This window comes from Cibotium barometz, chromosome 39, assembly GCF_041138505.1.
Source record: "Cibotium barometz isolate CiBa-2024 chromosome 39, ASM4113850v1, whole genome shotgun sequence".
NCBI lineage: Eukaryota > Viridiplantae > Streptophyta > Polypodiopsida > Cyatheales > Cibotiaceae > Cibotium > Cibotium barometz.
Genome location: NC_141084.1, coordinates 22,070,752 through 22,131,699, shown reverse-complemented (window position 1 = coordinate 22,131,699; position 60,948 = coordinate 22,070,752). Strand labels below are relative to the sequence as shown.

At 42.1% G+C, this 60,948-nt stretch overlaps 1 protein-coding gene across 2 annotated transcripts; it reads left to right on the top strand.

Moving 5' to 3' along the window:
* The first annotated feature begins 2,924 nt into the window (after positions 1 to 2,924).
* On the top strand, positions 2,925 to 27,900 carry HRS1 (Histidyl-tRNA synthetase 1). Of its 2 annotated transcripts, none has more exons than XM_086778498.1 (12): positions 2,925 to 3,222; positions 3,475 to 3,638; positions 4,072 to 4,159; positions 4,530 to 4,618; positions 4,737 to 4,866; positions 8,570 to 8,662; positions 8,840 to 8,914; positions 9,292 to 9,409; positions 26,675 to 26,817; positions 27,006 to 27,134; positions 27,307 to 27,470; positions 27,569 to 27,900. In XM_086778498.1, the coding sequence occupies exons 2-12, from the start codon at positions 3,541 to 3,543 to the stop codon at positions 27,723 to 27,725; spliced, it is 1,284 nt and encodes a 427-aa protein (XP_086634624.1). In that variant the 5' UTR covers positions 2,925 to 3,222; positions 3,475 to 3,540; the 3' UTR covers positions 27,726 to 27,900. The 2 variants fall into 2 exon arrangements, with proteins under 2 accessions (XP_086634624.1, XP_086634623.1); XM_086778497.1 differs by having other exon boundaries at positions 2,926 to 3,222; positions 4,064 to 4,159.
* The last annotated feature ends 33,048 nt before the right edge of the window (positions 27,901 to 60,948 follow it).

The window sequence follows — 60,948 nt, the reverse complement described above, 5'->3', positions numbered from 1 at the left end:
TGGGTTTTGGCATTTTTAAGGGGTGTGCACACATGCATCTTGTGTAGTGATTTTGCACGTACATGCATGCACGTGAAGGGGTGTGTCATGTGGACAAGGTGTAGGTGATTATGGGTGCACGTGTGCGAGGTGTGTTGTGCACATAGGTATAAGGGTGGGTGCACATGTGTGAGTGTGCATGTGCATGTTCTTATTATTTTTTATGTTTTCGAAGTTCTTTTAGATTTTTGTATTTTTAACCATTCCCACGATATAGGTGATTGTACACTTGAGCGGAGGTGTTATGCTACATATGTACAACCATTGCTCAAGGTTTGTGGCTTATGATGCATGCTCAATGGGTAAGGGTAGAGAATCACTTGCTCATACATAACAAAAGCATCGACTTTTGCTATTGAACTTGTCTAAACTTTGGTCTTCTAGCTGGTGAGTTAATGGTATGGCATGGCACACATGGGTGTCATGGGATCATGGTGATCCCTCTGGGTCTGGGGAGCATCTAGGAGTACCAAGTGAGTATGTGTACATCACAACGGAATACTTAGCACCCTAGGTGGATCATCTAAAATTAGAATGGTCGGAGGTGCGCCCCCACTACGTATGGACTTGGAGGCACATACATACCCTCATTTGCCTCTCATTTCTCCTCCTTTTTCTTATGGATTTGAAAGAGCATGTACTAGATGCTACCTTCCGGAGTAATTTATGTAACTCAGTAGGGTCCTTGGCCTCTATACTTGAGTTTTGGTTTAGTGTTATTAATGAGTTCTTAACACTATACATAAGCACCATGTCTCCTACTTCCATGCACTTATCCTTTTGAGTTGGTCATTAAACCGCTCTTATGCCATAGTTTTTTAACCATCAATCCGTAAGCAGATCATAATCTTTCCTCGCTAAGTTTCTCTAAGGCAACTAACATCTCCATGAGAGGGGTTCACTAAAGGTGATGCCTTGTTGCAATTTGAAGGCTTGGAACAAAGTGTTCCATTAGCATGAATAAACCAAATGTAAGTTAGAAAGGTGTGCTATTAAAACAACCAACTTGTATGTGGTATGGGCGGTACAATAGGCCCATAGAGTAGAGTACAACTTGTGCTCCCAATTTCTTCTCGATGCCTTTACCATCTTGGTGGGAATATTGCATAACATTTTGTTTGTGCTTTCAGCTGTCTCGTGTGTGGGTAGTAAGGTGTTGACTTTCTATGCACGACAATGAACTCCTTGAGTCAGAACTTCACCACTTCGTTTTATAAACTGTGTATCACATTGCTCAACTATTTCTAGCGGGCAACCAAAAACGATTGATTACATTCTCATAAAGGAACTTGGCAGTAGATCTCCCGTCAGCTTTTTGCGTAGCTTTGGCCTCATCCTGTTTTATGAAGTAATCGATGTGACAATGATAATGAAACGTGCTTGGGTTCCCTTAGCGACGGTGGGCTCTAATGGGACCCATCAAGTCTAAACCCCAATCTTTTTAATTACAGGGGTTAGGGGCATTCACTCCTCCTCTTAGACCATGGTAAACCTTTGGCATTCATTGCACTGTTTGACAAACTCGGTTGTGTCTCCAAAGAGTGTAGCCCATTAGCATGGAGAATCTTGTGAGAAGTAGTGTGTCTAATCTCATAAATAGTTACGGTTAGGGGGCATCGGATTAGTCTCCTCTTGTACTTGGGCACAAAGCCCCCTAATCCCGAAACAAAAAGGGCACACTAGATTTCTTCGAGTGAGTGGGTGGGTGGGTTGGCTAACCTGTGGGATTGGATGGGGTTAGGCTAACATGTTGAAATTGGTAAATCCTTGAAACGACCTCCTAAGAAATGCAAAAATGTCTTAAGAGACCAGGTGTCCCCAAGAGTTTAATCTCCCACTAGTAGACTTGACCATTAGGCCTAAGTAAGGGAAAGACGGGATCTTATAATGTATTTGGATGCTATCTAAAGAAGACCAAATTCACAAAAAAAACTAAAAAATCTTACAATGTGTTTGGATGAGCTCTTACAATGCATTTGGATGCTGTCTAAAGAAGACTAAATTCACGAAAAAAACTTAAAAATCTTATAGTGTATTTGGATGAGCTCTTACAATGTATTTGGATGCTATCTAAAGAAGACCAAACTCACAAAAAAACCTAAAAAATTTGGAAAAACTGAGATTAGATTTTAGTTAGTAGGAATTTTGGCAAAATAAATAGAGACCATTGCTTTCACGATCACCTCTTACTTGTGAGATGGGCATATACTAGAGGAATCATACCCATTGCCTAATGTAAGGACTATTCTAGAGCTATTAGAGAGGAAGCCTATTAGAGAGCCAAGTGTTAGGATGTTGATGTATGAGCCAAGTGTTAGGATGTTGATGTATGAGGCTCTAAGTAAGTTGCTCTACCCTCGGTTGAGTCTATAATTGTATATGGAGGGTAGGGGTACTACACACACACACACACACACACACACACACACACACACACACCTGGTGTATTAGAGCATGGTTTAGTTTTTTGGGAAATTAAAGAAACTTATTAATGGTATGTTTCATCACTCATTGCACAATTAAAAGGATCTTTCTTGACCAGATGGCCCATAGCGTGTAGTTTCGGTCCTTTCCTGTGAGGAGTAGATGATTGCCTTTGCTTTTACCTGCCACCATCAATGATGACTGGCAGAGTATTTTTGAACATTTTGTGCAGATGCTCTTTCTGACCTCAGTGGATTGATCTCTCATGTTGGATTTTAAAGGCCGTATTCATGTTTTTTTATTGGGGTGACTTTCTGTGTGAGAGAGAACCTCCTCTTACTCCTTATTTACCGGTGACTTGGCCTGAGCTAGCTACTATATGAGACTTGACCCTGTGAAACAGAGAGGACATGTATTTTCACATTGGGCGCTTATCCTGTTGCCTGCCCGTCCAAACGTGTGAAAGCAAAGGCTGGGACCGTGTGTTCGGATTCTGTTTTGCACATTTGGGCGCACGCACGAGTGGCAAAGGAAGAAGGCGAGGAAACATGCGGCTACCTTGCACGCTACCTTCTTCTTCGGCGTGCACGCCATGGCTGCACGCTCGTTCTGCAGCACTCAACATGCGCGTTGTTATGATGCCACGCCTTTCCTGTCAGAGATCCCGCATCATCAACATCAACACCAGCACAAGAGAACCTCGGCAATTTCTTCAGCTCAATACAAGACATTCTCCTACATCACCCACCTTTCTCTTAGGTGTTTCTTTGTACCTCGTTTTCTTTGGTGTACATGTGTACATGTTCTGTTTGTTGATGCTCAGAAGTGCATGTGTTCTTAATGTACATATGCACATAATGTACATCATGTCTATGCGATGCACATGCATGTTTACATCATCATATACATGTGTACCTGGTACATGACATGTGTGTACGTTTTTTGTTTGCTGATGCGGTCTTTTTTGTTGGTGTGGTCCAAAGTAACTCATGTTCATTCATGTTGTTGCAGCCACACTGGCCACCAGTGAAATAGGCAGAGGACCCGCATCTGCAGGTCCTCCTCCCCCCCTCAATCATGACGAAAGCATTGACTACAACCCACCCCGTGGCACCAGAGACTTCGCACCAGATGAAATGCGCCTGCGCAGCTGGCTTTTTCAGAAGTTCAGAGAGGTACGAATGTTGGCATTTTGATGCTTGCTTGCCTTTTCACTCCGGGGGGGATCTATAATCAGTCTAAAACCCACGAGTACATTGATAAATCTTCATTGTGTTGTGTTTTCATTGAATTTAATTTCTATGCATAGAAAGGTGCATAATGAAAATTTCTATTATAAAAGTGTTATCTTCATTGAATTTAATTTCTATGTTTGAAAGGTGCATAATGGAAATTTTTATTATAAAAGTGTTGTTTTCATTGAATTTAATTTCTATGCAAAGAAAGATGCATAAAGGATTTATTTATTTCAAAAGGCTCACATGCCTCATTCGATAGATGCAGCAGTAAAAGCATATGTTAGCTTTTACATTGTATTTTTTCAACATTTACATTGCATCTTTTCAACAGGACATGATTTATGTTGTGACCATGCCTAAAGGTGTCCAGGTTATTTGCATTTGAGGAAGTGGATTTTCCTGTCTTGGAGTCAGAGGCATTATTTGTGAGAAAAGCAGGGGAAGAAATCACACAGCAGGTAATGCAGAATATGCGACCTTTTTTGGGTTCGGAGTATGGTGCATGTGGTTGCGCATGGATGCACACTTACAGAGCATGGTTTCGTTAGGGTGTTTACACTCACCTGGCCATCCCTTATGGTAGGTGGTCTCCACCTGTCCACCTACTGGTTCGATGATGGGTGGGGGAGAGTCTGCATGATGTGATGGTTTATTGTCTTGTGGATGACTACCATGAGGTTATAAATTGCACTTTTTTATAAGGTGAATTTGGGCATGTTCCTGGATTCATCTAGGTATATTTTTATTACAAACTCTTATACCAAGATGGTTGGAGTTGTCGCAGACGAGTTTGAATAATTGGAGTATCGTTGGATGTTGTATTTACAGCTTTACAACTTTGAAGATAAGGGTGGACGCCGTGTTTCACTACGACCGGAGCTAACTCCATCATTAGCCCGATTAGTTCTGCAAAAAGGGTTTGTGATGCTCGTAGTTAAATACAACCATGTTCTTTTGTGTTCTTCGTATCAAAGAAACCGATCCTTAGACCATGATTTGAAGTCCTTGTTTGGGGACATTTGTTGTTTTTTGTAGAAAGGCTTTGCCATTTCCAGTGAAATGGTTTGCAATAGGACAATGCTGGCGATACGAAAGGATGACAAGGGGGCGGAGGCGTGAGCATTATCAATGGAATATGGATATAATTGGGGTTTCTGGTGTTGAGGTTAGTTCATAATAATCATGATTTCTTTGCCCATTAAGTAAAGTATACCTTTGTCCATTAAAATTTAGTTTCTTCTTTTGACATGAGACTTTTTATATTTTTGTATTACATGTGGTAAATAAATGCCATATAGTTTTAGGAGATGGAAAGGAGACAAATAGATTATGTGTGTAGGCTTTCTGTCTCGGCCCATGAGACACTTCTAGTTTATTGAAACATATCAAGGATTGGACAAGTGTTCAAACCAAGGTTGTTTCCGCACGGTGTACGATGGCTTATCGTACGAAATACCACACGGCACGATACTGTACGATTTTATTCCCAAAAAAGCAAATTTTTTGGGAGTTAATGTTTTTTTTTTGGCATATCTATGGCTGTTTGAGCTTCCTTTGTACTATGATGCTTCCCTCCTTTTTAAAATACTCCATATCTGGGATTGGAAATACCCAAGTTTATAAGTATTTTTTTAAAACATCGTATTTTATCGTACGAGAAGAAAAAAATTATATCGTACCGTATTTTTCCGTACGGTATTGTATCGTACGAACTATACAGTATCGTACGTGACAACTATGGTTCAAACACTCAAGCCTTGTTGCCCCATAATAGAATTTTGTAAGTATTTGGGAGACCAAGAGACAAAGAAGAAAAACTATTTTATAAATCTTGTCCCTACAAGATACAAGATCATACAGCATGCCATACAACTGGCCACTGCATCGCCTCAATCTTGTTTGTTCCCATTGCATAACTTGAGAACAATCTCTCAACTGATTTGTGATGCCATAATAAAAAGGCTATGGATCTTGTGTCGTAGCAAATGGACACGGGATTACATCTAACAAAAGGGAGCTCAAGGATCCCAAGTTGGATTGTTGTACCTTCAATAAGGATCCCCTTGCAAATGTTTTATGTTTGTTGACATAATTGGACATCAAGTATACGGTACACCAGCAGTTATCTTTTGGATGAGCATTGTGGAAGTTGTGAGCCCTTGTGCATGGATAGGTCGAGTTGCCATTCTAGGTCTAGGAGGTGTCAAGTCATGTGTTGTTCCACATATTTATGTTGATGTTAAGGATGCTTATTAGGCCAAGAATCAAGGCCATGACTTAATCATCCCAGAGTTTAAAGAAAGTTACCAAGTGTTGGGCTGAATCGCTCAATGTTCGGGCAGCCTGTGGACACAAGGAATGGGCATTTGTGGGCACATGTGGACACAAGTTGTCACGTGCACACCCGTGCCATGGCTAATCCTTTGCATGAACAACCTTAATCCTTGACTAATCATCAGTTAAAGTCAGCATCTAAGTCATTAGTTGAGTAGCATCATTAGCATCAACATAAACATCAGCAATAGCAGCACCATTAGATCATCAGCTTCACATTAGCATCATCATCATCATCATCATCATCATCATCATCATCATCATCATCTGTAGAACCATCCGCATCAGCATCGTCCTGAGCATTAGCATCATCACCTGCAACAAGGAGTGCTTGGCATCCTATTGGCAGCCAGCTTGGGTGCCCAAGCAGTATAGGCGGCCAGGTGCTAGGAGCATGGCAGAAGGTATGGGCAGCATCGCTTGCTAAGAGCAAGAAGAAGGGAATATTATCATGATTTGTGGTCCATACAACAGGCCGATTGTTCCTATGGCTGACCGACCAACATACTCACCTCTTATATAAGCATAAAGTCTAAATCTAGTTCATCAAGTCATTTTCTCAGCATTTCTTAAGTCTAGCATCAGTAGAAGTTAACTGTTATGTAGAAGGGGCCAGGGGTCAATCCCTTGGGGCTGACCAAGGCCCAAGCATGTACAAGCATTTAAGCCACCTTTTTGTACAATATTAAATACAAGAAAACCCTAACACCAATCTCTCTCTTCTTCTTTCTCCTCTGTCTTAATTCGTGTTTAAATCAACACCTTGTTCTTAATCAAGCTTAGGGTTGTGGATCAATAGAGCAAAGCTTTTGTGCATGCAACATTGGTATCAGAGCATTCAGGCTTAGCCCATCCCAAGGAAGGTGCAGAGCTCCAGTAGAAGAATGCAATAGGGTAGCCATAGTTGTCAGGTACGATACCATACGGGAAAATACGGTATGAAATATTTTTTTTTCTTATCGTATGGTATCGTACGGTCTTTTAAAAAAATACTTACAATTGCAGGTTCACACTCATTAATGAGTGGACACCCTCCCCAAATCTTACTTGGTGTCCTTGGCAGGGTGGGCACCCACGTTTTAATCATGAAGGGTAAAGGGAACCCTTTATGTGTGGGGGTGGGTGCATGGCCACCTACCCACCCCCACCTTGGAACTGGCCGCCTCCATGCAAGCTAGGGGGGGCCGGCCAGTTGTTGGACGTGTGCTCTCTCCAACACCTACAAAGGAGCGACCACCTCACCAGCTTGGGGACGACTGTGCAGGCGACCATCCTATCATCCTTCTCTCCACTCTGCAGGTGGCTACAGGCGGCTGCACACCCCTTGCAGGAGGCTGCGCTCCTCTCCACAGGCTGCTGCTCTCTCTACACAGGCGCCGCCCACTCTACAGGTGGCTACGCCACTCCACAGGCGGCTACAGGTGGCTGTGCTTCCCTTGCAGGCGGCTGCGTTCCTCCCTTGCAGGCGGCTGTGCACCCCTTGCAGGCGGCTGCGTTCCTCTACAGGTGGCTGCGCCCTCCACCACAGGCGGCTGTACAGGGGGCTGTGCCCCCAGACCTCCACAGGTGGCTGCGCCCAGGCCTCCTCTCCATTCAGCAGGCGGCTGCGCTCAGATCTCCAAGCGGCTGCATACTCTTCTCTCTTGCCAGTAGGCTGCTGCGCCCTTCCAGCAGCTACACTTATACGCCTCGGGTATTTGTCTTCCACTAGTGAGCTACAAGTAAGTGGATTGAGATTTAAGTAAAGGACTTTGATTTAAATCTGATAAGGGATACTCTCTACTCCTAACACCCGTTCGGTGCCGGGTAGTCCAAGCTTCTGGAGAACCACGGTCCATAGGTGCCGAGATGATCGGGAGAGCCAGGCGTTAGTACAGGAGCGCCTGTTTTTGTGCGTGGTCCTGGAACACCAGTGGGGCGCTATCCGCGGATTCCAGTGAAGGCCCAGGACTGTAGAGACTAAACTACTCAAGTGGATTGCTCTCCTTCGAACGTCTACTTCGAGTCTCTTGTTTGGTAACTGTATTCATCTCAGTTGTACATGGACATCATCTGGTTCATTGAACCCATGGAGCATTGTATCTTTTAAATACTCCCAATAATATATCATATATTGAGGGGGGGGTCGGCCCGTTCCGGCCCCAGTGTTGGTGTCCATTGATCAACATTTCATTTCATTTCAGTTTTCAGTTGTTATTAAGTTGTCCATTCAAATTGTGATATTTAAGTTGTGCTATTACGCGTGTGGGTGTCCAACGGAGTCTATTCCCACTTGACGGGATCGGTTTCGTGCACCCTAAGGAGCTCTGTACATTATCTTGTCTATCACTTAGCTCTATCATTCTACCTAGCTTTTACTGTTTTACATTCAGCTCATTTCATTTTTGTACTGGCAGCATGCACAAGCACAATAAACAGGGCCTATTTCTGGTGTTTATCTTCTATAAAATCAACCACTTGGGTTCTTGCAATACATTGTCTTGTTATTTTGTATTGTGTTGTTCCATTGAAGGTGCCAAATCATTGTGATGCAGGCAGAGGCAGAACTGCTCTCTGCTATTGTCACATTCTTCAAGAAAGTTGGCATCACATCAGAGGATGTCGGGATTCGAGTCTCCAATCGGAAGGTTACAAATGATTTTCTATTTCATTACTAAAATAATCTCTCCTGTATTGGAGTGTAGGCTGATTTCTGTCTTTGATCTATTTGTGAGTTCCTTCTAAAGCACTCCTTGCATAATAATATCACGTTTAATTCTTGCATAATCCCCTTGTAAACAGCATTTATAACCCACATCTTGCAGGTTCTCCAATCTGTTCTTGGGCGCTATGCAGTGCCAAAAGACTCATTTGCTGCAGTTTGTGTTGTTGTTGATAAGGTATTACTTTGAAAATCTTTTTGTTGTTCTTGGGTATGCCCAGGTTGTTTTGCACTTATACACACTCATGCTTGTGTAGATGTGTTAACGAATGTGTTGGTGTGTGCATATACATGTACATGCTTGCTTGCTGGCATGTATGCATACATATATGTATGCGCATTCAGGCACATGACTGTGGGCGCGCACACACATGCCATACATCCACATGTGCACTATGCACACTTCCTATGTGCGTGCATGCCCATACAAGCACACAAAAAAAATGCATGCATGCACTCATTCACATGTACACACGATGCATGTGCATAATGGATTTTTGTCACTGCGAAAGGGCTGACATATCCTGTTTTACAAACAAATGATCACATTGGCAGATGGAGAAAATTGCTCGAGAAGAAGTTGAAGAGGATCTGTTGAAGCTTGGAGTGTCAAAGGATGCAGTTGATGGCATTCTTAGTGCTTTGTCGCTACGATCGCTTTCTGAACTTGAAGGTGCCATACGTAACAAAAAAAAAAGCGTGTCCAAATTCCGTACACTATTTGATTTCTTCCCCATTGGATAATTAGAGTTGTCCTAATAGAAAACAATATTCCCATCTATATGATAGCTTGCTTGCACGTAAGACAAGCTATACGGAATAACCACCAACTATAGAGCTTTGGGCTCAAATTGAGCCAGGAAATCTTTGTGATCCCTACATAGTCTGAGGCCACTTTGGCATCCTATACAAGAGTGGCTTTCAACTTTATTGGGCTCGATCAGGCATATTCGTGAACCAATGTGTTTGATGCAAGGAAACCTACAGAGTCGCTTAACATAGACAATGATGTTATTGTAAGATGATCCATGTGGTGTATACAAGAGAACAATCACAAGAAGTAGGATCTTTCACAGCACAAAACTTTAAAAACTCAAATTGCACGATAACATAGATAGCGAGGATTAGTATATTATTGAAGTGATGCAATAGATATCAAAGCCCCACACCCATGTGCTCTTGTGAAGGGAGCTTCGATGGCTAATTTGGAAGTGCTAAGATGGAGGTTGTATGCTAGTAGAAGTTAGGGAGTAAATTCACATTGATGACTAATGAACTGTGTGGAGAAGGGGTTGGCCGTGTATCTATATAGGCATGCATAGGTGGGGCAACCATGACATGACCACATAGGTCCATGGTCATAGTTGGTGCCACCGTCCGCGGTGTAGACTCGGCTCATAAAGATGTACTAGAATAGAAACTGCTAGTAGTCTCCCCACCTCCCACGGACATCCGGGCTAATTTTGGGTTCCATTTGGACCCCACAATGTCAAGACATGGTGTCCAAAAGTAAAGTCTCTCTCCCTCCTCAATGTCCAACCGAAGGTGAACTACCTCTGTGCTCTGATGCTAGGCCAATGAAGATGCCGCTTCATTTGATCCTTGCTAAGAGCCTTTGTGAAGATGTTTGCACAATACTCTATTGTCATGTAAGCCCAGCGGGGTGTGCTGTGACAGATTCTACCATGTACCCAAGAGATAAAGATGTATAGAGAGAAGGGAATAGGGATCTTGCACAGTACACCCCATTGAGCGGGGAACAAGCCCCGCTCCCTTTTCGAAATTTATTCAAGAACAATCCACGGGCACGTTGGCCAAGACCAATACAATCAATGAATACAAAACAAACAAATATTGCGATGTAGGATTTCCAAGTTGAGGTTGACGTCGAGACACAAGATCTCTCATGCCAAGCACACTACGGGAATGACCCATAAGTATCTCTCACTGGGCTCTCACTGGGCTAGTACTAAATTTGTCACTAGCCTGGACATTTGCCAGTATGAAAGGGGTCTGGTGGACTCTAGGATGTCTAAATATTTGGAAAGTACAAGCTTTGGGAACGGGGGATTATCCTGGAATACAAAGGACTACACTCCTAAAATTTAGGAGAGTTGCTATTCTTGGCTCTACTCCAATGGAAATTTTGTTTGGGTCATTACATCTGAGATTATGGGAGAACCCATCTCTTAGATTGGGACATGTGGCAAGAAAGTGGATCAAAGTGAGACAAGTGGCCTCACACTTGTCACTCCAGCTATTGTGTGGCTCTCCACTTGTCATTGTAGCCTTCTCTTGCCATTTTAGCTCATGGGAGGCCCAAATCTATAAATTGTAGCCCTCTCTCTTCATTAAGAGAGGCTCTCTTGCTGCACACTAGCCTCTACCACCGTTACAAGCTCCCCTGATGATGGCTACTCTCTCTCTTGAAAGGCTGCCCATGAAGAATACCGGCTGTTGAGGACTGTTTTGGAGGCTTCCATCGCGAAGAAATACTGAAGCAAGGGTATTTAATCATTTATTATGATTTCTAGCCATTGTACTTGTTGTACCAGTCCTTCTACCTGCTGTACCAGCCATTGTATTGGCTGTACCAATCCTTGTACTTGCTTGTACCAGCCACTATACCAACTGTATCAGCCATTGTACTTGTTGTACCAACATTTGTACTACTTGTACCAGCCACTATACTTGCTATTCAAGTCATTGTGCCGGCTGTATCGGTTGTACCAGCCATTGTACTTGTTGTACCGGTTGAATGGAGAGTTGTACTTGCTATAGCAACTCTATTGCATGAAGACCCATGGTTTTTGGGGAAGAATCAGTACCCACACAGAGGTATATGGATTATATTGTTGGTTCAACATTTCTACAGTCTATGTTCCGGCTTGGTAGCTTCGTATTGGGGTGTGTTATGGCATATTTGTATATAGATAATCCGGCATCTCCCGTGGGGAGAGTAAGGCCCTCAAAGCTTGTACATGATATTATTCTCCTTGGGTAATAAAATACTCCAAGGGGGAGGTTGGCCCATTCCGGCCTCTATGCGGTGTCACATGTGCAAGCTCCATTTTCAGCATTTGTGGATGTTTTGTCCAGCTTTTATGTTTTATGCAAAGTGAAGATGGATATGTGTTAAGGCTGTGGCCATGTTTAAATGTTTTAATATGCATCGATGGTATCAACAAGTGTGTCAAAGGTCCTAGTCCCCCGGGCGCTACAAGTTACAAGATCCAACATCCAAATCCAAATCCAATGAATCCAAGTCCAGATCCAAGTCCGGATCCAATGAAATCCAAGTCTAGATACAAGTCCAAATCCGAATCCAAGTCCAAGGTCCATGACCAAGTTCCATGTTCATGTTCAAGCTTCATGCCCAAGCTATATGTCCAAGTTCAATGTTCATGTCCAAGCTATATGTCCAAGTTCCATGTTCAAGCTTTATGCCTAAGCTATATGTCCAAGTTCCATGTTCAAGTTCTCCCGGGAAAATTTGTGGTTGTGTTCCTAGATGATATTTTGATATATAGTCGTACTCTTGAGAATCACGTTAGACACCTCACGATTGTCTTAACTATTTTAAGACAAAATCGACTATATGATAAATTAAGTAAATGTGAGTTTTCCATGACACACATCATTTACTTGGGACACAAGATCACTAGAGATGGATTGAGCATTGACTATGACCGAGTTCAAAAGGTTCTGGCCTGGCCTATACCACAAACAGCGAAACAACTTCGTTCTTTTCTCGGTTTTGTTGTTTTTCTTCGGAAATCTTTGCGGGAGTACTCTCAGCTCAGTGATGACCGACTTGTTGAAAGGTCGTGGACGTAAGTTGAATCAGTCTTTCACTTAGAATAACGATCTGGATATGACCTTCAGACTTTTGAAAGATAAAGTCAAGGAAGCACCTATCTTAGCATTACCTGATCCTAGTCAGCCTTATGTTCTTGAAACCGATGCCAGTGACTATGCAATCGAGGCTACTCTATTTCAAGATGATAGACATGTTGCTTTCGACGAAAGTAAAAAGCTAGACGACACTCAATTTCATTGGCCAACCCTTGAGAAGGAGCTTTATGCTATGATTCAGGCTCTCAAGGTTTGGAGACATTATTTATATGGCTCCAAGCTTCTTTCACCAAAAGAGAGGAGATGGCGCTTCTTCAAAGGGTGGCAGCCCTCCAAAGAAGGCAGCTAAAAGGTTATATTGATGGAGGTGGTAGGCGGTAGCCAACAGGCGGCGGTGGAGGGGCAAATAGGGCGGCGAATAGGCGGTGGAGATGGCTCTGGGCTGAGCTTTGGGCGGCGGTGGTAGGCTCTTGGGCGGTGGCGCTGTTGGTGGTTCAGCCGGTAGGGGCAGCTCTACGGACAGGGTAGAGGTTGAGGGTGGAGAGGGAGATTCTGATGATGAAGATGATGATCAAGCCTTCCAAGATGGCTCTCTAGAGTTTTTACGATCTTTCCAAGAGAGTACAAGCTTCTTATATACTTGATAGGGGTGCTTGCTTTTGCCAAGCTTTACTTTTGTTTTATCTTCATGCTTTTGCTTTTTCTTTATTAACTATTATTAATAATGCCAAAGTTCTCGATTTGTGCTTTTACAACTTCATGGCCTTTCTTTTTTGGCCCTAGAGTTGCTTTTTGAAAAAGCGGCTTTTAGCTTTTTGATCGAGTTCAATGTCCACTTTCCAATGGTGTCCTCAGCTTTTGGTCAACATAATTTGACTTTTTGCTTTTTCTTGCTTTTCTAACCAAGAATAGTGCTTTGTTCAATGTCAACTTTAGGAACCTTGTTCCCATGTATCCATTAACTTGTCCATGAGTTCGGGCATGAGTTTCATCATGTGAAAAGAGCTAGGAGGGCCAAATAGTTACATTCCTCCCCTCTTACATCGCTGCTATCCTCAACTGCGGACCGCAAGTGTTCCAAGCATGTCCATATCTTTCAAGTACATCCATATGTCCCTGATATATCCATATGTTCCTGGTACATCAAGTACATCCATATGTTTCAAGGTAGATCAAGTACATCCATATGTTTCAAGGTACTAGCCCCATCTGGTGAGCTTGTGCATCTGGTCTTTCCCCATATCTAAGCTGTCATCTACTCATCTGGCAACATCTCAATGCCCTCCTCCCTCCCCCTCCCTTTTTTTTTTCTTCTTTGACCTATGTCCTTGTTCTTGATGGTACATCTTCATGGTCTGTCAAATGTGTTAGATATACTAAATGCATACTTACCTTTTGCAAAAACTAGACACAAGCTAGTCAACAAACATGTATGCATCATTCGCGTGCGTCTACTAGGTATTCCAGGTATTCCAGGTATTGGCCAGGTAGTTAGGAGCCCATTGGACTATCACATGCCATAAATCGAAACATTGTCCACACATCAAAAATAGCACACAAAGTCAGAAATTCAAACGTACATCAATATGCAATGCACAAGTAATGATCCTTCTGTTCATGGATTGTCCTGTTTGGTTTCATCGAAACCGTGCTGAGCCATCTGGTCACATTGACCGCCCGACTGCGAAATCCAATATAGTCATCTGGGCCATCTGGTCGCAATGACCGCCCAACTGCGAAATCCAATACAGTCATTTGGGTCATCTGGTCGCAATGACCGCCCGACTGCGAAATCCAATACAGTCATCTGGGCCATCTGGTCGCAATGACCATCCGCCGACTGCGAAATCCAATACAGTCATCTAGCATCGTTGCCTCCCATATACAAATCTCGTTGAGGCATCGTTGTCGTCCACTGGGTCATTTGCCATCGTTGCCTCCCATATACAAATTTCGTTCAGGCATCGTTGCCGTCCAATGGGATGGGCCATCTGGCATCGTTGCCTCCCATATACAAATCTTGCTCCTTGGGTTATCCGGCATCGTTGCCACCCAACTAGAGCGTGTCCAGGAAACCGTTATAAGCAGAATAATGATCAATTTCAGTCCTATATATATATATATATATATATATATATATATATATATATATAGGACTGAAATTGATCATTATTCTGCTTATAACGGTTTCCTGGACACAATAAAGAGGGCTAGAGGTACAATCCCTCCCTCTTGAATCTGTCTTGATCGCAAGACGTCGATATACCTCTACTTCAAATATATCTGAACCAACCACTTACTCATAAACTCGAAGTATATCTAGATAGTCCTTGAAGTACTTCTTTGGCATCCATTTCGCATCCATTTCCAAGAGGAACTTTCTGACCACTGCCTCTCCTCTTTTTCTCATAGAATGAAACTCAATCGATTCTGGCTCTTCCGTCCCTGGTGGATCCTTCAATGTAGGCTTCTGCAATAGTCCTGTTGGTGTTTGTCGACCAAACGTGACCTTGAACTTTATTATGAATCATAAAGTCCAATGTCCTTTCTCATAGTAGGCCAACAGAAGTAGCTCTCCAAAGCTTGAAGTGTAGTCAAGGTAGCATGGCACTCTTCCATTACCTTGGCCTCAATTCTTTGTGTCACACATAACCTGGGTTTGCATCATAAGAAAACCCTACTTGATGACATAAAAAAAGTCACCAAATCTCTAATTTGCAATCTGTTCCAAAACATCTTTGAAATCCTCTTTGGTAGCATAAGGAACCTTCATCAAAGTGAAATCCATATGGTAACCCATAGAAACCGCATGGCTCAGGGTCTCCGAGATAATGCATTTGCCACCTTGTTGTCTTTGACGGTCATAGGCCACAACATGGCCTTCTTGGTTCAAGAGTTCTCCAATGTAATCTCACCATGTTCAACCACAAAAAGGTCTAGTCTCTAGAATAACCAACACCGGTCCTTTGCTAGCATAAAGTCTCAATGTTTCAGCTCTGCACTGTTGAAAGTCATGGTACTCTTTTGATGTCATGGCCGTAGTCTCATGAGAAGTAGATTGTCGGCCTTGGTTTCAAAAGGTTGTTTCAGCTCTGCACTGTTGAAAGTCATGGTACTCTTTTGATGTCATGGCCGTAGTCTCATGAGAAGTAGATTGTCGGCCTTGGTTCCCATCTTGAAGTCTTGCCCTTGGTTTCCTTCTGCTCTCGACATGGCTCTATCACCCCAAGAAAGTTTCTTCAAGAGAAATCCTGCTGTGATACCACTCTAAGCCCAACAGGGCGTGCCGTGAAAAATTATACCATGTGTCCAAGAGATAAAGATATGGAGAGAGAGGGGAGAGAGAAGGGAATAGGGATCTTGCACAATACACCATCCTGAGCGGGGAACAGGCCCCGCTCCCTTTTAAGAATTGATTCAGGAACAATCCATGGGCACGCTGGCCAACAATCAATGAATACAAAACAAACAAATATGCCGATGTAGGATTTCTAAGTGAAGGTTGATTTCGAGGCATGAGATCTTTGATGCCATGCATACCACGGGAACGACCCACAAGTATCTCTCACCGGGCTAGCACTAGATCCAATATCCAAATCCAATGAATTCAAGTCCAGATCCAAGTCCAAATCCAATGAATCCAAGTCCAGATCCAAATCCAAGTCCAAGTTCCATGAGCAAGTTCCATGTTCATGTCCAAGCTTCATGCCCAAGCTATATGTCCAAGTTCCATTCCCAAGTTCCACGTTCAAGTTCCATGTCCAAGCTCTCCATGTCCAAGCTTCTTTCACCAAAAGAGAGGAGGTGGCGCTTCTTTAAAGGGTGGCAGTCCTCCAAAGTAGGTGGTACTGATGGAGGTAGTAGGCGACAACCAAGAGACTGTGGTGGAGGAGCAAATAGGGCGGCGGAGATGGCTTTGGGGCTGAGCTCTGGGCAGCGGTGGCAAGCTCTTGGGCGGCGGCGCCGCTGGTGGTTTAGCCGGTAGGGGCAACTCTGCAAACAAGGCAAAGGTTGAGGGTGGAGAGGGAGATTTTGATGATGAAGATGACGATCAAGCCTTCCAAGATGGCTCTCCAAAATTTTTATGATCTTTCCAAGAGAGTACAAGCTTCTTATATACTTGATAGGGGTGCTTGCTTTTGCCAAGCTTTATCTTCTTGCTTTTGCTTTTTCTTTATTAAATATTATTAATAATAGCCAAAGTTCTTGGTTTGTGCTTTTACAACTTCAAGGCCTTACTTTTTGGTCTTGGAGCTGCTTTTTGAAAAAGCGGCTTGTAGCTATTTGATCTAGTTCGATGTCCACTTTCCAATGGTGCCCTCAGCTTTTGGTCAACATAGTTTGACTTCTTACTTTTTTGACCAAAAACGGTGCTTTGTTTAATGCCAACTTTAGGAACCCTGTTCCCATGTATTCATCAACCTGTCCATGTGTCCAGGCATGAGTTCCATCATGTGAAAAGAGCTTGGAGGGCCAAATAGTTGCACATTGGGCACTAGATCATCTCGACCTCCCTGAACATGATGAGCTCGCACACAAAGTGATAATGAATCTCAATGTGTTTTGGGCAAGCATGAAACACATGATTTTAAGCAATGGCCATGCAACTATGGTAGCATTGTAGGCTGTTTATGCATCACTCCCTTCTACTCAGGCTCTGTCAATGAGAGTACAACAGTGGGATTTTTCTTATTGATCCAAGAAATGCAATCTGAACCAAGAGAAAAACCATACGTTGTTACTGAGTGCGTGGTGCCAGATCCATCCGCACAATCTGAGTCACAAAAGCCATTGAGAGTCTTACTTGCAGCATAGATGATGCCTTACTCCTGAGTATCTTGGATGTATAACAACACACACATACTTGCTTTCCAATGATTCTCTTAGGGCTTGTTGTTGGAGGTGCTCAAATTACCAACATCAAAACTGATGTCTAGTGTAGTAAAAATGAGTTTTTTGTATAAGGTGTCATCCACAACTAGAGCGCCAACAGAGTGTCCAGACCCTTGACTACTTGGTTCAGGACACAAAGATTGTTCGAAGAGTTGAAGAGATCTCACTTTGAGATTGAGAGAGGCGGCCGCAATGCTCGACTCTTGACTGTTGGAGATTAGCACCTTTACAGAGTGTAGCTCAAGATAGGCTCACCATGTTCAGAGATTAGGAGAGGAGTCTCCGTAGGGGCATAGCCTCCCTCCAGCGACTACATGAGTAGACCCTTGACAGTCCGTGGGTGGAGTCTCAGTTGGAGGTCACCCGCATGGAGATTTGATCAATCGAGGAGAGGAGAGTGGAATATCAGTACCATGCCAGGCCTCCTTTTGGACTCAAGCATGGGACAGGGTCACCTGTGGTTTGTTTGAGATAGTAGGCCGTCACCATCGCAGAGAGAGATGGGATTCTTAGGGTGAGGAGCCCAAACGGTACCAACAAGGCAGCCCCCCCCCAAGGTTCAGGCCATAGCCACAGGCTTCTTCATAGATCTCTTTTGAGCAGATTTCCTTCACCCGCCACTGTTGAATCTCCAAACGGTCACCACCCTCTTTCCAAATCAAGTGAATCAGCCCATTAGAGAGTCAGTCTAGCATGTGTCTTGAGACTATGATCTCATTGAAGCATAGTAGTTAGGAAATGCGTTTCCTTTAAGGAAGGAAACATTTCCACGTTTCCTTGTAGGAAACACGTTTTTTTAAAAGCAAATTTTTTGACTTTTTTTTTGCCCCAAATCTAATGTTGAAATCTGTGCGACTCTTTTGATAAAGTGTTTGATGGTTTCCATGTGCCGCTTTCCCTCATCAAGGCTAATTTATTTTGTAATGTTTATGGGCATTGGGCCATGACTGTTGATTCATTATGATTCATGTGACATGAACACTTCAAACTTATAAGTTTTAACCTATGTAGTGTCATGTATGGTTTTTTTTGTGGCATGGAATGATGGATGATTGGATCATGGATCATGGATAGTGGACCATGGTCTTTGAATCACGATCATTTGACATTGATGATGGATGATTATATGGTTTTTTTTTTGTTATTTGTGATTCCAAGACTGCACGCTTCAAATTGATGTTTCCATGTATTCTATGCATTTAGTATTATTTTTACATATTTTATACAATATATATTTGAAATTTTGTACATGCAAAAACCTATAGGTAGGAAACTTGTAGGAAACTTTGGGCTAATTTTACGAAACCCGTTTGAAACTTTTAGGAAATCCGTTTCAAACAACCCCCTAACTACTATGCATTGAAGGCGACTGTAAAACTGCCTTACATGAGATCCCAATGGCGCAGGAGGGCCGCGAGGGGGAGAGTTTGGTAGCATACGTGGGAGGTGGTGTCTTGAGACCTCAAGGCCCACTTGTGCCCCTCTTTCTCTCTCATTGAGCTACAAAATTCCCTTCAAGCCCTTCCATGGGGTAAGTGTGTAGGCAAGGATGGCTTGCATGTCACTACCCCATCACCCTCTTGGGAAATGCCTACAAAATCCTCGCCAAATCCATCATCCAATGCGTGCAACCCTCATCTTCTTGACCTGATCCATGGCACCCAAACCGGCTGCATCCAAGATAACATGGTTCATGAGTTGCCTCCTTTGCAGCTCCTTGTTAAGCATGTATGTGAGGGTTGTTTACTTGGGAAGATGCATCAACATTCTTTTCGCAAAGATGGCATTGTGCAAGCTGCTCAACCATTGGAGCTTGTACATAGTGATGTTTGTGGCTTGATGCGGGCTCCATCTCTTGGGGGACATCTATATTTTGTCACTTTCATTGATGACTACACTTGGTTCACTTGGGTGTATGACTTGAAAGCCAAATCAGATGTGTTTGCATCCTTCTGTGCTTTTTTACCCTTTGCTGAAAATGCTTGTGGCCATAAGCTCGTTTCTTTGCGCCGAGATCGAGAGGGGGGGGGGGGGGGGGGATATTCATCCATTGAGTTCACAGCTTTTGATAGCCATCTAGCCTCTAGGAAGTTCAAGTGTGAACACTTCCTACTCACGGGCACTTTTTACCTTGTGCTGGCAAGGGTTTTTCCCATGTGAACACACTTTTGTGTGTGGGGCTCTTAGCCCTACGTTTTTAGTACCTTTGTAGTTCATTTTTCATATTATCTAGCAAGGTACGTTTCCAGCTTCATGTGGTTCTATGTTCAAGTGTGTCCGTGTGTGTTCACCTTGCAGGCTCCATTGCTCCCCAGACCCAACAGGTCGGGGATGATGGAGCGATTGCACTTGACCTTTGGGGGGGGGGACGGGGGGGTACACAGCCCGGCAGGCCGCATGAGGTTCTGAGGTGGAAAAGGAGCAGGTGAGGGGAGAGCTGAGTCGAAGAAGGAATAGGCGGGGGGGGGGGGGTGCTGACGCAGGCTGAGGGGGCGCAAAGGAGGGGACAGGAGCAGGCTGCCGAAGGACACAAGGGCAGGTGGAATGCAGGGCTGCAGATGATAAAGGGGGAGGAAGCGAGGCAAAAGTGGCTAGGAGGTTGAAGTAGAGAGGGCAAGGCGGCGCAAAGGAAGAAGGCGGAGGGGAGCGCGAAGGTGGGGAGCACACACGGAAAGGGAGGCGAGGAGGCAGCGTGCGAAGGCGAAGGCGGGATGAAGGAGCGAGCCAAAGGAAGAGGCGGGGTGAGGGGGGAAGGAGGGTGGAAAACACAGGCAGGAGGGCTGGGGGCAGGGCACACTGTAGGAAGCGAAGGCTCAGCGAGGACTGGCAGAAACATACTGGAGGAGGTAAGGGGGAAGACGCAGATGCGCATAAGGGGGGAAGCTCCAGTTCGCTTGTTGCAATAGGACGGGCACCCTCTACACCTATTTGTACCAGGTGCCCTTATTGTACAATGTGTGATGTGTTCAGTATCATAATAAGCATGTGTGGGCTCTTATGTGGGATGCCCAGCCATTTGGCATCACGTGCCCTGTATGGGCCACCTACCCACCTACCACCCTCTCCAGTCTCCCTCCCAGTAGGAAGGTGTCTCATCCCCTAAGCTGCAAATCAGCCCCCAGCATAAGACCTGTACCTGCACGTGTACTTGCCATACAAACTGTACGGATTGCCACATCAGCAGTACAGATGTACGGGAAGCTCCGATGCTGTACGGACATCATGTATCACTTATGCAAAAACCCTATTTTGCTGTTTTGAGAGTTTCTATCGCCTAAAAATCAGTTCAACTGGATGATTTACCACTTTAACTGTTGGAAGCTTCTATTTGAGGAGTTACAAACTTCCCCTACATCTTTGATGCTGATTAGAGGCTTTGTGCTCAGCTGATAGGTGCTTGGTGATTTGCTGATTTGAAGACCTCTTTCTTAGGTGCGAGAGAGGGAGTTGCTTGAGAGATCCGCACAGGTAGTCTTGTGTGAGACTCGGCAATCTCTTGAGAGACTAGCAGTCACCCAATCCAATTGTAGTCCAGCCAATAAAACAAATAAATAGGAGCTAGAGTGCTCCAACACATGAAAGAGAACGACACTTGTTGGCCCCAAAGCTTGGCGCCCCTTTTGGTATTTCTTTATTCAATTTCAATGGAAAAGTTTAAATGATTACAACATGGCCATTCATGGCTCGTATGCCTGCGAGTCCAATCTGCCAATCCTCTGGACCTCTTAGCATAGAGGTTACACACAGCTTTGTGTCCCACGAACCCCACACTGTTATCTGCTCTAATCTACAAAGTCAGTGCTTCCATGAGGCCTTGAATATGCATCTGACTGAACCATGCTTATAGCTACAAACTCAGCCATGAAAACAGTCCACAAACTCTTCCAAATCAGTCCACAATCTTGCCTTGTTTCCACCCTCTGAACTTTCAAACCCTTCCTCTCACAAAGGGCCGGAGAAACGACTCCGGAACAATCATGAGCCTCTGAAAACAGAGACTCAATATGACACCTCCTGCAGTCCCACCTGCTCACAAAGAGAGAGAGAAACTTACAGTCCTTGTGTCGCTTTTCACAAGAGAGAAGAGACGCGAGGAAAAGCCCTGTTCAGTCCTGCCCTCTTGTCTTGCAGCCGGGAGAGAGAACACCTGTGGATGAACCTAATGTCCAGCCTTGTACTCCCTCCTACAGTCCATGCTTCTATGTCCAGCACTGTTTATATAAGCAAAAGTTCAGCTGACAGTCAGCTTCTTGCCAAAAGCAAAGGAGAGAGAAGAAGCTTTTGTAGGCGCCTGTTTTCTCTACAGCACAGCAGCCAGTTCTGTCCGCCGAAAGCCAAATAAAGAGAGAGAAAAGATGGCCTGTGTCTCTGCCCTGTAGCTCGGCACAGCAGCCAGCTTCAGTCTCCTGAAAGCATGCGTAAAGAAGTATTAGGCTACCCCTGTAGCCTCAGTAGCACATTCGCCTGCAGTCCTTCCAAAAAGCCACCTATAACCAGCAGCGCAGACCCCTTGTAGCTGTTTTCCCAGGCCATAATTCACCACTGCCCGCCAGCCCCTTTTCCCCAAAAGCATGAGATAGAAAGAGAGAGGCGTGCTAGGTCCCAATCTCCAAAAGTGGTGTAGGCCTCCAAAATTAGCCTAGGGGCCACCATCCTTGAGAAAGAGTTTTACAAAGGTTATAAACCTTTAAACTTTAATTCTCTTGGCACCAAAGGTTATAAAACCTTTTAGCTTTAATTCTCTGTCCCTTTCACAGTTGGGGTTGTCCACACAAGGGTTAATAAACCTTAGCCCCAAGTATGAACCTTTAAATATATAACTTGCTCACCGACCACCATGCTCATCCTTATGCTGCACCAATTTCACAGGGTCATGACATGCCCCCCTCTTGAAAAATGGCAAGCGTCCTCGATTGCATACAGCAAGACATCCAAAGCGGAACCACACTGATAACGAAGGCTGCCCAATACAGTAAGATATCAGCCATGTGATCGAACTAAAAGTGAGAAGTACAATATTGGAAGATCAGTGTCCCAATCTCTCTAAGCCATGCATATGTAACACCATTCACTGCAAACCAATGGTGTAGTACCACTGTGAACCATACACAGCCACAACATCCAATGTGACTAGTACACATATATCATAGAAGTCCCATAAGTAGATGTACTGTGAGCTGTAAGTATCTTTGGGTGAGACAACAGCTGCACACCAAGCAACCTCTAGATGACATCTGAGCCTGTGTGAATCAAGGGAGCGGAGGTGCTATCCCCCTCTTGAGCATCAGGTAATTGTCCAGACGTATGTTCAGCTGAACCCGAATGAGCCGTAGCAAGAGTCTGCTCCAACTTAAAGGCATGGAGATAAAGCTGCAATCACTGAGGTGAATCTGCTAAGTCACCCTCCTCCATCCACTTCGCATCCATCGACCCACCTGCTCACAAAGAGAGAGAGAAACTTACAGTCCTTGTGTCGCTTTTCACAAGAGAGAAGAGACGCGAGGAAAAGCCCTGTTCAGTCCTGCCCTCTTGTCTTGCAGCCGGGAGAGAGAACACCTGTGGATGAACCTAATGTCCAGCCTTGTACTCCCTCCTACAGTCCACGCTTCTATGTCCAGCACTGTTTATATGAGCAACAGTTCAGCTGACAGTAAGCTTCTTGCCAAAAGCAAAGGAGAGAGAAGAAGCTTCTGTAGGCGCCTGTTTTCTCTGCAGCACAGCAGCCAGTTCTGTCCTCCAAAAGCCAAAGAAAGAGAGAGAAAAGATGGCCTGTGTCTCTGCCCTGTAGTGCAGCACAGCAGCCAGCTTCAGTCTCCTGAAAGCATGTGTAAAGAAGTATTAGGCTACCCCTGTAGCCTCAGTAGCACAGCCCGCCTGCAGTCCTTCCAAAAAGCCACCTATAACCAGCAGCGCAGACCCCTTGTAGCTGTTTTCTCAGGCCAGAATTCAGTGCTGCCCGCGAGCCCCTTTTCCCAAAAAGCATGAGATAGAAAGAGAGAGGCGTGCTAGGCCCCAATCTCCAAAAGTGGTGTAGGCCTTCAAAATTAGCCTAGGGGCCACCATCCTTGAAAAAAGAGTTTTACAAAGGTTATAAACCTTTAAACTTTAATTCTCTTGGCACCAAAGGTTATAAAACCTTTTAGCTTTCATTCTCTTTGTCCCCTTCACACTTGGGGTTGTCCACACATGGGTTAATAAACCTTAGCCCCAAGTATAAACCTTTAAATATATAACTTGCTCACCGACCACCATGCTCATCCTTATGCTACACCAATTTCACAGGGTCATGACAGTCACCATGGGTTGGCACCCACATTTTTGTTGGTATGGCTGCCGCCATGAGTTTGGGAATACCCAAGTGATAAATCGCTGTTGCCATGGGCTTGTTAATACCTCGAAGTCAAATCTTAAATGACTAGGTTCATGATGAGGTGCATGGCCAGCTTCTATGCAGTATGCAACATGTTTGGCATATGATTTATTCACGTGTGATTGGACATGCATATATTGTTTATCCGTGGGCAGGATAGAAGGCACTATATTAGCATGTGTTTTATGCATACACATATATTAGCATGTGTTTTATGCATACACATAAGACATGTTCCATGAAGCAAAGTGCTATGAGATATGGGTGACCTTGTTGAAAGCCATAATGAGCTTATACCTTGAGGAGGTACAGCGGGTTTGAAAGAAGATTATTAACAGCCTTTGATGTATTTTAAAAGGCTATGCAACCCAAGAAGGGATCACATGCAGTATGTGTTGATGTTGAGTTGCAGATCATGAAGACGTATGGCTATATCTTCCAAAAATCCTCCTCTTTGTTGTTAATTGACTTGGGTGGTGGTTTTTTCCTTGTTGAGGGGCTGGGAGTGACGTTACCTTCCCTTGCTTGGTGGCTTGGGCAGTGGTTTGTGAGACTGGGCTTGGGCTGAGAGATCTCAACAATCATACACTATTCTCCTTGTTGAGTGGCTTGGGTGAAATAGTTTCATCTTCATGCTGAGTGGCTTGTACAACGGTCTCTTTCCTTTCTGAGTGGCTTAGATAGAGGTTTTCCCCTCTTGTTGAGCGACTTGGTTGGAAGTGTTAGTGTGCCACTGGTGTGACCAGGAACACACTTTAGGGTAATTTAGTGTGACTAGAACCCTGTTTCCAGTTTGACAGGAGTTAGCTAATGAGAGAGCTAGGTGCCTGGTATGATTAGACTAGGCTTGTTTGACCCGCCTTCTCAAGTTCTCTCTCTTCCAGTTTGACTGGAGTTAGCTAGTATATTATAGTTGCCTTGTGTGACTAGGATACAGCTGATTTGACTGACATCTATACCAGCTTGGCTGGGAGATAATGATTTGTCAGGATCTCGGTGATTCAGGATCCAAGCTTGTTCATGGAAACAAGAACAATCTTGCTTCTTTGTGAAATAAGAGGGACTTCTCAGTGTAGGTCAACTCTTTAGAAGAGGAGGGAGATGTTACCATTTGTTGATTGCGACCCCTTGCTCCTGAACGGTGCCTAGTGAGACTTAAGTCTTAACGTACTGAGAATGTGAGATTTTCAAGTTAACATGCATTTGCACTGGTCATATTTGCATGCTTGAGTAGTGGATTTTGCTAGGAGTTTGACATGTCTTCGTGTATTGCTTGTGATGTCGTGCTAAAGCCCAAGAGTGCTAGAGATGCGTACTTGCTGGCACATGGAAGTGCTCCTGCCTGTTGACAAGTGGTTGTCATTTTGCAAGACCCAAAGTTGTGCCATAACTCAGCTCAAAAACCATGTTTGGGGACTTGGACAAATGTTTTAGTTCAGTGTGTTCACACACTAATAAGTGTGTGTGAATACTTTTAATGTGGGCAATGGGCACTTATGAAGGACGGGCAACCTCCACCTATTTGTACCAGGTGCTCTTATTTGTACAATGTGTGGGGTGCCCAGGATCACAAGCAGCATGTTTGGACTCTTTTGTGGGCTGCCTAGCCATTTGCCATACTCGCCTACATCACACATTAATAAGTGCATGTGAACACTTTTAATGTTGGCAATGGGCACTTATGAAGGACGAGCAACCTCCACCTATTTGTACCAGGTGCTCTTATTTGTACAATGTGGGGTGGCCAGGATCATAAGCAGCATGTTTGGACTCTTTTGTGGGCTGCCTAGCCATTTGGCATCACTCGCCTACTAGGTTCACCTACTTTTTTTTTTCAACTGGCCTCTGGCCCAAGATCCTCCCATAGTTACCGATTTTCACCTCCCGTAGACAGCGGCCTGTGGGCGCTTATTTATCGACCCGTAGGTGATGCCGCCGAGGAAGCACCAAGGGGGGTTTTGAACCCAGGACCTCTTGGTCCTAGGCAAACACCTTCACCACTTGAGCTATCACCTCATTGGCACTTGAGTCACCTACTTACCTACCACCCTTTCCAATCTCTCTCCCAGGAGGAAGGTGCTCATCCCCTAAGCTGCAAATCAGCCCCCAACACTGCTGTACGACTTGTACCTGCACCTATACCTGTTGTATGAACTGTATTATGATGTGCACCAGTCAATTCTGATCCTTATGGACATGCTTATCCTCGTTAGCAGGTATATGGGTAGATTCAGACTTGATTTTGCAGCTCTACAGGTGTCCAGAAGTGCCTGGAACATGCGCCCATGGATGGGCCATGCCTATTGAGACCTTTGCATTGTCAATGCTTTCGTGGTTAAGAATACACTTGACAAGCATCGGTGGTGTCCACAATAATCAGAAATGCCACAACACTGAAATCTTGGCCTTGTATGAAAGTAATACCTTGCTGAACTGTCAGACAAGGAGGTTGAGATGTTGAGCGTGCATCCATGCTATGCCATGGCCGTTGTGTTGGAAACCAGCCTTCTTTCTGGCTACAAACTTGCACGCTCATGTATATGGTCCTACTACTGATGCGTGCTCTGGTCATGTGAACTGTAAAAAAGGCAACTTACTCTATGACCATTTACATGGCACGAGAGTGGCGTGTTTTTCTGTTTTTGTCTTTCATTTTTGGTGTTTTTATTCCGTTTGGAGGTGGCTGTAAAGCCATACGTCAAATTTTGTCTCAATTCAATACTAAAGCCAACAATGACATCTTCAATAAATTTTTTGTATGTTGTTTGCTCCGTTTTTTGATACATAAGGACTCATGTTTCTCCAACTACGCTATGGCAGATTTACTTGGTTCCGAAAGTGAGGCAGTGAGGGAGCTGAATCAGCTCTTTGCTTTGGCCAATGGGTATGGCTTTGCTGAGTGGTTGCGCTTTGATGCATCAGTTGTCAGAGGGCTTGCCTACTACACAGGCACAGTGTTTGAAGTAACCTCTTCACCCTCTCACTGTGCATTTTTGATAGTTAAGAAAATTGCTTGCTTTTGATATCCTCATGAGATCATTGTGTGGGTATAAGTTGAAAATTTTTGTTGTGTTTACTTTTGCAATCTTAAGAGACTTGGAAGTTAGAAGTCTTTATGGGAGCTCTTATAGAAGCCATACATGTGTTGAAGGGGTTTGACAAAGATGGAAAGCTACGCGCGATTTGCGGAGGTGGGCGCTATGATCACCTTTTGTCAACCTTTGGGGGGCCGGATACTCCGGCATGCGGATTTGGATTCGGCGATGCAGTCATAGTGGAGGTTTTTCCCTGCCGTTTTCAGTCATTTAAATTTTGTTTTTGTAGCTACATATTTGTTAGCATCAATTCATAGGAAGTTTCATGCAGAAAGGTATGCAAGTTGCTTGCGGTGGATTATCTAACGCAAAGAGATGGGCTCGAATTTGTTAAAATGGCTTGAATGCTTTTTTCAGTTATTGAAAGAGAAAGGGTTGCTGCCAACTCTTCAGCTAGATGTAGATTGTATTATTTTCCCATTGGAGGAGACCCTGCGGCCACAGGCTGGCCTCATTGCAAATCGATTGCGGGATGCAGGATATGCTGTAGAACTTGTGCTGGAGAGCAAACGAATGAAGTGGTAAGGAAAGCCATACCTATTGCATGATAATCCTTTCTAGTTCTCTGTATGTGGGAGTCGTGCCTCTAGCTTATATACCGGTTGCAAATGCCTTGCAGGGCCTTTAAGCATGCAGAACGGCTGCAAGCCAAGCAGCTAGTTTTGCTGGGCAGTAGCGAGTGGGAGCGTGGATGTGTGCGTGTTAAGAATCTAGTTTCAAGAGAGGAGAGGGATATTTCAGTTGATGAGCTTATTGCAGAGGTTGCTTCAGTGTAAGACTAAGTTATGTAAGTCTTTAGTAAGAAAGGGAAAGATTAAATTTTGTAAGCAACGCATCTATTGAAGGGAAGTGCCAGATCCTAGTTGCTGTGTTTGGATACACAGATTGACTTGTCATTTGAAGATCACCCAATGCCATAAATTTGATGCTTGAAAAGAAAAGAACTTACGATATAGGTGTTTTTGGGATCAACGCAAAGCTTTGGACTGAAGCTTCAAAGAAAAGGTTGAGGAGCTGTTCTTCCCTGGTGGCATTCTCAATAAAAAAGCCACGTTTGCGATATCTTTGTTCGAAGAGGGGCTATGCTAAGATCAACGAAGTTGAGCAGCAGGAGCTCCCAGTGCATGACCTGCGCAGGGTTTGGATGGAGTAGATGAGGGTGGGATCCATGAATCTGATTTATTCATCAAAGAAGAAGAGGGTTTGCCTCGAGGTGTCGATGTGGGCAAGGATGGCGGAGAAAGTGGGAGTGGAGATAGGTTTGCATAGGAAGATGTTGAATTGTAGAAAGTAGTGTGGTGGATAGGGTAAGGGTTTCAATTAGGGATTGACAGCGTTTGCATAATGTGTTGAGGTCGATTGCCCAAGAAAGGAGACCCAGCTTGTTTTGGTCATGGCTGTTCAGTGGGGTATCATCTGAGGTGGTGGCTTGCAACCTTAGGATTTTTGTGTGCCTAAGAAATGGTGGTGTCTTTTTGTTGCAAGAGGTCTTGAAAGGCTTGGGGCATGTTCTTCCGCTTGGCAGTTTCAGTGGTGAGGTGGGCTTCGAGTTCTCGAGATATGTTGACCGCTGCCACGGCAATGTTCACGTCATTTGCAAACTTATTTGCTGCCTCCACTACTCAATCGATGTCAATATCCTGATGTCTTCAATGCTTTTTCTTATTACCAAGACTCCCACTTGCATTACATATGCAATCTTATTACCATGTGTTAGCGGATGATGAGAGGCCCAAACAATGGTCGTAAGGAGTAAAAAATAGGAAGATCCAACAATTTGAGTCGCAAAAATTGAGCAAGTGGGGTTTTTGAACCATTTAAAAGAACGACCAAAAATATTCTTAACTTTTACTCCAATTCACAAATTCATCTTACTAAGAAATTATCATTTTTGTAGTGCACCATGAAGTGATCAAAAGATGTAAAAGTTGTTTGTCCTTAAATCACCATACTTAGACTTGAAAAATACCTCCAGCAAAACTTGAGACATTTTATTTTTCATGTTGCGTTATTTAGCTAGCATTACTACTAGACATATGATCCTCCTTGTGAAATTGGCTAAAGAGTAGGTAATAGTGGTAAATTGATTAAAACAATCCCATCATAAAATTTCTCTACCCATTCAAATTGAGCATACCTTAGCAATGCAATACAAAGAGACTCTTTAAACATCCTTTGTAAATTTCTTAATAGTGGCAATGTGAGATTGTCTTGTAAGTCCTCGTATGTTCAATCAAGGTAGGAGTTGTACAGTCACACAACTCGAACAAGTTATGTGGATATCCATGTAGGGGGTGCTTTTTTGGCGAGCAATTATAGGCAAGCAATCTTGCGAAATTGGCGAGTGGTTGAAATCGTAACACATAGGTATCTCTTGTTCCCTACTCTCTTTCACTCTCTCTCTCTCACACACAAGTCACGTGTAGACTCTCTCTGCAAGATATCGAGAAAAGTCACTTCCGTGTAGGAGACATTGAATACAAATTCGATGGAAAACACCAATAAGTGTGCTTGGTTGAAATCACAACACATAGAATATCTCTCTCTCTCTCTCTCTCTCTCTCTCTCTCTCTCTTTTGTACATGTGCGTGTGTGCACACGCATATCATCTATTTTTTTAAACGTACTTTTAATTCAAAGCATCTCTCTCTCTCTCTCTCTCTCTCACACACACACACACACACACACACGTGCACTCATATATAATATAATACATACATACATACATACATACATACATACATACATACATATATATATATATATATATATATATATATATATGTTAATCATGTCAAGAGCTTAATTTAGCCTTGTCGAAGCATTTGTCATTGGGTCTTGCCTTAAGAGTCGCATACTATAACTTTCCTATGTGGGAGAGCTTTGTATGTCTTAAAGGAGGCAACAAGAGATCTGTTTTCGTGGTGGTTCGTCTCTCACAAAAGGCGAGGGAAGAAAAGCTAATGGAAGAGGAATACCTACAGTTAAGCCTATTCGAACAAGCATCCATGTAGCATGTAAGAATCCAATCGCACGCAAGCATGTAAGGAGAGAAGAAGGGGAGCTCAAAAGAAAAATATTACAAGGGATTGATTGTTTATTGCTTATTGTCGAAAATGACTTATATACAAGCGACTAGTTATCATGCTAGGCCTGTCAAACTTAAAAATGGTTCGGTCTCTATTTCTAGGCTTAAGCAACTATGTATATGGAGTTTGTAGACTTTCTCTATTTGACATTAAACGCATGGTAAGACTGATTTATATGTTCCAACATCATCTTACAAAAGATAGGTGCTTATTCGAGTGGGTAAGAGGCAAAACACCTTATGGTAGATTGGGTGGCTGAAACCATGTTAACAATTAACATATTTTCCTTGCTAATGGTGATTGCGTCCATGTGTCAAACTTAAAAATGGTTCGGTCTTTATTTCTAGGCTTAAGCAACTATGTAATGGAGTTTGTAGACTTTCTTGATTTGACAGTAAGCACATGATATGATTGATTTATATGTTCCAACATCGTCTTACAAAAGATAGGTGCCTATTCGAGTGGATAAGAGGCAAAACACCTTATGGTAGATTGGGTGGGTGAAACCATGTTAACCTACGATTAACATATTTCGCTTGCTAATGGTGATTGCGTCCATGTGTCACTTAGGAGGGTGTTGAAGATGCTTCCAGGGTGAATGTATGGATGGTCCAGGATATGTCACATGAAGCTAGCTTGCGAGATTAAATGGTGTGATTTAAGAGAAGTAGGACATATTAGTGATACGCTTTGGGTAGCCTTGGTGGCAAAGGTAGATTATCGAGGTGGCTTACATGAGAGTATGTCTTGATCTCACAACATGATGTTGAGAGATGAGGCTTCTTTTTGTGGTGAAAACATCGGCCATGGCGAGGTCGTGTTGCTGATGAGTTAGAGGCAAAGCAGAGGTGACATGCATGGAAGCTCGCTGGAGGTACCTTGTCAACCACACTGTACACTCTGAAAAAAATACGATTTTGTTGTTTGTGTGTTTGAGTTTTTGATTTGTAGTTTATTTTATAATAGGACAATTCTATGTTCATCTATTGGTGGTAGGGTAAAACCTTGGTTTTTTGGTTATTTGTAAGAAATTGGAGCCTATTTCATTGCTTTGAGCCAAGAAGTAGCTTAGTAATTTCGATTATAGCTTAGCAATCCGTCTCGAAAACATGAGCTTTGAGCTCCATTAGGTTGAATTAGAGTGAAATTATCATTTTTTTCATAATTTTGTTTATGCATATTGAATTGGTAGAATAGAAGCATGTAAAACCATCTTAAAATAATTAAAAAAAACTTAATTAGTTGTATCACAATCCTCAATTCAGATTAGGAGAATTTATCAACTTTTATCAAGTCTAAAAAATCACAAAACCACCAAAAATCAGGCCAAATCAGCTCTCTTGGGTAGGCGATGTGCGTCCACAATCCCGTACAAAAAGATGCGAGACTGAAGATGTGAGCTTGCAGACATGAGCTGTGAGCTTAGACACGAGCTATGAGTCTAGATATGTGAGCCACAAGCTTGGACACATGAATCTATAGATGTGTGAGCTTAGAGACGTGAATCTAGAAGTATGTATACCTAATATAGTATGGACCAATTATTATGATCATAAAGACTGTACAAACACACCTACTTATGTCCTTCGAAGATTTTCTTGTCATACAATGTGTATGAGTATTCTAAGGAAAATTCTTGTCCTTCAAATATTAGATAATTAAGTATAATAATTTCACATCAATCCTGTCATAGGCTCAATTCTTATATTTTCATGTCCCAAGTAGGTTCCTTTAATATAAGGAAAGTACGTTAGTCGAGTTTATACAAAAAAGGCATGAGCTTATATACATGAACCTGAAAACGAGAGAGACAAGAGACGTGAGCCTAGACACATGATTCTAGAGGCGTGAACCAGGATACGTGAGCCCACACATGTAAACTGATAGACGTGAGGATGTAGACATAAGCCTGGAGATGTGAGTCTAGAGACATAAGCCTGGAGATGTGAGTCTAGAGGCATGAACTTGGATACATGAGTTGAGCAAGAAAAAAAAATAATTTTAAAACCGTTCTCCCAAGCCTGATTCAAAAGCACTAGAGACCTTTGATGCGAACCCGATCTAGACTAGTTGTTGGAAATGATAGTACAATCAATTGCATCGCAATAAACCACACTTCCTTAGACCAACCAAGCCTTTAATCCTAGAAAACGACATGCATAACAAAGTGCTCCTTTGGGTCTAACTCAAACAAGGAGATTTGGAAAGAAATGAGCCAACGAAACACATACGTGAGTGGAGGAACATTGAAGCCCGTGGAAACATGAGCTGCCATGGACCTTTGTTCTCTTGATTCACCAACTTGACCTATTAATAGTGCCTTAAATTTTATTACAGTGAAGGAGCAGGACCTAAATTTGAGGTTCACTCCCACAAGAAGCTATTAAACCATGCTAGACAACATAATATTTCAAACATTTGGTGTCGATCATGGGTTTATCCCAAGCCGAACATGACTGATAAGGAGCCCCAACAAATGTAGTTTATGGTAAACATGATCTATCTCGTTTGTTGTACCATCAAGGATAAATATTCCACAGTACACATAACACAAGTAGGTATTCTACTATCCACATGAGCCTATTATAGAAGTGCCTTTACCACTAACCAAGTTTCAGTTCTTCTCTATTTGGAGGAATAGGGAACATGGGGAAGGGTAAAGAGAAAATGTTCGAGACTACCTCAAACCGAAAGGATCCACAAGAGCAATCTCATAACGTGTCTTCAGTCGAAAAAGCCTGTAGACTCAAGCTCAGGTTGGTGGTGGAGGACAAGTGCCATCAGAAAAACTGTGTAGCCAACCCCATAGGGTAAGAGATCCCGTACCTTGAAACGTAGGGTCTTATGTAACCCCATAGGACAAGTGCTATTGGAAACCATGTAGCCAACCCCATAGGGCAAGACATCCCATACCTTAAAAAAGAAAGTCTCATGCAACCAGCTCCTTACATTCCACCGCCAACATCGAAGACATGCTGAGGATGGTGTTTGAAATGGGGAGGTGGGTTGCAACCAACATAGCACCTAGAGGCTCAAAGTTGGGCAAAACCAAGCCAATCCACAACTTAAGGATGATGTGACGGAATTTGATGGAACTTGATATTCTATTCAATACCGAGAAACGTTTGAGCAAATGTGTGAGGCCATGGGAAGGATTGATGATCCCACCAAGATCAGTTCATTTAGACTTTGCCTTAAAGGCAAAGTAAGCCAATGGTTTAGGTCACTAAACCCACTTACAATGCTAGCTAGGAGGTCTTGAGACACACTTTTATAGTGGGATTCTCACCTAGTGGAGTCACATGAAGCCCCATCACACACACACACACACACACACACACACACACACACACACACACACACACACATATATATATAACCTCAAGAAGAAAGAGGGAGAAACGATGTGGGATTACATTGCTAGAACCAAGTATCTCCATTTGAGATGTAGCACCTGCGAAATTAGATGACTTGTCGCTTATTGATCGATTTATGATCAACCTTAAGAGAAAGAGGCTTCATAAGCATCTCTACAGGTTAAGGCACTACATCTCTATAGGTTAACAAGTGCTGCGCACAAGCCAATAAACCTTATAGAGGCACATGCTACAAGTGTGGATTTGAACATGCTTTTAAGGATTGTCCCAACCGAGTGGGAATTACTCCAGTGGAAGAAGTATCATCCACGTCAACGAGCCTAAACCTTTTAAGTGAACAAGATGGAATTATTCATACAGTCTCCCTTAATGCCATCACAAGGCTCCAAACAAAAGGACATTTGCCAACAAGGAAACATCCCAAGGAAATAAAGAAGCAAAAAGCTCAAGCTTTGACCTCAATGTAAGTAGCCCCAAAGCCAAAGTTGTAAGCTCCAAAGACAGCACAACAACAACTCCTAAAAAGACTAATGAACCAGAACCAGAGGTCAAGAAGAAGAAGACCTCTTCGAGCTATCAGCCGAACCGTTGAGTCCTCCTTCGGCATGATGTAATGATGTTGTGGATGATTGAAAATGGTTCGGATGATAGCTCTGAAGGTGCCTCCCTCCTCAGAGAGATACCGAGTGATCTCCTGTTCAAGTCAGCTCTTCTCAAAGAGAAGAAAACCATTGACTATGCAAACCTTTCAAAGAAACTCAAAGAGTATCCCAAGCCCGGTTTGGAGAAAGAGTGAATGAAGCAAGCCCAAAAGCTTGTGAGGAAGTTGCATGCTGAACTAAAGCCAGTGCTTGAGCAAGTGGTTAAGTACAAACCACTGACCTTGCCTTAGGAGATCCCTAACCCCATCCCACAGCAAGTCATAGAACCAATGAGGGAACGTCAGTGCACGCCAAATGCCTTGGCTGAAAATCTAATCATTTTTAAGAGGTCACAAAAAGAGCCAGTTTCAGAGCCTCTTCCTTTGGAACCAATACGACCAAATTCCACATTGCTAGATGCAGTGAAGGAGGACTCAATGGAAGGTAAAAGTTGGCCTTCCATGGGTCATCATAATTACCATAATATTTTCTCTGATGTGATAGGTGATGACTTCATTTTTTGATCGATTAGTGCACATTCCCTTCGCATTGGTAGGTCAGTCCTAGCAGGCCACCTCGATTGAGTACGAGCTAAGTGAGTGTCAATATTGCATGAGGGACATAGCAAGCTTCACAGCAGTGAGCGCTCTCCCTCCATAACAAGAACAAAAAGATAGCCAAAAGTTTCTATCAGTAATAATAGCAACGGAGCTATGGTAAAATTTTTAAGAAATTGATACATAATTCATTCTTATGCATAACATGAAAAGAAGACTTCCTACCATATTCTAGGATCGGTCATCCTATGCTAAAAGAATGATTTCATTACATTCAATGAAAAATTAATTTTTAAGATTTATGCATAATTAAACAATTAAGAAAAAAGAAAATTATGATAATTTTATTTAAATGATAAAAGAGAAATTTCCATGACATTTGAAATTCAATCATTTAAATGAAAAAAGTAAAATTCTTAACATATTGAATTAATGGATATTTTTATTAAAATTCGAAGAGAGATTTTAGATAAATTTATTTTATGCATGAGAAATATTTAAATGATAAAAGAGAAATTTCTATGATATTTGAAATTTAATCATTTAAATAGTAAAAGTGACATTCTTAGCATATTGAATTAATGGATATTTTTATTAAAATTCAAAGAGAAATTTTAAATAAATTTCTTTTATGCATGAGAAATATTTAAATGATAAAAGAGAAATTCGCATGACATTTGAAATTCAATCATTTAAATAGTAAAAGTGAAATTCTTGGCATATTGAATTAATGGATATTTTTATTAAAATTTTTTTTTAGATAAATTTATTTGATGATAAAAAATAAATTTTCATGATATTTGGGATCCAAACAATTAAATGAAAAAAAGAAATTTTTTTAGTATAAATAAAATTATGAGTATTTATCAAAGTGGATGTGAAAGAAGAGATAAGAATGAGATGTGAGGATATGTGAAAGGATGTGATATAAATGAATGTGGATGTGAACGAAGAGACGAGAATGAGATGTGTGGATATGTAAAAGGATGTGATATAAATGGATGTAGATATGAATGAAGAGATGAGAATGAGATGTGAGAATATGTGAAAGGATGTGATGTAAATGAATGTGGATGTGGATGTGATAGGATGTGATGCGATGTAAATGAATGTGGAACTGGATGTGATAGGATGTGATGTGATGTAAATGAATGTGGATGTGGATGTGATAGGATGTGATGTGATGTAAATGAATGTGGAACTGGATGTGATAGGATGTGATGTGATGTAAATGAATGTGGATGTGGATGTGATAGGATGTGATGTGATGTAAATGGATGTGGATGTGGATGTGAAAGGATGTGATGTGGATGAGATGTGATGTGGTGTAAAGGGATATGGATGTGAATGTGATGAGATGTGGATGAAATGTGATGTGATGTGAATGTGAATGTATGGATGGATGTGGATAGGCATGCATGTGAATAACTAGATGGATATGGATGAATGAGATAGAATGTGTATGGATGTGATGTAATGTGGATAGAATGTATGTAATGTGATGAATGTGAATAAATGCGACGAGATGTGAATGGATGTGAATGCGACATGACGTAAATAGATGTGAATGGTTGTGATGTGATGTGATATAAATCGGAATAGATGTGAATGGGTGAGATGTAATGTGAATCGGGATAGATATGATGTGATGTGGATATGGGTAGATGAGAATGGATGAGATGTGAATGAGAATAGATGTGGATAGATATGATGGGATGATGTAATGTGGATTAAGCAAAGTGATATGATTAGATGAGAATGGATGAAGGACGATGAAAATACATATGATTGGATGTGGATTAAGCAAAGTGAATTGATTTAAAAGAATGTGGAATAACGAGAAATGATGTGAAACGATGTGAAAAGATGAGAGTTCGTTAGAAACTGTATTTATGACCTATTTTTAAATGACTGTTTTATGTCAAGAATGTTGGAAAAGCATTTTGACCATCTTGTGAATGAGGTCATGAGACCTAAGTGATAAAGTTGCAATAGCTGAGGAGAGTCAATGGAAGACGTCTCGTGTAGCAAGGTCGGCCGAGGTCTTGACCAGTCTCTGTTCGATTTTAATGGTGGTGAGCTTTCGGTACGGTGGATGAGGGACCAAGGAAGCGGCCTATGAGTGAAGCGCTAGGTGACCTGCGAAGGATCCTAGAGGGTATTGACCTTACGGTGCTCGAGTTTTGGGTCGCCAAAAGATACCTACGCGTACATCGAGGAAGAAAATGAAACAAGGTATTAGAGTTGTTTTCTGAACTCAGGCATGGATCTGGTTGATTGATCTTGCTGGTCCTCAAACGGATGAGTCCATGGCTCTTTTATATGGATATGTTGGTTGATCTTGCTGATCTTCAATGGAGAGTCCATGTGGATTTTCTTATATGATTATACTACCGGGTACTATGAGTTAGGAACTATTGAAAAGGTCCCTAAGTGAACAGGTGGTGAGCGTTCTGGTTACCAATGATGCCATAGGTACACCGATGAAGGAATGATTGGAAATTAGAATTCAACCGGATATTTTGGAGGATTATGATTAGTGATACTATGGTTTTATTAAAAGATTATTTTAAAGACAGCTGAATCTATGAAAAAGGCCATTTCATCTTGGGTGTGTAAGTAGTGTGACTATCTTGAAGTTTGCATGAAGCGCCAGCTAGGGAGCCTGGGAACTCTTTTCCCTAGTACCTGAGACAAAACATAACCAAATTCCTAGATGGATCCTACAGTGGTTGGGCGGTTAGCTAACCCATGGGACTGGATGGGGTTAGGCTGGACTGATGGATCCCTAAAATGAGACTCAATTCTATTATGGTACGATAGATGAAGTAAATCCCGGAGAGTCCTTGTTCTATGGAAAAGAATCAACGGCTGTGCCTCTCGATAAGGAAAAAAGCATTGGTCTCTATGATCCAAGTGCAAGTCTTTTTCTTGATCTGACCATGTGACTTACGGGTTTGGTCGAATCAGGTCGGTTAGTTAAGGCTCTTGACTACGTTAAAATAAAAATATCCTGGAGGAATTGCCCGTGCTTTCTGGGCGAGCGAAGTTTTTCCGGGTTCGGTTTTGGAAGAACCGAGGGATTAGTCTCTTGTCCGGATATCCGTGGGCGAGGCCCCGAGTGAGAGGCTCTGCCTTGCGCAAGAAGTGCTACTTCCGCTGCTAGCACCCCCAAATTCGTTGCGCGGAGGGAGCAGGGATCTTTCATGGATGGTGGTGTTGATATCAACATAATCACCAAGGATTTTTGGGAGGCCTGGGAAAGCCCACTACTAATAGACACAAGCTTCGTGGTCAAGCTTGTTGAATAGGAACAAATAAACTACCATTGGGGAATCCTGCAAGATGCAAAGGTTAAGACCTTCAGGCTAAAGATTTGCCATACATTCATGGGCGATTCAAAGAAGAGGGTCATACTCCATGATCTCGAATGGCCTTACATGAGAGATGCAAGGCTAGTTCACGATGATTGAGCTGATTTAACCGGTCCTTGAAAATAAACTTGAAAACGCGAAGACTCATCCCTTGGGTCGATGCTTTCTTGTCGATGAGTCTAACACAATGGTTCAGATCACTTCAATTTTGATATTTACAAAGTATGCAATGTAAAAGATCACACCATGTTGATTACTATCTGTAGAGCTTGTATAACAAGATGTTGGTGGATGATGAAGGTGAGAACCAAGAATATGAGTCCCTCTGGACTCGGAGCCTATTTACTCCAAGGACTAGATTCATAGAAGTTTGGGACAAGGGTGGGCGATTGGATGGTGCCAAAATCTTGCTGGACAAATTTGAGACAGAACCAATGGTGGGACCCAGTCGCCTTTTGCTAGAGTTTATTCCATGAGAAAGACCCTCTAGCTACATGGCATGACGTGGTTGATACTGAGCTAGCCACAACATGTTTTCTTAGGAGATGTAGGGACCTCAATAGGCCACCCACCCCTTTTGCTAACCATTGTCGCGGCGGTAAATAATTCCCAATCCATAGCGTTGATTGTTTTGAAGCGGAGTTTCTTATCTTGTGAAAGTTTTATGTGACCCCACACATACGTTGAAAGAGAGCATCATCCTCTTGAGAGGGGATGGATCATGGCCACCAATTGCGTCGTCAGCTGGCAAAGGAGAATGCTTGATTTGCCCTTCGAAATTGTTACCATAGCCTTGCTAAATGAGGTCATCCCGAACCTATCAATATCTCAAGCCTTGTTCCACTTATTATGAGCCACCACCTAGGTAACCTCTAACACTACACAACACTCTCCCCTTGCAAGTGGACCACCCCCTCAAACCATTATGGAGATCCTAAACCTCACCTACGAAGACAAAGTCCACCCCCTAAACTTCAACTTCAGCAACGCTTTAGGAAGGTCACCAAAAAAGAATGGGTTCTTAAGAGTATCCTGGATAGCTAGGGAAAGTACGATGCCTATGCAAAGACCTGACAATAGCCACCATTTAGCTAGAATCATACCCATATGGGAACCCCAAGTAACAAAGTTTTACCGGTCTGCACAACCCTAGAAGCCAAAAACATCTAGAGGCAGTGGCCTTAGTACCACCTTAGAAATCAACACTTCGTTTGATTATACTAACTAAGCTGCTAGAAGCACAAGGATCGTATGAAGGAAACTCCAACATTTGGGTGCCAAAATCAAAGGAACGTGTGCCCTCGAACCCTACAAATGCACCCTTAAATGTCAAATCCAAGTGGGTGTGGAGACCGAAAGCCATGCCTTTGATGACAACTCCAAAGTTTATGGAGAGCAATAGGTAATGGCTTTCACCTTGACTCTTGTATCGACACCCATCCTTGTTCCCATCAAAGAAGAGCCATCTTCAGAAAAATCAGAAGAGCTTAAGCTCATGGATTTTGAGCAACAAGAGGTAACACCTTGTGCAAATGCAATGACCCTACTCATCCTTGTTCCCATCGAAGAAGAGCCACCTATGGTGCCAAACCCCAAGGAGATTTTTGCACACACTTATGTGGCACTGCTAAGCAAACCTAGGGCTCAAAAAGACCACCATGACCCCACAACACATGTGTGCGCCCCGTCTCGCACCAACTTGTAAGATGGACTTGGATAGACATAGCTCAATCAAGCACACTAGCAAACTCGACCATGGTGTCCAAGCTTTTGTTGTGGATGGACAAATTTTTCTTTGCCCTCTCCCTCACTGTGTTGGGAGAGCACACACATGGTAAAAGCCTTTAACCCTAGCCCATGTGGACAAATGTAAACGTAATCATTCCCACTTAAGTGTACAACCACTACCTTCACCAAGAATGATAAAAAGCACAAAATAGCAAAAACATACCAAAAACGTCAAAAATGACTAAAAACATGCACGTGCACACTTCTTTGTGCACACACATACACACCTTGTAGTCACACACGTGCACCTCCCCCTTTACAGTGGCACTTGCACTTGCACCCCCCCACACTTGTTTGCTCTTGCACATCCCACACATTCATGCTCGCACACACACATCCCACACATGCACCCACATTTACACCCCATGCCTTTGCACCGTGCACACATCATGCACGCGTACTCACCTTCGCACATTTACACCATGAGCTTACATATTTTGCATGTGTGCACACCCCTTCACCCATTTACACTCATTTGCACACATGTATGCACATACATCGTATTTGCATGCACGTGCATGCCCACCTCCACACATGTGAACCCTGCTAATGCCATAGACCACATTGCTACTCTATAATATCAACACTTGAATTTGAAGGGCAATCTCAAAATTTTATTTGAAGGGCTCATTTTATTTCTTTGTGAAGGAATTGGAAGGGCATACTATATTTTTTCCCCCAATAGCTATGCCCTTCTTTTGAACGGTAATATTTTTTCCACACTTCTTTTGAAGGGTAAACCTCCTTTAGAGGGGTACCATAACATTCAAATTCTAGGTGTGCTTTATATTAGGGGCATGCTCCTAAAAGGTTCGTAATACAAAAATTTTCCTTTAATTGTAGCTTATATATTATGATGTGTCATATATATGTGTGGAGTTAATCCATGTGGACCCAACCTTTGGTATGCTAGTAATTACTCACCAAAAAGGGTCTTGTATGAGAAGCTAATATTTACAAAAATGATTTCTCATGTGGTTGATAGCAACATGGGATTCTCGTATGTGAAGGTAGTCGGGCGGTGGCTTCGTGGCTTACCTTCAAGGACTCGGGGTTTATTCAGGTCCAATTATTTTGATTCAAATGAAGGATTTTAAAGGGATTTTTATATAAATTATGTTATGAGTATTTGCATTGTAAATACTCATAACATTGGTATGGAAGGATTTTAAAGGGATTTTTATGTAAATTATGTTATGAGTATTTGCATTGTAAATACCATTGTATAGATGATAAATACATTGGTATGGAAAATAGTACTAATGCTTTATAAAATTAGTGATGAGTCATAAAATAAGAGTGGGAATTATGTGTACAAACACATGCCAAACTTGTAGCTCAGCTCCTAGATGGCATGTGGAGGAGTGTGGAAGGAAGCATATATAAGGGGCTTCTATGTGGGATGAAGGTGGGATTAACTCTTATCCCCCAAGTTAATGATTATTTGATTAAATAAGTAAAAGGAACACATGTCAAAAGTAGCTAAGAAAGATATGTGATGGGGACATCCGGGCTTATGTACTCTGAGGTTGAATGCCAATTGTTGGCCATTGCACAATCCCATTTAGGATGTGTTTAATTGAGCAATATCCATCTCTTCTCCATGCACTTTTTAATACTTCAGCACCCTAGAAAGGCTACAAAATAAGGAATCCTAACATCTATTTTGATTCCATTACACATCTTTTGGTTCAATGGTTCGGATGATAGCTCTGAATTCCACATTCCATAGCTCTCGGACCTCACTCTCTTTGAAGGAGGAGGGGAAATTGACTTAAAATGCATCTTTTTCTTCACTTTATAAGGCACCATCAAACACCATCAATGGAGGCTCTTCTCAAATTAAAGCATGAAATTGAAAGTGTTGGTAAATGAGTCTCTACAAGAAACTAGGGTTGGCCACTCAAGGCATGGAGTGATAACATGGGTGTGAGTCACCATCCTCACATCTCATATGGGAGAAGTTCACCATGAAAGCTTGAGCATGAGAGATCCAATAAAGTAATAGTCAAAATTATCATAAATTGTGTGTACAATGCCCATGATTCCAATGTATCCTACGTGCCTTGGCCCCATCCCCCATGTGCATGTTGTTGAGATTCAAGCTCGATGTCAGTGTGAGCCAGCTATGCTATGTGCTGGCAGATTAGGTAGGAACATGTGTGAGACATAAATGACCGCGTGTCCAGCTGGTCATAGTGTGTGTGGACATTACATTAGGTTTACTTTGTAGTGTGGACATAACACTATGTTGTGTTCTCCTTTGTGTGTGTGAGAGAGATGGTGACTATGGCTTCTCTCCTTCTTTATGGTTGACGATTATGGATTAGGGTTTTCTTCTCTTGTGTGTGTTACATCCTGCTCCTGTTTTTTTATCATGGTATCAGAGCCAAGAGCTCATTAGCTGAGTTGTGTGAGTGAGTGAGAGAAGAGAGAAGAAGAAGAAAAAGCTGTGAAGGAAGCCATTGGAGCTTGGAGCAAAGGAAAAGCTGTGGAGCACACACCGGCATCAGATCTGAGAGCTAAGGACCATTGGTGAGTGTAGCAAGACCCCCTCTGCGGATTGCAGGTACCAAAGAGCAAGTTAAGTGAAGATTGAAGGGCATAAAGCAAAGGAAAAATTCTGGTTTTTTCTCTAAGCTTTCATGGAAAGCTTGAAGTGAATGTATACTCTTGGCAAATGTATACACAAAGGCACATGTATTTGGGCTTGCAAATGTATTAGCAAAGTGGGCACAAGCAACATACAGAATCTTGAAGCAGATTGATGCATACAGATTTGATTAAAATCAAGAGAAAGTGGATTTATGTAAAAGTTTCTGGTTTTTCACAAAACCAGTGGACATACCCCCCGTGGAGGATCAATTGCAGGAGCTAGAGGCAAAATTGAGCTAAACCCTTCATACCCAAGGTAGATTAGGTCATTGCTAAGAGGCCTATCTATTCAATTTTGATTTCCCCTCTCTCTACAGCCCACAACAGCAGGCGGCGCTTTTCTATGCAGATTTCTGAAGAGTTTGATAAGATTACATCCTAATTCACTCATTTGGACACCAAATTGAATTCTTTAAAGCTTGGAGAGTTTAGCAAATACATTGCTAAGGTCTTGTGATGCTTGGTTGCAGCTCATTTCATGTATTTGGAGCTCATTGAAGTGATTTATCAGAGGTGTGCAGGTTTGCAAAAATTCTGTCCAGAAACAGAGCATCTTTAATCAAGGCATTAATCTTTGCCTATATCAAATTGGCCAAATTCCTCTGGTACAAGTAGAGTCCTATGAGTTGCTAAACTTTTGAATCAAAAAGTTTTGGATTTGGAGAAGATTTGAAGGAGATAGAGCAATTTTAGTGAGAGGTGGTACCTGACAGGTGCAGAAAAATTCAAACCAGAGGTTACAAAACTTGGTGGTTCTCATTCCCCTTGAAGAATTGGATCAAACCCTTCTAGGATATGTTGGAGCAATGTGTTGGGAAGCTAATGCAAGTTGAATCATTGCATTTGGACAAGATTTGAAGGATTTAGAGCATAATCTTGACTGGTTATTGGCGAGAATTTACTGGCGAGAAAAAAAACCAGAAAATTTTTTGTGAAGGAGTTTCATTTGATTTCAACTTTAATCGAGTGTACATTGTTGGTGAACCATTGTGGGATGTTAATGCACACAATTTGCAAGCATTTGATGTGATTTGAAGAGATTTGAAGCATTACAGGTACTTCGTACATTGTGATCGAAAGGGTACATCTACTCTATTTTTTTGCAACAATGGGAGATGGTCCGATACAGATTGTTGGAGAGAAGCTTGATCGCACTAACTTTCAAGTATGGAAGTTTCGAATGAAGAGTTTTTTGAAAGGCAAAGGGTTGTGGAGTCTTGTCTCGGAGGAAGACCCGGAGCCATACCTACCTCCTCAACCAAATAATGCTCAGTTACTGGCTCACAAGCAATGGGTAGAGCGGTCCTTGAAGGTGTTGCATTATTTTTCAATATGTGTAACAGATGCCTTGCTTATTCACATCCAAGATGCAGATACACCGAAAGAAGCATGGGGTATCTTGTGCAGAATGTATGAGACAGACACTGGTGCCAGGAAGATACAACTAAAGCAACAGATTCACAGTGTAACACGAAGGAATCGGAGTATACATGAGTATGTTCAGGAAATCAAGGGTTATGCTGATTCCTTGTCATCAATCCATGCCCCAATGGATGATGATGATTTGGTTGCACTCACGTTGCGTGGTTTAGGCAAAGAATACAAATCTTTTGACACTTCCATCTCAGTAAGGTTGGGAGGAATGCCAGACTTTAATGAGCTTGTGTCATTGCTCATTGTGGAAGAATTGAAGCTTGGCCTTGGTGGTATGAGTGTTACAGGTGGTGCATCCTCGTCAAGAAATGATGAACATGCAAGAAATCAAGCTTTTTACTCATCTAGAGGCTTTCGAGGCAGGGGGAGATTCGCATCACGTGGACGTGGTGGTAATGGTCGTGGATGGCAGGATAGGCCTCCACAGCAGAATTTTCAGCCTTCATATGGTGCTCGAGGTGGTCGTGGTTATGCACCTCAGCGAGGCAGAGGTAACCCCCGTGGACGAGGACGTTGGCAAGGCCAACAAAATTCTATGCAAGATGTGGAATGCCATTATTGTGGCAAATATGGTCATATGGCGAGAGATTGCTTTCGCAAACAGAATGATTTGAGAGGGGGAAGAGCACAACGTGGTGGTCATTATGGTGGAAACTATGCACAACATGGTGGCAACTATGCATCAAGTAGCAATGATGGAACTGCAAATCATTTGTTTGCCATGAAGCATGTTGTGGGTTCTATGACAACAAATGCTGAGAATGATGATACATGGTACATGGACTCAGGAGCATCAAACCATATGACATGTCATGGAGAATGGTTTGAGCACATGAAGCCAATGGATGTGAAGGGCTATGTGGAAACAGGTGATGATACCCAGCATGTCATTACACATGTTGGAAGTGTACCATTGGTCATGCATAATGGTCAGACAAAGTCTATGTCAGATGTGCTGTATGTGCCTTCGATCACTAAAAGCTTGGCCTCAGTTGGTCAAATGGTAGAACAGGGATTACAGGTTAGATTCAATGAGCATGGATGCTTCGTTGAAGACTTTAAACATGGATGTAGAGTGATTGCTAAAGGCAAGAAAGAAGGAAGACTGTTTAAGCTGGATGCTGGAATTCCTGAGCTAAAATCAGCCATGTTCTCAAAGAGCAGGAATGTGGTACAGGATATTGATATGTGGCACAAGAGGATTGGCCATGTAAATATACAGAGATTAAAGAACATGCAAACAAGAGGCATAGTCAATGGATTGCCTAGGTTCAAATATGATGGACATATGCATGTTTGTGAAGCCTGTCAGTTTGGGAAGCAGGCAAGATTGAGATTTCCTAGAGAAGGAAATATGAGTAACAGGCCACTTGAGATCGTACATAGTGATGTATGGGGTCCTGCACAAAACCCATCTATCAAAGGCAGTTTATACTATGTTACATTCATTGATGACTTTAGCAGGATGACATGGATATACTTTCTCAGGGAGAAGAGTGAAGTATTGGAAAAATTCATGGATTTCAAAGCCTTTGCAGAAAAGCAGTATGGCTGTTGGATTAAATGTCTGAGGACAGATGGAGGTGGTGAATACACCTCAAAGGCCTTTGAGCATTTCTTGAGGAAGCATGGAATAAGGAGACAATTGACATGCAGGTATACACCTCAGCAGAATGGTGTGGCTGAGAGGAAGAATAGAGTTATATGTGAAGTGGCAAGGGCGATGCTTAATGAAAAGAGCATGCCAGATTACTATTGGGCAGAAGCATGTGCTACTGCAGTTTATATATTGAACAAAACACCTACAGCAGCCATTCATGGAAGCACGCCAGAGATGCGGCTCACAGGTTATAGGCCAGACATTGGACATCTTAAAGTCTTTGGATGTGTAGCTTATGTTCATGTGCCTGATGAAAGAAGACGGAAATTGGATCCTAAGGCAGAGAAATGTGTATTTGTTGGATATGCACAGGATCGCAAAGCTTACAAATGCTATAACCCTCAAACTAGACAAGTAGTCATCTCACGAGATGTTGTATTCGATGAGCTTGCTAGTTGGTATAAAGCCAAAGATGAGGGAGTCATTGACACACTTGAGGCGAATGTGCCTGTGAACTTGCCATCACAAGCAAGTTCTAGTTCTACTACTATGTCTGGGCCAGCAGCAGAAGCTGAGAGTAGTAGCAGTGTACGTCCATGGTCAGCACGTCTGAGACATGAGAGTGTGAGCACTGGGAGTAGTGCTATGGATAAAGGCAAGAAGAAAGTCGAGGGAATTGGGATCACAGGTTATGAGTCCTCTAGCTCAGAGAGTTTGGATGAGGAGCTAGGGATACCTGTTGTACGCACACCTGGTGTTAGGCAGGACAGATATGTGCCACCACATGCTCGAGTTACAGGTGTACAGAGTGACCCGCATGCATTGCGGAGATCCCAGAGGGTCAGATATCCTGTTGACAGGTTGACATACAGAGATTTTGCTATGCACTATGCATACATGACATCTATGGTGAAGCATGTGGAACCTACATGCTATACAGAGGCTGTTGGAGAGCATGTATGGGAAAAAGCAATGGATGTGGAAATGGACGCATTGGTCCATAATGATACATGGGACTTGGTTGCACTACCAAAGGATAAGAATGTTATTGGATGTAAATGGGTTTACAAAGTGAAGTGCAAATCTGATGGTTCTATTGAAAGACATAAGGCAAGATTGGTAGCAAAGGGTTATGCACAGACCCATGGATTGGATTATGATGAGACGTTTAGCCCAGTGGCTAAGATGGGCACAGTGAGAGCAGTCATTGCTATGGCTGCAGCTAATGGCTGGGAAATGCATCAGATGGATGTTAAGAATGCATTTCTGAATGGAGATTTACAAGAGGAAGTATACATGGCACAGCCAGAAGGGTATGTACACCCTAGATATCCCACTCACGTATGCAGGTTGAAAAAGGCATTGTATGGTCTAAAGCAAGCACCTCGTGCTTGGAGTGATAAGATGAGCAGATATCTTATCTCACTTGGTTTTCAGACTTCTACAGCAGATTCTTCACTGTATGTGAAGAAGACACAGCATGGGATTGTTTTACTAGTCATCTATGTGGATGACTTGATTATTACAGGTGATCATAGTGCAGATGTGATGCATGTCAAGAAAGCTTTGAGTGGGCAATTTGACATGAAAGATCTTGGTGAGTTGAGATACTTCCTTGGCATTGAAGTGGTGAAAGATCATGGAGGTACTTGGTTAGTACAGCGCCAATATGCCTTGGATATGTTGGCAAAGTATGGCATGACAGGGTGTAAGCCTATGAGTACACCATTGGAGCAAAATGTGAAATTGTGGGCTGATTATGGCGAGGAATTGGATGATCCTTCTATGTACAGGAAGATGGTTGGTAGTCTCATATACATGACTATCACACGCCCAGATTTGAGTTATGCAGTGGGGCTAGTGAGCCAGTTTATGCAGAGCCCCAGGAAACCACATTTGGATGCAGTGAGACGCATCATGAGATATGTGAAAACCACAGCACATTATGGTTTATTCTATGAGAGTGGTAAAAGCTTGGACATACATGGCTACACAGATGCTGATTGGGCAGGTAGCGCATATGACAGGAGGTCTACTAGTGGATATGCTTTTACACTTGGCAGTGCTGTGGTGAGTTGGAGTAGCAAAAAGCAACCTACAGTTGCTTTATCCAGTACAGAGGCTGAGTACAGAGGTGCAGCCATTGCTACTTGTGAGGCTATATGGTTAAAGAGTCTCTTGGCAGATTTATGTGAGCCTCTTGATGGCAAAGTTGTCATACATTGTGACAACATGAGCAGTATGCAGTTGGCAAAGAATCCAGTATTTCATGCGAGGACCAAACACATAGAGGTCCATTATCACTTTGTCAGAGAAAAGGTGCTGGATGGTACAGTTGATCTTCACTATGTGAAGACTGATGAGCAGGTGGCTGATATCTTCACGAAGCCACTTAGCAGGGAGAAGTTTGAGTACTTCCGGACTATGTTGGGAGTACATGGGATGAGCTTGAGGGGGAGTGTTGAGAGTGTTGATATCCCAAGCTCATCTACATCTTCATCGGCAGTACATCATGAGCTTGAGAGGGGCTGTTGAGATTCAAGCTCGATGTCAGTGTGAGCCAGCTATGCTATGTGCTGGCAGATTAGGTAGGAACATGTGTGAGACATAAATGACCGCGTGTCCAGCTGGTCATAGTGTGTGTGGACATTACATTAGGTTTACTTTGTAGTGTGGACATAACACTATGTTGTGTTCTCCTTTGTGTGTGTGAGAGAGATGGTGACTATGGCTTCTCTCCTTCTTTATGGTTGACGATTATGGATTAGGGTTTGCTTCTCTTGTGTGTGTTACATCCTGCTCCTGTTTTTTTATCACATGTGACACCAAATCTACTTCATTACAAACCATCCCCTCCTACAATGATTTCGTCCTCGAAATCGAAGGGTGGTCATGCACAAGCATAAACAAGAGGCTATATACAAAACCCAAAAATGCACTCATGGCCTACTGCAAATCCACTGTACCATCCGACACTTTCTCTCTAACAAAATGATAGTGGACCTCTATATGTTTGGTCCGCGCATGAAAAACTAAATTCTTGTATGCTGCTCATGTTGTCACAAACAATGAATGACAACCTTGCCATCAATAGGCTCACCCAAATCAGCCAAGAGACTCTTTAACCATACTCCTTCACATGTAGCAATGGCTGCACCCCTGTATTTAGCCTCTGTACTAGATAAAGCAACAGTAGATTGCTTCTTACTGCTCCAACTCACCACTGCACTTCCAAATGTAAAGGCATAACCACTAGTAGACCTCCTTTCATACGAGCTACCTGCCCAATCTGCATCTGTGTAGCCGTGTACATCCAAGCCTTTACCATGCTCATAAAGAAGACCATAATGTGCAGTGGTCTTTACATAGCACATAATGCATCTCACTGCATCCAAATGAGGTTTTCTGGGGCTTTGCATAAATTGGCTTACTAGCCCCACAGCATAACTGAGATTCGGTCGTGTGATAGTATGTAAATAAGACTGCCAACCATCTTTCTATACATAGATGGATCATCCAACTCTTCACCAAAATCAGCCCGCAGCTTCACATTGTGCTCCAAAGGTGTACTCATTGGCTTACACCTTGTCATCCCATATTTTGCCAACATATCCAATGCATATTGGTGTTGCACTAACCAATGTCCTTGCATAGTCTTTGATCACTTCAATCCCAAGAAAATATCTCAATTCACTCAAGTCTTTCATATCAAACTGCCCACTCAATGCCTTCTTGACATGCATAACATCTATAGCATGATCTCCTGTGACAATCAAGTCATCCACATAGATGACAAGTAAGACAATCCCATGATCTGTTTTCTTCACATAGAGTGAAGAATCTGCTGAAGAAACCTGAAATCCAAGGGAGATAAGATATCGGCTTATCTTATCACTCCAACCATGAGGTGCTTGCTTCAAACCATATAATGCTTTCCTTAATCTGCATACATGAGTGGGGTACCTCGGGTGTACATATCCTTGTGGTTGTGCCATATAAACTTCCTCTTGTAAATCACCATTTAGAAATGCATTTTTCACATCCATTTGATGCATTTCTCAACCATTTGCTGTAGCAGCCATAGCAATGACTGGACTAAATGTTTCATCATAGTCCAAGCTAAGGGTTTGTGCATAACCCTTAGCTACCAACTGCACTTTATGGCGCTTAATGGAACCATCTGATTTGCATTTCACCTTATAAACCCATTCGCAACTAATGACATTTTTGCCTTGTGGTAAGGCAACCAATTAGCTTAGCAATTAAGGCTTGAAGTTTGCTTTCAGTTTCAGCACCAGCTGCTTTGGCGACTGCCTCCACATGCTTCACCAAAGAGGTCATATATGCGTAATGCATAGCAAAGTCACTCACGATATGTCAACTTGTCAACTGGATACCTGACCCTTTGGGATCTCCGCAATGCATGCGGATCACTCTGAACACCTGTCACTCTAGCATGTGGAGGCACATATCTATCCTACCTTGCACCTGGTGTGCGTAAAACTGGTATGCCAAGTTCCTTATCTCTAAACTTTCTGAACTTGATGACTAATAACCTGTAATGCCAATTCCTTCAACCTTCTTTTTTCCTTTATCCACAGCACTACTCCCAGTGCTCACACTCTCATGTCTTAAGCGTCCTGACCATGGACGTATAGTGCTACTCTCAGACTCTGCTGGCCCAGACATAGAAATAGAACTTGCTTGTGGTAAGCTCACATGAACATCAGCATCACAACGGAATATATGACACCCTCATCCTTTGCCTTGTACCAACTAGCAAGTTCATCAAACACCACATCTTGTGAGATAACCACTTGCCTAGTTTGTAGATTGTAACATTTATATGCCTTGTGATCCTGTGCATACCCAACAAAAATGCACTTTTCTGCCTTAGGATCCAACTTCCTCCTTCTCTCATCTGACACATGCACATAAGCTATGCAACCAAACACTTTGATATGCAACCAAACACTTTGAGGTGTCCAATGTCTGGCCTAAAACCTATACGATGCATCTCAAGCGTACTTCCATGTATGGCTGCTGTGTGTGTCTTATTAAGTACATACACCGCTGTGGCACATGCTTCTGCCCAATAATAATCTGGCATGCTCTTTTCATTAAGCATCACCTTGGCCACATCACAAATGACTCTATTTTTCCTCTCAACAACACCATTTTGCTGAGGTGTATATCTGCAAGTTAACTGCCTTCTTATGCCATGCTTTCTCAAGAAATTCTTAAAAGCATGTGAGGTGTATTCACCACCTCCATCTAACCTCAAACATTTTATCCAAGAGCCATATTGCTTCTCTGCAGCAAAAGCTTTGATGTCCATAAACTTTCCCAACACTTCACTTTTCTCTCTGAGAAAGTAAATCCAAGTCATTCTGCTGAAATCATCAATGAATGTCACATAATACAAGCTACCTTTAATGGATGGGTTTTGTGCAAGACCCCATACATCACTATGAACTATCTCAAGTGGCCTGCTACTCATGTTGCCTTCTTTAGGAAATGGCAACCTTGCTTGCTTTCCAAACTGGCAAGCATCACAGACACTCATATTCCCATCATACTTGAATCTAGGCAGCCCACTAACAATGCCTCTTGCCTGCATGTTCTTTAACCTTTGTATATTCACATGTCCAATCCTTTTATGCTACATGTCAATGTCCTGTACCATATTTCGACTTTTAGAGGCTGATTTCAACTCAGGAATCCCAGCATCCCAACTTAAATAACTTGCCTTCTTTCTTGCCTTTGGCAATGACTCTACATCCATTTTTGAAATCCTCAACGAAGCATCCATGCTTGTTGAAACAAACCTGTAAACCCTATTCCACCATTTGACCAACTGAGGCCAAACTTTTTGTAATAGAAGGCACATACAAGACATCTGCCATAGACCTTGTTTCACCATTGTGCATCACCAATGGTACACTTCTAACATGTGTGATAGCATATTGGGAATCATCTCCTGTCTCCACATACCTTTTCACATCCATTGGCTTCATATGCTCAAACCATTCATTATGACAAGTCATATGGTTTGATGCTCCAGAGTCCATATACCAAAAGTGTCATCACTGTCACCATTTGTCATCATAGATCCCACGACATGTTTCATGGCAAACAAGTGATTTGCGTTGCCATCATTTACTGCTTGATGCAAAATTTCCACCATTTGCATAATTTCCACCATGTTGTGCATAATGTCCACCATGTTGTGCTCTACCCCCTCTCAAATCATTTTGTTTGCGGTAACAATAACGTGCCATATGACCAAGCTTTCCATAGTAATGGCATTCCACATTTTGCATAGATGCTTGTTGGCCCTGCCAACATCCTCTTGCACGAGGATTACCTTTGCCTCTAAGGGTGTATATCCACGACCACCTCTAGCACCATATGTAGGTTAAAAATTCTATTCTGGTGACCTATCTTGCTATCCATGACCATTACCACGGCCTCGTGATGCAAATCTCCCCTTGCCTCTAAATCCCCTTTGTGAATAGAAAGCTTGATTCCTGCCATTACCATCATGGCTAGTAGATGCATCATGAAAAGAGTCACTGAGTTTGATTTTCTCAACAAGCAAGAGTGAAACCAACTCATCAAAATCTGGTAAACCTGTACTCCAAACAGAAATAGATGTATCAAAAGACTTGTACTCCTTGCCAAGACTATGCAAGCCAATGTCTACCAAATCATCATCAGGCATGGGGGCATTCATAGTTGCCAAGGCATCTGCATACTTCTTTATCTCTTGTACATAATCATGAATACTCCTTCCTTTTCGCTTCACATTATGAGTCTGTTGTCTCAACAACTGAGACTTACGAGCACTAGTATCTGTATCAAATAGCTTTACCAATGTATCCCATGCATCCTTGGGATTCTCAACATCATGTATATGTATGAGTATAGCATCCGAGATACATATAGACAAGTAATGTAAAACTTTGTATGCTCTCTCTGACAATTGCTTATATAAGCTACAACCTATTGTTGTGTAGGTTGTCGGGGTAGTTTCGGCTCTGGCTCCGCACCTGTAACAAGGTTCCAAAATCCTTTTCCCTTCAGAAAGCTTTTAATCCTGTACTTCCATGCTTGGAAGTTCTTTCTATCCAACTTCTCACCCACAATCTGTACTGGGTTGTGTGACATATTTGCTCAATGTGCAAATGCACCTTCTACACACGTCCAATTCTATAAACGAGCCTTCTAGATAAGTGTTCTAGATACTCCAAAGTACTCAACAAACTTCACTGTTGATGTAGAAAATCAACTTGATTGCATTCAAATTGAAATGGTATACACAGTCCAAAGAACCCTGCTTTGGCGCGCTAAGCTTCAAATTGCAATGTAGTGGTTCAATCAAGTGTGCATAACTTGCATTGACACCTAAACAAGTTCAATGTTGCATATTAACACCAACCAAGGTGCATACATACCAAAATTATCAAATCCCCTTCTCTGTTTTGAGAAAAACTAGTAAAACAAAAAAAAAACCAGTAGTAAAAGTGCTCTAATTCCTTTGATTCTTGTCCAAATTGAGAGACCAGGCATTCATTAGCTTAGCAATGATGTCTACTAACTCCATGTAAAAGAAATTCGACCAATTGTTTAAGTTAAAAGAGTAATTAGTCGATTAATAACCCTCTGTTTCACTGTTGATAGCCTGTTTAATCAGCTCATAATCAGCTCCATAATGCATAATTTCTCCAACCAACCACATAGCAACCTTCTCAAGTATGTGTATCACAAAATTGCTAAGCAAATTTTGGGTTTAATCAATCACAAAAGTAGAATTTGGCATCCACCTAGCATGGTATTGAAAAATTCTGCTCTGTTTCTTCACTTATGTCTGCACCGCCTATTGTAGGGGTGATTTGACAAGTTTATAATGGCTATTGAAAGCATAAGTAGATGCCCAACACTCCTAGGCATGTACCCAATCAATCAATGTAGTGATTTTTGTAAAAAACCAGCTCCAATTTCATCCACAATGGACATCTCTTCTCTGTTTTTGTGAGGGCTTCAAAACAGTGAATTTCCACTCACTAATATGCATCAACTTTGCTCCAAATTCAATGTAGGGCTTGCACATGAGTTGCCAATACATTCCCATTTGCCAAATACATGATTCTTTGTCAGATTTGTAACTATTTCCTCATACATTCACCATACTCAAGCTTCAATGGAGAGCTTGCAAAACAAAAAATTTTCTTTGCTTTGGGCAACTCAAATCTAGTGTTGTTTGTGTTTTTGCACCTGCAATCCGCTCAAGGATGTTTAGTAGTCCTTACCCGATAGGCCAAGCTCTCTGATTTGATGAAATTTGGTGTGCTCCAAGCTTCACAACTCCAATGGCAAGCTTCACAATTCCAATGGCAAGCTTCACAGCTTCTTCTCCCTCTTCTCTCACTCACTCATAAACCCTAATAGAGAGCACCAAGCTTTGATACCATGATGAAAAACAGGTAGAGGGAGAGGAGACATACACACAGGAGAAAACCCTAATGTATTAAACAAACCCTAACCATAGAGGGAAGCCATCTCCCTTCTCACACAATGCATAAAGCCATAATCCATAATCTACAACACACTACATGTGTTGTGTCCACACATTGCTAACCCTAGCTAATGTCCACACACTATGACCAACTGAACGCAGTCATTTATGTCTCACACATCTTACTACTATCTAACATGCCAGCACATAGTGCAACTGGCACAAGCTGACATCGAGCTTGAATCTCAGCCAAATGCCATCCATTGGATGCTTTACACTAGGACGATCATCCAAGATCTTGAACCCATCTCAGACAAACATGGGTCTAACTTCAGATGTGTAATTACTAGAGGATCATGCTATTAGATGTGTTAATCCCAAGATACTAGATGTGCAATTTTTAGAAAACTAGTCATCTCAGATGTGTTAATCCTAATATAATCTTTGGATGTGTCAATCCCAAGGCACCATATGTGTAGTTCTCAAAAAATGAAGATCTCATATATATTGATTCAGAGTGCCTTTAGATGTGGCGCTATGATAAGTATTTGATAGTTTTTGAACTTTTCATGGATACAATGAAAGAAGCAAGTTCACCCTTGCTCGTCTAAAAATCGTAAGAAATGCCAAATTAGTTGGAAGCACTCTTGTCAAGCTAACCACCACGGGAACCAGAATCAGTTATGGGATTCCATGAAAGTACACCTTCGAGAAAGGTTTTGTCCTCCAGGATTTCAAGAGGATAAAATGAATGAATTTCTGGAGCTAACCCAAGAAAGGAAGACCCTAAAAGAATACCACCAAACTTTTGTTAAACTTCTCCGATTTGCTCTAGACATGTATGAGGTAACTCTTCTCCATCGATTCATTTGGAAGCTTAATCTACCATTGAATAACCTCATCAAGAATGCAAAACCATCCTCTATTTCAGAAGCCATAATTATAGCTAGAGACTATGATAAAGTTTTTTTATATAGAAAGTGTCGACGAGAAGAACATGAATCCTTCCATGTTAATCAAGAAGAGGTCCCCTAATTCAAGAGGAATGTCAAGCCCATCCTTGGCTACAAGGAATCATGAGCTAGAGCAAAATTAGGTCAAGAAATAAGGATAGCAGGATTAAAGATAACCGAATTCAACAAGTATTTCTATGAGTAAATAGAAGAGGATTGGTGCAAGATTCATGTGAAGTAATGTACATGATGAATAGAGGTATTCTACAAGACGATACTAAGATTATACAATTACTATCATAGGTTAGATTACGTAAAGGATTGATTCCCTTACGTTTTTTCATGACAATTGTTAAGTACCATATTACATGGGGGTATAGAATAAGGAATTCAAAGGTTCATATCATATGAGAGATATATGGATGCATGAATTTAGAATAATAAGGCCAATTAACTTTAGAATAATAAAGACCTTTTAGAGGCACAACAAAACAAGCCAAACACATGAAATAAGGGACTCTTTAGGAACAATGTTTAGATAAAAGAAGATTTCTACCTAGTGGAGACACCACTTTGAAGAGACAAGAGGATTGTTAGATACTACCCCAGCTCGCGAGATGAGGACATCTCGAATCTTTTAAGTGGGGGAGATTGTAAGGTCCCTCCCAAGCCATGTATATGTCTCTTTTAATATAGATTTCAATAAAAAGGAAAGAGAGTGCACTTAGAGAAGAGTGAGACAATAAGGCTAGAAACATTAGGAAAGTGTTAGAATAAAAATATTAGCTCCAAAAAAATCCTAAAAGAAATAAGAAGACAAGAATAGTTCTATTAAGAGATAAGTATCTCCAAAAATAAAAATTTGAATTTAGGTGATAGGAGGTGATAGGAGGTGAATTTAGGTGATAGGAGGTCCTATTTAGAGTACTTTTACATATTTAGAGTCCATGCATACTAAAAATGTGGAAAAGCAACACGTTTCTAAAGAAGGCACGTTTGCGGCTATATACAAACATTTTTGCCTATTCTACCTACACGTTGACTTGTAGACTAGATGCCTTCCGGTTCTTTTGACTGGTTATATGACCATATTCTGAGTTTTTATCAGAGAGTTATGGCCGAAACAATTTTCTGATTCTATCAGGGTCCCTACACAGGGAAAACTGTAAGAAGGCAGCAAGTAGCCTCAAGGTAAGCCTAGAGCTTGAGATGTATATATCCCTTCATTCTTATCTAATATCTTAGAAGAGAAGGTTAGATTGCTATGGTCTTTCTGAGGAAGAGATCAAAACTCCATAGCTTTTCTTTTAAAGAAAAAATAGTATGTCGTAGCCCTGCAAGAGAAGGCTATTTTGCCATAGACCTCGAAAGAGAGAAAAGTCAGAGCACGAGTAAGAGGAGATAAATCTTGGGGATGATCGGATGATTTCAATCGCAAGAGAAGGTATTAGAAGACTCTTTTTTCTCATATATCAAGTTCTGAAACTCTTATTAACGAGCAAAGACAACGATAAACGATAAATTTCTATAAGGTATATATATATTTTGTTTTTCAATTATATATCATTCTTAGGGGTTGAGGTATGGCCCCGGCTTCTCTATTAATTGTGATCTATTTGTTTGATTTACTAGTTAAAGTTTGTATTCTTTTAAACAACAGCATATGCCTTAATAAAGAATGTCTTATCTCACAATCTCAAGTTAAAATGCTAAAATCTTTGTGAAAATGATTGTTTTGTTAAGAAGGTAACATGGATTCTAGTCCTATGGTTTAGTTGAGTAAATGGATTGTTATCTTGGTTAAATTAAGGTATAGGTACAACTCTCCCTGCCTTGATACGCTGCCCCATTCTTGTACTTGTATAGCCGGACGACGGAGACATTAGTAAGGCTTGAAGTTGGCCCATGGTATCCCTCATACCATTGGGAGAATGAGGTTCGCCGATTGAGGCGAGTGATTGTGATGCTGCCTAGTTTTGAGAGCCCAAGCTAGTGCGATGAATTAGCCCACCCTAGTGCATAGACATCCCTCTGAGGGGCGGGAGGATCGAGCAACGAAGCCTGAGAGGGTGATAGGCTGGCTTGAGTCCTCACCAGTGGTGGTCGATGATGAGGTGTATGGTCTCGTAGGGTTTTGCCCAGCATGTAGAGGCTAAAAGGCTGAATTCTAGATCATCAGCAGTATAAAGGAAAATAATAAGAGAGCCGGTTTGGCTTGTATGGAATTGATTCATGTATAAACTTTTTTTATAAATCTTGTCTTTGGCATTATTGTACTGTGTGGAAAAAGGCTATTTTAACAAACCTTGTGAAAAGGGCCTTAATTAAGGAATATGTTTATTTATGTCAAACTGTGTGGTAGGATTAATTAGAAAACAAATTGACGCGTGAGTAGGGTGAAAAGTGGGAGGATGGAATGCCTCGACAGCACCATCTCACGGTGGGGACGGGTGGATCCGATTAGTCGGGTAGCTTTCCAACATATTAAGTGAAAGCCCTATGCTAGATAAAAAGGTTCTCAGGAAATTCTATTCTAGAAGACTAGGCCACAGCGGTGGCTCTGCCTTGCATGGATGAGGAAAAAAGTGTTGTCTCTAGGAATCAAGACTAGTAGTTGCCCAACTTATGATCAATTACCCTATGGGTGATTTGGTTTTTAGAAGACCACGCTCCCCCTGTGGGATAGGACTAGGTCTTATCTATGAATCGTATCCTTGAATCTCTGCATGGTCAAGGTGTCGATGAGTAGGAAATTTTCTCCAAGATAAGACTTAGTGGACTATCTTAAGTGTTTCCCCTATTTTGGAAGGAGGGAACCTTACAACGTTCTCACAAGTAGGAATGCACATTCCTAAGTATAACAAGGAAGATATATACAATATTATAATGAAGAAAAGGTCAAACAATTCTCTTCCTATTAATGATCATAATGATAAAAAAGGTTGAAAATTGACTATCACCATGTGGCCTTGACTTCCATCACTGTATAAGTGGAAGATTTGTAAGAATTAAATACGCATGTGACAAAGCACAGGAATGTACGTTCTCACTTCTGAACGCATGTTCACAAGTCCATAGAAACCTAGCCATGCACATTCTCATTTTGGAATGTGGGTGTTCATAGATCTTACCTATCCACACACATTCTTAGCTTCCCCACACATGTTCCTAAGATGATGTGAATGCACATTCGCAAAGTTTAACTAGGGCGGCCTGGCCATGTACATGCCCAACTCACCTAGCCACATGCATGCCAAAGTGGAATTCATGTTCTCACTTCTGAATGCATGTTCACAAGTCCAACACAGAGACTAAAAAACATAAAAAAGTAGGACCACTGCACTTAACTTGTGTTAGGAGTGGTGACTTGACACTACAACCACCCAATGGATTATTGTGGATGTGATTAGAGATATCATCACTCATAGGAGGTCCAACTGACGAGTGGGACCCAGTCAAAGAATCATCAACAAGCGAGAGACTACCCACTAGAAAGACCAAGCATGGGGGCTCCATTCCTAATATGAACCCTAAATAGTTTGGTTTGGGAACAAGAAGCACCAATTGTATAGAGGAAGTAGTAATCCTCCCTAGAACCACAACTCAAATGGTCTCACAGATTAGTGGTGGTTAAATCTGCTGGTTATATCTGCAGCTTTTGACTTAGCTAGCTCTCTAGAACAGCCTAGAGACCCACCGCATCTTCTGGCTTTGCAACATCCACCTGGTAGTACAAGCAGTACAGGGGCATTCACGTTCTACATAACCACAAAGGCCGCATCAACAACCCAAGCTACTAGGGCTAAAGAGACAATCCAAGCTGATGGTATACAACTATGGGAACCTTATGGCATGGAGCAGGGAGCTCTGGACTAGACTTGACATTAGGAGGAGAATACACACTATAGTATAACTAGCCTTACATGGCTACCCTCCATAGTATTCCAACTTGGCTCAAGGGCAAGGGTAATACCCAATGCTAACACCAACCTACCCACACCCATACTATCAATGCCTCAAACTCCACTACATCACAACTTTCTACTCTAACAAATGGAGATATCTTAAGGATAGCAGCCCAAATAGGGAGGGGATGGCAATGGGGCTAGCAGTAACACCACCACCAATTGTACAAGGAGCCGCACTTCCAGACTGAACCTTAGAAATCAAAATAATATCAAACCTATGCAAATCACAACATTGATGCCCAAGTTCAATGGGATTAAAGATCCCATTACATGCTTGGAAGTGTTTGATTAGATGTGTGACACATGTGGTCAAACTGATAACCTAGTAAGGGTGAGTGCCTTTGGCCTTACCATGGTGGATGGGAGGTAGGCTAGTGGTTCCAATTAATGAAGCCAATGGACAAGGCTAATGTTGACACCTTGAAGATTACTTTCATATAATTGGATAGTCCCACCAAGGAACTCAATGGAACCTAGTAGATTAACTTTACCATGTCAAACATCAAGAGAAAGAATCGGTAAAAGACTAAATCAGCAATAGAGTGAGATATCTTCACTCTTGATGCTGTGATAATGATAAATTCTCTAACAAATAGCTAGCTAGGAGATTATTGGAATGAATCCTTAATTCAACCTTGCATAACGCCTTGTACACAGAAAAACATTAAAGTGTTGAACCATGCCATAGAGGTGCCATACACTGAAAGATAACTTCATGGGAAATTCTTCATGGAATCTTCCTGAAGGAGCCTCATCAAAAGCATACTTTGGCATAGTGCATTCAAAGATCGATGATAAAGGGAAAGAGCCATAAGCCACACCAACCATAGAAGATGCACTCATGTAACAAACAACTGAGTAGGGTGGGGAAGGTTGGGGTAAGAAAAGATAACATAGGTCAACCTTAGAAATATACTGACATAGGGGAACCTTGGAAATATACTAACTTAGGTCAACCTTAGAAATAAACTAACATGAAGGGCGTACCTTTAGAGGTGGTCAAACACACTATTCCCATTATGGAAGAAGCATGGCCATCAAGGCACATAGCTTATCAAATGAATCCAAAATACTCTAGAATGGTCAAGGACAAAATTGACAAACCCATCCAAGTTGGATTCATTTATGATTTAGAGCACATAGAATGGCTATTCCCAATAGTCTAAGTTTTTGTTAACCTCAAAAAGGTTAAGGCAACCATGGTAAAGAACCATTACGAAGCATGTGCTGAAACAAGTAGCATCATGCAAAGAGGCCTATAACTTCTTTGATGGGTTCTTGAGCTATAACCAAGTGGAAATAGACTCAAGTGATCAAATTTATTTACCATATAATGGGTCACTTATGCATATAGATTATGCCATTTGGCCTATCCACCATCCCAAACACTTTCTAAAGGGACATGTACATAGCATATAAGGAATATCTTAGGGAGTTCCAGGAGGTTTTCATGGATGACCTTTGCATCAATTCCAAATGGAGAGCACATCTCTAGTGTCTTAGGAAGGTACTTAAAAATGCAGATTATATAGAATATCCCTTAACCCACTTAAACACAAATTTTGGGTAAGGCATGGAGTAATACTAGGGCACATTATTTCTGAACATGGCATGTCTATTGATGATAGCAAGGTGAAGCTAATTCTTGAGGTTTTTCCTCCTACTAACTTCAAGGGTGTGTCCAATGTTTCATGGGACATGTCAGGTACTATAAAAGATTTATAATCATGTACATTGTTGACATAGCAAGACCCTTGTATAGACTACTTGTCATCTTTAAGTGAACGGTTGAGTGTCAAAAAGCCTATAACACTCTCAAGAAATCCTTACCAAGCATAACAATCCTAAGATCTCCCAACTGGGATATTATTTTCCATGTGGATATAGATGCTTTAACTTTCACAATTGGCTGCATTTTGGCACAACCAAGAGAGCATAACATGGATTTCCCTATTAGCTTTGCCAAAAACCACTTAAATGATGCTAAAAAAAACCACACCACACCACTAAATGAGAAGAACTCTCAATGATATATGCTATAAACA

What these genes read in the sequence shown, in the direction of transcription:
- HRS1 (XM_086778497.1), top strand. Translation starts at nt 3,012, where the DNA reads ATGCGGCTACCTTGCACGCTACCTTCTTCTTCGGCGTGCACGCCATGG. An exon ending in TTCGAGTCTCCAATCGGAAG is followed by an intron (nt 8,663 to 8,839) that starts GTTACAAATGAT and finishes CACATCTTGCAG; the next exon opens with GTTCTCCAATCTGTTCTTGG. An exon ending in ATCGCTTTCTGAACTTGAAG is followed by an intron (nt 9,410 to 26,674) that starts GTGCCATACGTA and finishes ACGCTATGGCAG; the next exon opens with ATTTACTTGGTTCCGAAAGT.